Here is a 65,089-nt window from a genome sequence, read left to right as displayed (position 1 = left end):
CGGTGCGCGGGCCTCTCACTGCTGTGGCCTCTCCCGTTGTGGAGCACAGGCTCCGGACGCGCAGGCTCAGCGGCCGTGGCTCACGGGCCCAGCCGCTCTGTGGCATGTGGGATCTTCCCGGACCGGGGCACGAACCCGTGTCCCCTGCATCGGCAGGCGGACTGTCAACCACCGCGCCACCAGAGAATGCCCCAAAGTTCATTTTGAAACTCATAGAACCGAAGAAACTTTTCCCGTATTTTATGTCCAAAGGAGTTAGTAATATCATTATGTGTGCCACTTGAGTCTGTGTATTGAAGGGGTACAACATAGTGACTGTAGGTATAGTCTAGAAGCTGACAATACTGAGAAATTATTTTTCCCTGCACACTATTGTCAAACTTGAAAATGTAGACTTCTAAAAATTTTAAACAAAATAATATATTTTTTGATAAAACTTCAAATTTATCCTTATGTCCCAGTTCATTCTATGATGGTGATAATAGGAGCTGGCCTTGATTTGGACAAATACTGATTTTAATACTCACCTACTATTTGACCAAAATGTATATTTAATTCAATGTACTTCTATTTTTACATAGTTTAAAATTATAAATTTATTCTATTGTTGTTAGATATCTTAAGACATGAAAGACATTTAGGATGAAGCTCATTTTCGTTGACAGTGGATGCAATTTTATATTTCAAATAGTCTTGATAATTTTTCTAACTTCTTATGAGATCTAACTACATATATTGTTATTGTTGTTTACTTTGTAATGTTGCAAAGATCTCACATTAGTGAAACGTTAGCTCTGCTATATTCTCGTTTTTGCTTTCATTATTTGCATTTGCAATCCTTAGTTTCTTAATAGAAATCTTTTAAATTCACTTCTCCATTTTCCAAGGGTTTTTTTTTCATTAAAACTATATCAATTTAACTGTAACCCTAGAAAACTCAATTTGTCAAAATATACTGAAAGCCAACAATCACTTGCAAAACTTCCACATTGTGGAACTTATTCTTACTCCTCAGAATGTCTTTTATAATATGTCTCAGGACCCTTTCATAACTGGTGAAGTGTGACACTGTAGGATATATATGTACACAGCATATATTAGTAGTTGATTTTTTGAAAAAAATGAACATAAGTAGAAGTTGTAATATTTTATTTCTGCACCCCAGTAGAACTTCCCTTTTGCTTTTTCTACTACAGATGCTAGAATACCTTCAGATGCCAGGCCTGGCCGTGTGTTCCACTCTTGGCTAATGAGATGTGAACGTCTTGGATTGAACATGGAGGTTCCCAAAAAGGCTACGTACCAGGATGAAATCAGCTAAAATGTCTTTTAGCTTTTACCCTTCTTTGTCCTGCTTGGAACCCTGGGACACTGCCACTGGGACAGAAAGACAGAAGCTACAATTGAAGCAGAATTGAGTGACATAAGGAGCCTCCCCGCTCCCAATTATTATTATCTCTGTACTACGCACTCCCAGACTTCCGGTGTGAGAGCAATAAACCTTTCAACATTTATGTTCTCTGAAAGTCCTCTTTTTTTGCAGCCAAATATTTTCTTAACTGATATAATCATGTTGCACGGTTCTGGTTCATTGTTATATGTCCAACATCACAGTTAGATAAGATCCAAGATTTGAAGGTGCATAGGGAATAAGCATTTCATTTGATTAAATATAAACGTTTTAGGGGCTTCCCTGGTGGCGCAGTAGTTGGGAGTCCGCCTGCCGATGCAGGGGACGCGGGTTCGTGCACCGGTCCGGGAGGATCCCACATGCCGCGGAGCGGCTGGGCCCGCGCATCCAGAGCCTGTGCTCCGCAGCGGGAGAGGCCACAGCAGTGAGAGGCCCATGTACCGCAAAAAAAAAAAAAAAATAAATAAAATAAATATTTTGTTTTGATAATTCCAGTAACGTCTGAATATCTGAAATTATTAGGAGAGTTGCATGATTAGAAAGATTATTTAAAATAAAGAAAAATCTAGGTTTAGAATTAAATTATTTTTATTTTTCATATTATTTGGGTGACAGTATTACCTTCAAACTTTTGCGTTATATGGGATTTTCGTTATTACAGATGACACCTTCCATAATACTTCTTCATAGGGTCTTTCCTAGAGCGCACATTTTAAATTTTGATGAAGATTAATTTGCTATTTTTCCTTATATGGATCATACTTTTGGTATCCAGTGTAAGAATTCTGCCTAGCTGTAGGTTCTGAAGATTTTCCTCCTAGAAGTTTTGTAGTTTACTGTTTTACATTTAAGCCCATGTTCCATGTTGAGTTAATTTTTGTACAAAGTGCAGGATTAGGCCTTTGGATGTCAGTTACTCCAACACCATTTGCTGAAAGGCTGTCCTTCCTCCAAAAACTTGCTTTTGTACTGCTGTCAACGATCAAATGTGATTTAATATACTCCTGAGAATAGCATATGACATTTGACATTTTCACCTCTTTTTACCCATTCTGATTTTCTTCTCTCCTTTCCAAAGGACTCTGGATCCTATTGAACCTTCTGTCTCAGCAGGCAGTCTCCTAGTTGAGGTGTAATGCGAGGACTGGTGGGTATGTACATTCAGCTCCCCACTAGGCCCTGCTCTCACCACCCTGGTGAAAGTAGAGCACTGACCGACCCTCACTGCAGATGTGAGGGGGCAGCTCAGCTCCCCTTGCTGGCAAAAATGGACACTGATTTGCATAGATTTGTTGCCTCCAAGTGCAAATATAAGCTCAGCTCCCCACTGGGCCCCGGTGACACCAGGGAGGGGAAGGGGAAGTGGAGTGCTGACTGACCCCATGTCCCACACCTTGCTTCACTTTGTTGATGCAAGCTAGGAGCAGAGGCCCAGATTCCCACTGAGCCCTACTGACACCAGTGAGGGTATATTAGTTTCCTATAGCTATCGTAACAAATTAGCACAAATTTGGTGGCTTAAAGGAACAGAACTTTATTCTCACAGTTCGGGAGGCCAGAAGTCTAAAATTAAAGTGTCGGCAGGGCCACACTTCCTCTGAAGGCTCTAGGGGAGAATCTTTCTTTGCCTCTTTCAGCTTCTGGCAGCTCTAGGTGTTGCTTGGCTTATGGCTGCACAACCCCAATCTCTGCCTCTGTCTTCACATGGCCTCCTCCTCTCCACATGTCTCTCCTTTGTGCGTCTCTTATGAGGACACTTGTGACTGGACTTAGAGCCTGATAATCCAGGATGATCTCATTCTGAGGTCCTTAACTTAATTACACCTGCCGAGATCCTTTTTCCAAATAAGGTCACATTCAAGGTTCCAGGGATTTGACAAGGATGTACCTTTTGGGGGTCACCATTCAACACACTATAGAGGGCCAAGCACTGATGCTGGGTGGGGATGGAGGCTCACATCGTGCTGGGCCTTGGTGGCACCAAGGATCAGGGAAGCTGACTGGTGACTAGCTCTTCCTTGACCTAGCTGGTTAAATCTTGCTGCTGCCAGGTGCGGGTGGAAGCTCACTCTGCCACTGAATCCCACTAACGCTACCCCAGCAGGGATATCAAAGCGCCATACCTGCCTCTGCCGGATGGAAGGTGGAAGATGAGCTCCCTGCTCAACCCTGCCAACACCACAGGCTGCGGGTGTCCAGGCACCACCGCCTGCTTCTGCAGCGCAGAGATGAGGTGGGGTGGAAGATTCGCTCTGCTTTGCCCACACGGTGGGGTAGGTGCAGCTTTTAGCTTGATGTTTGGCTGGTGTTCTGCGGGGCCACCCTTTTGTTTGCGGGCACTCCTATGGCGAGGAGAAGGCTTTTTCCTAAAGCCTCCCCCCTCTCTTTTTTTTCTTTCCTGTCAGCAGTTCCAGGTTGGAGGCTTCGGCAGCGCCCTGTCTGGAATATACGGATGGCAATAAGGAAACCCAGAGAACTCGCTGCTAAGACATTCCTCAAGTCCCCAGGTCCTTGGCCAGTTTGCCTTCTTCTTGCCACCTATGCTGGAGTCTTCCTATGCTTCTCTGTTGTGGTAAGTGCAGGTCTTCTAGTTTCATGAGGAAGGACTTGGGAGGAACGGGCTACTACATTCTGGCCAGACCAAATATTGATTCATGATTCAGCTGCAGATTCCAGATATCAGTTGTCAAACATTCTAGTGGAATTCTTTTCAATTTTTATGTTCATGCTTCCTACAGTTATCAATGTCAGCAGTAAGTGAAAGAAAAACAATTTAAAATATATTTTAATCTTTAATTAATGCTGACCTCTGCCTGTATATGCTATCTTATTGATGTTTTCTTGCAGGGCATTTTCCAGGGAAAAAAAGGAAAAGATAAAAGTGCATTAAGAACATTGGTTGTTTAACATTATTCTTATATGAGTTTAAAAACTATATTTAATGCTTCTCTTGTACAACTATGAGCTCTTATTTTCACAAAGTACCTTCAGTAGTTTGTTCAAGAATACAGTTTAGAATAGTGTAACAGTATTTATGCATATTGACTTAGAAGTAAAAGGCAGTTAACTGCCACGCATGATTTTAAATGCCCTCATTTCTTCTTTAGGAATGACGAATGCCCATCATGATGACATCCACGTCCTGATGGAATTTTGTGTGTCTTTACTCCATCCTTTACATTGAGGAGGAAGCTTACTAAATTGGAAGGCACGGTTGCTTCAATTATTGATGGGGCCAATTTTCCTCTCATTTCTGTCTGGACAAACATCACTAGTTTGGAATATGCTGGGTTCCTGTAAACAAAGGAAGAGTTAAAAAGTGTAAAGAATTTTTAAGTTTATCTATGGAGTGTACCAGTTGACAAGGAGCAGGAAGCTTGTCTTATTCGCCAGTGATTGCCCACATAGCACTTATGACAGTGTGAACAGCTACTGAAGGAAGGAAGGACAAAATGTAGAGTGATTTGCACACTCATAAGTAACTATTTTACATAAAAATATTAAGTAGTCAGACTATATCTTAAAGTCTTCAGATTTAGTTATCATTTCCTTTCTGTCATTTTATTGACTTTTTAAAATTATAAAAGTAATATATGCTTATGAAAATTTAAACTGTAGAGCATTTTCACGATTCCCCCTCACTCTGTTCACCAGAGATAATCACTATTTATAAACTTGACTGTATCTTTTCAGGTTATTGTCTATGGATATAAAAGATAGCATGTATGTACATATATGTATATGTACCCCACATATACGCACACGTACATTCTTGGTTTTACAAAAATGAGACATATTTATTTTTCTGGAATTAGTTTCATTTTCCTCTTAGTATGATATCATGCACCTCTTTCTGTGTCAATCTATACAGATCAGCTTAATTGTTTTTCATAATTGCACATGGTATTTCATACTCTAATAACCAGTCCTCTATTGACCGTCAAGGGGTTGTTTCTCACTTTTTGCCACTGTAAATAAAACTGCAGTAGGGCTTCTCTGGTGGGGCAGTGGTTAGAATCCGGCTGCCGATGCAGGGGACACGGGCTCGGGCCCCGGTCCAGGAGGATCCCGCATGCCGCGGAGCGGCTAGGCCCGTGAGCCATGGCCGCTGAGCCTGCGCGTCTGGAGCCTGTGCTCCGCAACAGGAGAGGCCGCAACAGTGAGAGGCCCGCGTACCGCAGGAAAAAAAAATTAAATAAATAAATAAAGCTGCAATAAAGCATCTTGTAATGTATCCATTTGCACTTCTATAAATACTTACATTGAGTTTCTAGGTCAAAGTTTTTGTGCATTTAACATTTTGAAATGTTATCTTCAAAGTGCCTTCCAAGAAGACTGTAGTATTTTACATTCTAACCCAGTGATCTTCAAACTAGAGTATATGAATACTTGCCAAGGGGTATGAGAGACTGAATAACATTTAAGGGAATAAATTTTCAAATCTCTAACTTCCATGTAACTTTTCCTTAAACTGATCTGAGAATACGTCTCTGATGGAGATGCTGGCTTTTCTCTTGCCACCAGCCTGTTCACACCACCCTTCTATTGCTTTACAGAACCAACGGATGCCTGTCATTCCCCCCTGAATAATACTGAATGGTACCAACGTGTTTTACTCTGGCATATAAAAATCTTTGAGATGCTAAAGGGAAAATTCAATCTATTGGAAGTGAATTGAGAAAGTGAATGACAGATGACTGGGTAATAAAACCTTACCAAGTCATGTCAATTCTTTGCTTTCAATAATATTGTAAGGATCTAATTGAGTTGTCACCTGATAGGTCGTTAAAAACAATTTTTGATTATAGGTCACTATGTAATTCACAGCACATAACTCAGAAGAATTTCAAGGGATTGAATGACAGTGCTAGGGTTGCACTCTCTCCATTTTAACTCACTCATTTATGTGAACAAAGTTTCTTATGCTTATTTTATAAAAATGCAAAGTAGACGTAGACTTGATATTAAATGTTGTCTCATTCTATTAGATGGGACATCTAGATCAGCGCTTTTGTCCCATGTTTTTTACAGTTAAATGAGTGTAATTGATAGAAGCATGGACTCTGAAGCCAGTCTGCATAGTTTGAAGCTGCGCTTTGCTATTACCTATGTGTAACCCTGAGAAAGTTACTTAATATCTCTGGGCTTCCATTTTCTTTTCTGCAAAATGGGGACAGTAATACAACCGACTTCATGAGGTAATTGTGAGGATCAAATAATTAACTTATTTGGTATATGTAAATTGTTTGTAACAGTGTCTGGCACATAGTAAGTGCTAAGTTTTGCTAATAATATGTGTTTCCAATAACAATTTGCTTTTTTTTTTTTTTTTTTTTTGTGGTACGCGGGCCTCTCACTGTTGTGGCCTCTCCCGTTGCAGAGCACAGGCTCCAGACGCGCAGGTTCAGCGGCCATGGCTCACGGGCCCAGCCACTCCACGGCATGTGGGATCTTCCCGGACCGGGGCACGAACCTGTGTCCCCTGCATCGGCAGGCGGACTCTCAACCACTGCGCCACCAGGGAAGCCCAACAATTTGCTTTTATATTGAACAATTATGTAATATATTTTTATTTTTATCAATGTGTAGTAATAACAATTTAAACCAGTACACACATATATATTTTAACATTTAGATACTTGGGGTCATAGAAAATAAAACAAATTTTAAAAATTAGGCACTTATTTTTTGCTGAGGTATGATTGAAAATAGATAGATAGTAATTAATAAAAGAACCCAAAGCATAAGATATATTCTATTAGGATAAAATTATGCAAGGGAAAAAGAGTAAAAATATGGGATCAAGGAGAAAAGAAATGACACAAACTTTCTGACTGTTAAAGGTTATATGTATTTCGAAATTGATAATGTAATGGTGCGTTTCAAGTTGTTATGGTATTTAGATTCCATTGGATGCACTTAGAAGGGTGATGTAACCATTTTTTTTAAATGTCAGGATTTAGAGTATGCTGGAAATTGCACCCTCTTAATATAATGCCATGAAAAATTTTAATATCAACTTAAAAATGCGCAAGGTAGTATACAGTTTTACAAAATTCTCTTGGGGGGTTTGAAGACCACTGCTCCAACAAACCGTGAGTGTCTATATTCTTACACCCTCTCTATGCAGAGTTTAGACTATTTTTACATTGTCTCAAATGGCTGAACTCACTAGCAGTTTGTATAGTCTTAAATCTCTATTTGAGTTTACTATGGCTTTACACACTTAACAAAGCCTTTCCAACATTTACTGTAGAGTACCTTTACTACAGATAATGTGTTTTATAAGTTTACTACAGGACTTGGGCTGCATGGAAAGAGAAGGTACAAAATTACTTTTTTGTCAGTACCCTTCTCCAGCAGGATGCTAGGCAGAGTTTCCACCCTAGGTGGGATATCTAAATCAGAGCTTTTGTCCTATGCTTTTTGCAGTGGAAAGGGAATGGTGACAAGGTGCAAGAAGGGGACTTTGCCTGTGAAGCACACTTTAGGTTGTGTAGCTTCCCAACTAGAGTCCCCACCAGCAGCTGATGTACCTAGCTGATATGGAGTAATAATCCTTCCCTGTTTTGTTCTTTCCTGCTGTGGAGAATAAAGTCCTGGCCATAGACACAAAACTGATGGTTGGGCAGAAAGGCCATATTGTCATCAACATCATCATCTGCATCAATGATCCTGTCCATTAGTGTAAATATTTGTGAATATCTTTTAGTTCTCTAATTCAGTAGAGAAAATATTAAGGAGTATGGGTCTAAATGTAATTTTATTTTGACTTCCTTCACAAAAATATTTTTCTCATATTGAGTGGTTTATATTTGACCACTATAAAGTTTTACACCTGTTTTTATGTGTCAGTTTTATTTAATATAAAATCATTTACCAAAAATTGAAACGTAACGAATTTGTAGAATGCTATACATTGAATTAATATATAGGCATTTAAAGACTATGTGTATTGGATGTTACCATCTTATCCCTAGGCTGGCCACCTGTGGGCAGTGACTCATCTCTAATTTCTCCAGCTCTTCCCTTTCTGAATTTACCTACTGGATGGCTCATTCTGCAGGTATCTGTTCTCAGTAGGTAGTCCATTGGAAAGAATTTATTCAAGGTAAAGCATTCATTGCTGATAAACCTAACTGCATTATAATTCTAGAGAATTTATTTTTAATTTGAAAAAATTCCTTAATAATTCACAGAAGTGACTCTAATGGAGAAACATAAAACATCAGGTTAAGGTTAATAGGAGGGGGTGAGGGTGTTTGTATATATGTGACTAGTGCCAGAAACCTCAAATCATACTTTATAGGGAATTATCCATTCTGATTATACTTAAGACAAAACTACTTAAAAAATTATTTTAAAAATTGTATTTAGGGGCAATTTTTTTCCCAACAGAATATACCAGAACATCTTTCTGGTGAGTTAGTTAACAAATTACAAATTGAACTAAAAAACTGTTAAAAAAGAAATATATGGAAATAACACTTACTCTTGCAGAGGTGAACATATATAGCCACGAGCATGATTACAACCACGGATATAATTTGAAGATGGAGGATATGCTGGAAAATCCACACTAGTAGCTATAAGTGATTAAAAAAAAATTAAAATGAAACTTATTCCACAAGGATGAAAAATTCTGTTTCCAGTAGCATATTTTAAAAGATGTATGACATAGCACTTGATTTAACTCAGTTATTATCAGCAGTGACATTAGCTTTATACATATATATGTATGTTTGCACATTTGAATGTGTACACAGGCCAAAAATGAAAGAATATCAGTATGATCACTATTATCCTCTCAAACTTTTTCATGTAGTACTTTGAAAGATGCTGTTATCTTTCACATACAGGAAAAACTGTTAAAAGTATTGTTCAATTACTTTCTGAGATTTGAAGCAGAAATCACAAAGAAAGAGACTATTCTATTAGGATAGTGGGTTTATAGATGTTTTGGTTTATAAATTTTTAAAATAAAATATTTGATGTAGATATTTGGTCTGTCAACAGAAGTAGTTTAAATGCCCCTTTCTGCCAATTCCCTGTAGCTAATTTCAATATATAATTAAAAATCAGTAGATTTTGATTTAGGAATTATGCACCATAACTGCATATTGTATGTGAAGTTAGAAGGGAGGTGATCTGATTATGATTATGATAATTATATATACTCTTCCAAATATATTTGTTTACTCTGTGCAACTGTTTATTCTGTGCAACAGAATATATTTGTTTATTCTGTGCAACTGAATCATGCTCTTGTCAGAGAATTTTCCTATATGATTTTAACATAAGCAATCACTTCTGTAGAAACATAATGTTAAGCACTAGCTTAGGACTAGCTTAGGAGACAAATGTGGTGGAATCAATTTCCCATTTTTATGACCTGTTTCATCATCTTAACAGAGCCAATTATGTTGGTAAAATGGTACTGCCAGAAGTGATATTAACATTTTTTTTCACTGTTTAAAATATGGAGATTATATTTGTCTCTATTTTTTAAAATTTTGTTATATTCCACAAACAAGTATGGGTCTTTTGTGAGGCACATAGTATGGTAGTTAGTACCGATTTTGGAAAATCAGAAAGACTTGAGCTGCTTATTAGCTATGTAACTTGATTTCTGTGAACTTCGGTTTCCTCATTGGTGAGAAAATGCATGCAAAATATTTAGCTCAAAGCAAGGTACACAGTAAGCTAGACAACAACAGAAACATTAAGAAGAAAACTATCAGTAATCATCAAAAACTCATTCAAAGAAAATCACTTAAAGCAAATTCAGTAGTGATCACTGAATGACTGATTATAACTATTTATTGATTTTATCTTCCATACTTATTTTTTACCTTCCCTCTGACCACTAAAAATGAGATACAAATTGAATGCTTTCAAAATATAGATAATAACAGATCTATGATTCAAATGGACAGTATTTTGTGTTATAGGCAGTGAATAAATTTTTATGTGCCCTCATTTAAAAATGAGACGACTAAATGACAACTGTATGAAACTATATGAGACAACTATGTGAAAGTGATGAACATCAGTCCCCAGTGGTATGGGCAAGAGAGCTAACTGTGTGCATGAGTGCTATCAGCAGAGCAATGACTCAGTCCTGGACTTGGAAACTTAAGAGTCCTACAGATATATCAAAGTAACTGCAACCTTGTTGGAAAATAATAATTAACAACACTTAACTGTCCCTCCCCAAGTAGTTTACAGTAAGGGAAACTATTCACATAGGAATAGTGAGATTAAATTGAATTACAGGGAAAAAAAGGGCTCTAGGCCATTGTCCTACCAAAGTCCCTTCACCATGAATTATCTTGAGTTCTTGGAGTCCAAAGATCTTTGGGGTGTGAACTGGTATGTTTTAAGTGAATAACGCAAATTAGGAAGTGGTTATGTATTTGTATTTTACAGAGTGACACGTTTTTTTTTTGACGGGGGGTGGATAAGGGTATATCAAAAGCTCCAGTTTTTAAAAGAAATATAAGCACATTTATGAAAACACCTATCTATTGAAATTTTCTTCATGAGTTTTTTCAGTTTCTAGATATACCCATTCTTTGTAATTTAAATACAAAAGTATATATCCAAAGATCAATTTTGTTTCTTAGTAGTTTTATAATGTATGTTGTGACGTTTTAGCCTGCAAGTATCTATCCATACTGAGTGCTGCAGGGTATATGCTGCAAAGAGGCCAGGAGATGCCATAATCATTGACTATGATATAAATGGCACCTCTAGAATTAGGTAAAACTTCAGGCTTATCTATATTAACATGCATTTATTGGTTTCACTAAGTAAATACAAAAATAATTAATTGAAAATATTGTTTCTTTCAAACTGTGAGTTAAAAGTAAAATAATTTATTAATGACTCATAGTAATTCCAAAGTGTGGGCAAAATGTTTCAACTTACAACTGATAATATCCATATTCCCTTCGCAATGCTTCAAATACACTAAGTCGATAAAGTCTCTGAGGGATATTGAGCCCATGGCAAAACTTTGTGTAATGGTATGACATATGAATGTGTCCTGAAACAAACTGCACACCCCAAAGATCTTTGGACTCCAAGAACTCAAGATAATTCATGGTGAAGGGACTTTGGTAGGACAATGGCCTATCATATTTGGAAAAAGCAGGGCTTTGAGGTTTTAAGAATTTATCACCAAGTCAACTTGCATTTTCAGTGTTAAAGAAAAATTAGGTGTATAATTATAAGTGCAAGGCAACAAAAGCGAAAATAAACGAGTGGGACTACATCAAACTAAAATGCCTCTGCACAGAAAAGGAAACTATCAACAAAATGAAAAGGCGACCTACAGAATGGGAGAAGATATTTGCAAATCATATATCTAACACGGGTTAATATAATTGTAAGTGTGACAGAATCAGAAAGGAATCTTGATATTATCTAACCTTTGAATTTTTAGATGAAGAAACTGAAGCCTAACATTAAATTACATGTAGAACTAGAGATATGTATAGAACTAGAACCTGGATTTCCAGTACAATATTGTGTCTACTACCCCACACTGACTAGGTAATATATTCTGAAAAATATATTGACTTAGCAGCCTGTGGTGTAAGGCCTAAAATTAAAGGCCAATATATGCACTGCTTTGACATCTGGTAAAACTGGGAGGGTTGTGAATGGCCTAACTGCAAGTTCCTCTCCCCACTCTGTTCCCACAGATAAGAACCCTTAGTCCAACAACCCTCCTTATCAGCAGGATCAGACACAATGCCTACTTATACCTGAGTAGTGCGTTTCAGTTCCCTGCTACCCTGCAGAATTATTCCAACAACGAATCAGATCCTCCTGCAGGGATCAGGGGTCACCTCAACCTCTTGAAACTACAAAGCCTGCCTTGCACAACCCCTAGTTATTCGCTCTGTTCCTGAGTGCAACTCCCATGTCACACTGCATGACATGGTGCATCCTTGAGAGTTTAGCTAAGCTACTCCACGGTACTGCTGCCTCAGTATCCGTTCTGTTTGTCCGAGCAGCCTGCAGGGGCCTTAAACTAACACTAGTCGTCTCATGTAAGGACACCCCCAGATGACAGCCCTCAGAGTCACAAGCAAATGTAAGTTCCTGATATGACTTCCCCAACAGCACTTCTGATCAACTGTCTCTCCCACTTCCCAGGGCCTTCCCCTTGTGAGCACCTTAGGTAAGATGCCCCCTGTGGAGCTTACCAAAACCCTGCTCTTTTTGGTTCCAATTGATCAATCTGGCCTTAGCCCAGGAACCCCAAAGCACTCCACCCACAGACACTAATAAAGGCATGTGCCTCAGGTCCTGCCTCTCTCTGTCTGCAGCCTGCCTTGACCTCCCCACATGGGGCCCTTGAGCCGTGCTGTACACTTCCTCCTCAACCTGTGAGTAATAAACTTCTCTATTTCAACTTCTCTTGTGGTCTTTTTTTGAACCTGGCTCACTATTGGCACCCTGTGCTCCACTAACAAATGTTAATTTAACAAAGTCTTAACAGTCCTTCCTGGGCTGTGATTAAGGATTAACAAAGTGCTGTGGATCTCATTTGTCTAGTGCTGGTGTCATGTGTTTGACCACCACCATACCCCTAGAGCAGGAATCCCTTCCTCACCAATGGGGTGAATGAGTCAGTTAAAATGCACCCCTGGAAGTGAATGCTACAAACATTCACTGCAAGGCAGACTAATGCTTCTCACAGTATAATGTGATTCAGAGATACTGTGGTATACTGGAAAAGGCATCAAATTTGGAATGAGGAGATCAGGTATAAGTCCTGGTTATACCATACATTGGCTGTGGTGACCTTGGGCAAATCACAAAATTCCTCTGAATACGTTTTCAAGTTTTTTGATGCCAAATCTAGTATACTTTCCATTATTACAGCTGACTTGCAGCAACAGCAGAAATATCTGAAATGCTAATGAAACTGTATAATTAGTATCATACAATCATGAATGAAACAGTCCAATGTTTGGATTTTCATTTGTGATGGGCCATGTTCAAATCCCAAGAAGGTCACGGACAGGCATTCTTTGTGGATAAGAACTTCAAGGCCTCTCTACAAGATGAATCTGCTTTACCTTTCTGGGCTTTTCTACAATCTCACTCCCATCCCAGATTTCAAAATCAGTTTAATAAAAGGAGTTAAAGTTAACCTACAGAGTTCTAAATAAATGATAAGGTGATGGCAGATATGTGGGCCATTTGTTTTGATGAGTGGAATGCAGCTTGGAGACTCTAAGAACCAAAGACTCAGTGATGTGGAATTTTACAAATGCAAGTGTTTAAGTTTGCATTACTCCAACATTCACATTTACCAGCTCCTTCTAATATAGTTATTATTAGCCAAACAGTAGGACTCAATTTTTAAAAGCCGCTTATGAGGTATAATTTACATACTGTGAAGTCTAGCAGTCTTAATAAGTGTCAGACCTATACTGTGTTGTACCAGACTTCAGAATCCCTCACCCCACTCCTGTCTTCTTCCTGTTCCTCCTTCTTTCTACCAGCTAACAGCCTTTCTCATTTCATTCATGTTTTTCTCCTCCTGAGCTTTCACTCTACCCTCACCTCACCCTGATCTTCTCTCGCCTTTTAAGCCCTATTTGCCTCTTGCATTCTGTCTTTCTTTCTCTCACATCTATGACTTTAGATTTCTAGTCCATTACTTATATTTTTCTTTTCTCTGTTTTTATTCTCCCTCTTCACTTCTGAGATAATGTATTTGAAAGTGTTTCTAAAACCACAATATAATGTTATTTCACACTTACTCTTTAAAAAAGTCACATGCTGTTTGTTCTTAAGTCCTTACAGTAAGTGTCTACAATGTTCCTGTTATCTAGTGTATTATGACTAAGATAAATCTACTGACTTCCCATCAACAAGGCATGCTTAATCTTTTTATTCCACCTAATGGAGGAGGTGAATCCATGAGTTCAGTCCCCTCAGTAACTGAAGGCACACATCTGCAGGAGAGCTGACCAAGTTCAGAATGTGGTATTCATTTAAAACAGAATAAAGGTAATTGGAATTGAACTCTTGACTAATAAAGAAGGAAGTTTTAAGCTTTTTATAAAAATTTCCACTTGATTTGAACCTATAAAATACAAAGTGTCCACATAATACAGATTTAATAAACTCAAATCACTAAGATAGAAAACTAAAAGTGTACTCATACAGTGAAAGTCCAATATTAAACAGTAAATTACCGAATCAATTTTTTGTACCATGCTGTACATTTTCAGTGATTTGTCCCATGTGACCCTGTTTTCAGGTTTGTAGAGGAAATCAGATAGTTTAGATGCTGATTCTGGAATTATTCCTTCAACACGATATCTAGAGTTAACAAAATAAAGAAAATTCAAAATTTAATAAGTTTATTCTAAGTTGAAAATATAATGCTATCACAGTATAAAGCACACTGATTTAGCAAATAATGTAAAGAAAACTTGAAGGTAATATCAGCAATTTAAAATACTAATATTTGGGCTTCCCTGGTGGCGCAGTGGTTGAGAGTCCGCCTGCCGATGCAGGGGTCACGGGTTCGTGCCCCTGTCCAGGAAGATCCCACATCCCGCGGAGCGGCTAGGCTCGTGAGCCATGGCCGCTGAGCCTGCGCGTCCGGAGCCTGTGCTCCGCAACGGGAGAGGCCACAACAGTGAGAGGCCCGCGTACCACAAAAAAATAATAATAATAAAAAAATAAAATACTAATATTCAATTGGAAGTAGCCAGGTTTATATAAATATGCATTGTAATAATATAAATTATTTTAAAATTCATTTTTCTACAAATTTTGTTTATAATGTTTCTATAGTTGTCTTTTTCAAGGGTCTACTTTCATTTAGAATTTTTCTAAACTCTTTCTTATAAACATTTACCTACTGTATTTATCATAAGCCAACAGTAATTCATGAGAAGTTTGTGTGGTTGTGCAATATCTTGTGGCCTTAATTCTTAATTGAAGGATGTAATACGGTCTAAAGCAGTGGTCAGCAAACTTTTCAGTAAAGGGCCAGATGGTAAATAATTTAGGCTTTGCAAGCTTCATGTTCTATGTTGCAACTATTCAACTTTGCCAGTGTATCAGTGAAGCAGCCATAGACAATATATAATGGGCACGCTTGTGTTACAATTAAACTCCATTTATAGACATTGACTTCTGAATTTCATTTATTTTTCACATGTCAAGGTTTGGAGAAGTAACTAACCTTTATGTTAATCCATCAATAGAATTGGGTTGGGCTATCACAACCAATGAAGTTAGGACAATGTGAGAAAACTGGATTAAAACCCACTATTTAACAGTGAGTTGTTAAATGAAAATGAAATCTGAATAATATTGGCCATACATTCTCTCTCTGTTAATCATTCTTTCTAAACTAAGGAGATAGGTTTAAGTAAAATCAAAATTTTAAACCTCTAAAAAGTTAAAATTTTTGGAGGAAGTGAGGTAAAAACTAAATGCTATTATTACAGAAAATAGTTGTTATATTTATGAAGAGTTCTTCCTCTGAACCTTGTTTTTATGATTTGGTAAACAGGTAAGTCATTAGACTATTTTTTTGTATGTTAGTCTCTCTTTAAAAGCTCAACTGGTCCCTAGTTTTCTCTGTGAGATATCCTAAAATTTTCTTAGTATGTAAGGTTTCCTTCCTTCAGATCTACAAAGTTTTTAAGAGCTTATTATTAAACTCTATAGAAGACAGTGACAAAACAACCTGAATAATTATCAGGTCCTTTGAAAAAGAAGGCAGATGTAAAACAGTTAAAATTTAAGCACAAAACTATTGTTAAGGGGTTTGTATATACCTCCCTAGAATGCTTTTTTAAATTAATCTGTTCTCTAATTATATTGTAAATTTTGAGGATAAAGAGTTTTTGACTTTTTTGTATTTCTAACTAACATCGAATTAAGTATCTTTTATTAAGCACTTACTATATACCTACTGATAATGACTACCCTTAATCTTTTAATAGCATTCTTTTATTGACTGAGTGATCAAACATTTACTATTTATTATGTTGACGCTTGAACAACATGAAAGTTATCAGTACTGAGCCTCATGCAGTCAAAAATCCGTGTATAACTTTAGAGTCGGATTTATGTATCTGTGGTTCCTCCATATCCACAGTTCCACATTCAAAGATTCAATCAACTGCAGACCCTGTGGTACTGTAATATGTATTTATCAAGAAAAAATCCATGAAGTTAAAACCCGTGTTGTTTAAGGGTTAACTATATATATACTTCAGCCTAGCAGAGAGTCAGACATATAATCAAAAAATTATTATATGGTTTGGTAAGTGTTGAAGAGACAGAAAGCAAAAAAGAAAAAAATCAAGGTGAGAAGGGGAATAATGTGCTGAAGCTCTTTTTGGAAGGTTTGCCCAAACCCTTTTATAGTTATTCATGATAAAATTAGGGATGGACAATATTGAAATGGAGGACATTTAGGCATCAGCTGCTTTGTTTCTTCTATTTTGGAGAGGAAGTTTCGATTTTTAACTTTAAGTAACGGTACATACATTACATATAATTTACAAAAGCATTTTGCTTTTTTCTTTCAAAACTTTGTTTTAAAATTGTATGCATATGGATAGCTATCCTTCTTGTATTATATTTTAAATGCTTAGTATAGAAGTTCTCTATATTTTTAATTAAAATCCTTTATTAATTATGTATATTGCAAATATTATATCTCTGGCTACAGCCTACCTTTTCACTTATTTCTTTTGGTACAGAAGTGTTTCACTTTACCATAGTCAATTTGACCAATATTTTCCATTATGGTTTGTGCTTTTTATGTCTTCTACAAGATATCCTTCCCTACTTCAAGATCATTAAGCTACTTTCACACATTTTCTCCTACAATTTTATAGTTTGTATTCACATTTAGGACTTTAATCTACCTGGAATGGATATTTGTGTATAGTGTGAGGTCAGCATCTAATTTTACTTTTTACATATGAATAATCACTTATGTTAGCACAACTGATTATAAATAGTTCATCCTTTTCCATTTTTTTGTAATGCCTTATCTGTTACATATCAATTTTCCACACATGTGTAGGGCCTGATCATACCCATATATTATTGCAGAGCCTCCCTGACATCTGAAAGAAGCTCCCTAGAAGAGGCAGGAACTTAATAAAAACTCTCTTGATTGAAGTTGGCTTGTAATAATTCTAAATTAATACTTTACACCTGCATCTGCATAGTTCTTTACACTGAGATACTTAATATTTGATTTTGCTGATGTTTCATAGTTGCTAGTACACACAGGCAATAAAATTAAAATGTTAAGAGAGTACCATATAGAGTCAGCCCACCTGTTTTCAAATTCTAGATCTAGCTCTTACCAGTTTTCTGACCTTAGGCAGGTTACTTATTTGAAGTCTTGGGTTTCTCATATGTAGAGAGAGTAATATTTACCTCATAGGGTTGTCATGAGGACTGAATAAATTAATATATTTACAGGATAGTACATGGCATGTATTAACTGTTCAATACATGTTAGCCATTATTATTTCACATATATTGAGTCTTTTATGATAGTCACCCCACTCTGCCTTGTATTATAGGTATTTATGTACTTTTCTCTCTTACAAAGACTAAAAACTCCTTGAGGAGCAAATCTGCTGGATAAAATAATGAAAAATTAACCTTAAGAGGTTTTTTTCTTGAGAATGTCAAGATTATAAGCTTTACAAGTATATGCATTTTGTTTTGATCACCACTATACTACCAGCACCTAGAAAGTGATTAATGAATAACTGAATATAATGAATGAACAACATCATTTTAAATAAGTCTAGATACCTAGCTGAACCTTGCCAACTCCTGGTTTAGACTGTCTACTCAATGGCTAATTGTTCATTTTCCAGTCATTTGTAAAGGTGAGAGAAGTCTGAGTTATTGGTATTATATGACTGCAAGGCAGAAATTATTTATTTTGCTTCCTATAAGATTATGAAATATAATTAAAGTTGTGTCTTGGGTAGAGGGTAGGTTACTAGTTAAAAAGTACCTTACCTTGGCCTTCCCTGGTGGCACAGTGGTTAAGAATCCACCTGCCAATGCAGGGGACACAGGTTCAAGCCCGGGTCCGGGAAGATCCCACATGCCGTGGAGCAACTAAGCCCGTGTGCCACAACTACTGAGCCTGCATGCCACAACTACTGAAGCCCGTGCGCCTAGAGCCCGTGCTCCGCAACAAGAGAAGCCACTGCAATGAGAAGCCCACGCACCTCAACAAAGAGTAGCCCCCGCTCGCCGCAACTAGAGAAAGCCCGTGGGCAGCAACGAAGACCCAACGCAGCCAAAAATAAACAAACCAAATTTAAAAAAATGAATAAAATCTATCTTTAAAAAAAAGGTACCTTATCTTAATTCACTAGTTGGAGGTGTATTGGAGTTACTGGCTTTTAAAAAATATGTAAATATCATGCCTCTTTGAAAACATAAAACTTCTCTGTCTTGAATACTTGAATCTATCACTGAATGAGCAATTCAGTATCTACTGTGTTCAAGACTCTTCAGAGATATCAATTTTGTCATATTTGAATCTAAGAACTATATTTTTATATCTGTTGATCATTAAAATGATTGGTTCTTTGGATATTTTACTAAGATCTATAATAAAGCTTCATGCTCATTATGAATAAAGTGACCAAGTCAAATTAAAAATATTTTAATTATTCTCTCTTGTCTCTCACAGTTTCTGACAAGCTTTAGCTGGTAGGTGGGATAATGGATACATGAAATTATGTTTCTTACAGATCATCATTTCATGAAGCAATGAACACCTTTTAGTAAATGTGCATTTGTTTCAACATGCTAATTTGAACATGCATCTCTAAATCATTTTATAGCCTTTTATGGCTCTGTGAATGAGTACTGCTGAGCAGTAAACTAGGAGGACAAGGGAGGAGAAAAACAGTGGAAAGTGCCTGTTTTTGCATAACTGGGGAAGCACCTGTAAGATGATAGGCTTTTTAGTGATCTTATTTTTGGCATTTCCTATGTGACAATTAGAGCTGGGAGTGGGACTTCCAGAGTGGCTATGTGAGGGGCTAAGGAAACCCTCTTCTACAGTCATTGAACTGGTGAACGTTACTTTTAAAAACTACTTAAATTCCCTAGAAATTGACCCAACAGCACACAGGAAATGAAGAAACATTTATTCAAGAAAATCTACTAAATCTAGGTAGGAAAAGTCAGAGTCTGTAGCATTTGAGCCACGACCTCCTTCCAGCCACCCCCCGCACTCTACGGTAGCTCTGCTCCAGCTGGGTACAGACTAGAAGACAGGGGCTCCCTCTCCCCACGAGATCCAGGCTAGGGCTATGGTTTCATCCTGGGATCAGCAGGACACTGACATCTCTCATCACCGAAACTCTCAGCTCATGTTGTAGAAGCCCTATTCCCCGCATGCACTGCTCAGAAGACTAGCGTTTCCTGACACCTGATCTCACTGGTAGGGTGAGGGCTTTGCCCAAGGCACAGTAGGCTGTGAATCCTGGGGCCTAAATTGCCCCTCACCCCTAGAATAACAGGAGCAAACTGAGAAAGCCATGGTACCATCCTTCCCCTGTGCTACCCACTTGCTCATGGAGTAGAGGTGTTACTTGGCTTCAGTGTATTAGTGCATAGGTCCCTACTCAGAGCAATCAGAGTGAATGTTAGGCTGCCCTTAATCAGAGTAATGAGAGTAGATATACGAGGTTGCCCACTCAGGAGAAATCAGAGTGGGTGTACTAGGCTGCCCCTACTAAGGAACATTCAGAGTGATGTACCAGGCTGTCCCTGACCGAGAAGCAATGGGAGCTTTGTACTAGGCTGCCCTTACTCAGACAAATCACGCTGGATATGCTAGGCTGCCCCTACTTAGGAGCAATTGGTCCAATATGTGGCTTGACTGACTTGCAAACATTCCCCAAGCCATACACAGATTAAGTAGCGAAGGGCTGAAGTCTTACTGGCTCAAGAGACTTAAGCATAATCTCTGAGTCATCACTGACTGAGCAATAAGCTATTCTGACAACTTTAAAATAAAACCATACTCGTCGCTGGTGGTTTGGAAGAATGTGTGTACCCCAAGGCTATGTCCTCTGGGGAATGACTGGTGACACAACTTCTAAGCTACCGGCCCACTGGCTACATGCAGGGCAAAACCATAAAACTCCCTGAACTGTGAAAACAGTTTCCAAGCCACACACAGAATTGACAGTAAAGGGTAAAAATCTTACTGGCTTTGAGTGCTAAGCACAACTTGTGACCAATAATGGCTTGTGTTAACCTAGGGATGACCTATAGGATGCCAGGCTAAAAGATAAAAACAAGGACACAAATCAGGGCACATATATCTGAGGCTGCAGACTGGGGGTGGGGGGGAACAGACTTCACGGAATTAGTCCAGACAAATCACTAAACAAATAAATGCCCAAGCAATAAGAAGCCCTGGGTGAGTGGGTGGAATCTGTATCCAAAGTTGCTATATTACCTAAAATGTTCAGTTTTCTTTTTTTTTTAAGGATTAAAAAAAAAAAAAAATTGATTGATTGATTTTGGCCGAGCCATGCAGCATGCAGGATCTCAGTTCCCTGACCAGGGATCGAACCTGCGCCCTCGGCAGGGCAAGTGTAGAGTCCTAACCACTGGACCTCCAGGGAATTCCCTAAAATGTCCAGTTTTCAAGAAAAGTGTGAGGCATGCATGCAGAGAAACATGGAAAGTGTGATCTATACACAGGAAAAACAACAGGCAATAGAAAGTATTTGTGGGATATATGGGTTAAATTTAAAAATGAAATTATTTAGCTTAGTGTGTGACATACAGTAGATTAATAGGGGAATTAATAGGGAACATAGGGGAATGTGTCAGCTGAACTGTGTGCTGGTAGGTCTGTATTTCATCTCTTGAGGGTAGAAAGGAAAAAAATTCCAACCAAAGAACTGGCCCCCTTCTCATGCATATAGGCAAGTGCTCAAAGCTAACCACAAAAGGAGCTTTTTGGGTGGGAAATTAATAAGAAAAGGTGAAAGTGCTGAGAAAATATCTTCAGGCTTTGTTGTTGTTGTTCTGTAGTTATAAGGGAAACAAATATGTTTAAATGCTTTCTATTTGGCAGCCAATATAACGTAACTAAAGTCCATAAATTCATTCAGGAAATACTTATTAAGTGTTTATGTGACAGATACTGTTCTGGTGTTAGGGATACTACGATGAACAAGAGTTTATTTCTAGTCTGCTTCTTGTTCAAGTTCCTATTCTCAAGTTTATATTCTGATAAGAGACATAATAAATAACACAACAGATGAAGAAGGTAAATTTCATCTAGTGATAGATGCTATGAAGAGGTAACAGCAGAATAGGGTAGTAAACAGTGGCTTGGTGTATTTGAGAACTTTGACCAATTGGTCAGGAAGGTCACTCTGAAGAGAAGCAATGAAGATGAGATCTTGAAAACAAAAATGACATCAGCCTTCATTTGGGTGAAGAGTGCGCTAGGCAAGAAAAGTGCAACTACGAAGGCTCTGAGATGTGCATTCGTGCCAACAGTAGTCCTACGTGGCTGTAGCATAAGGAGAGCAAGGATGCAGCGGCAGGAGAGGTCAGAGAGGTAGGTGGGGGCCAGATAGTGCCTTGCAGAGCATAATAAAGCCTTTAGAAGATTTTAGGCAGGGGAGCAACACTGAATTACATTTCAAAAATCTACTTTAACCATTGTGTGAAGAATAGGATGTAGTTGAGTAAAGGTATATATGAGGAATCCACTAGGAAGTTACTGAAAGAATCCATGAGATGCGGGAGAATGATAGTAGAGAGATAATGAAAAATAAATCACTTCTCTCTGTACATACCTAGTCAATTAGAGCTTCTATTAGAATCCAAATCTGAGATGAGGGACCCATTATCTATCTAGGTCAATGTTTTGCAAGCATGTTCTTTGTCGAAAACATTTGGAAGAGTCTGAATTACAGTTTGACAGATGTCTTTACTTTAGGACTTCTCTGAACCTTAGAGAAGAGAAAATAGTCTAGAGTGTTTTGAAAAACTTGACAATGCAACCCATTTTCCCCACAGGGCATTTTGAAGGATAATTTCTCCCAGACACTAGCTTGGCAAACCATATTAGACCATGCTACATATCCCCAAAGTGTGCACTGTTTACACTTGGTTGTCCAGTCTAAAGTCACATGCATATGTTTCTTGCTTTGATTATTTATAACCCTATAAATAAAACTGTGAAGCTTGAAGCACTGGAAAATTTGAAGCTTCCCTGGCTTTTCCCCTTGATTTATTTGACGGCAATCTCACCTTCTTCTCACTCCAAGCTGGGGGAGGTAAATGTTTCGACTGAGGCAGACCAACCTGACCAACATGTTCAGATTGATTTCCTTTGGAAGAACCTAAATATCTGCCCCAGCTGATTTAGAATAATATAGATATTTTGAAAAATATTAACTGCTCCAGTCACACTCTCCTTCTGTACATAAACATGCTAAACTTAGAAGAATCAGTGCTTGACAAAACAAGCATGCAAAATTGAGATTTGTGTATCTTCTAGCAGTCTTAATTTTGAAGCTGTGCTTGATATTTATTGGATGATAGTTTAACTGTAAAAAAGAATTAAAAGAGAGTTTGCCAAAATCATCGTGTGATAGGCAGCCTCTAAAATGGCCCCCAGTGATCTCCACTTCTTGGTATTGACACACTTATGTAATCCCCTTCCCCTGAGTCAGGGTTGGATCTAGTGATTCACTTCTAATAAACTGAATACTGCCAAAATGATGGGGGGGTGGGGTCCCTTCCAAGATTAGGTTACAGAAAGACCCTGGCTTCTATCTTGTTTGCTCTTTCTTTGGCTCTCTCCTAAATCCCTCCCTCTGAGGGAGGCAAACTGGCATGCTGTGAATAGCCCTATGGAGAGGCCCATACATCAAGAACTGAGGAAGGCTTCCAGCCTAGCGCTGGCAAGTAGCTGAGGCCCCCAGTCTAACAAGCCCACGAAGAACTGACTGCCGGTGACTGTGTAAGTGAGCTTGGAAGCAGAGCTGCCTTCAGATGCGACCTAAGCCCCAGACCACACCGTGACTGCAGCCTTCTGAGAATCCTTGAGGCACAGGCACCAAGCTAAGCTACACCTGGATTCCTGATGACATAAACCATGAGACAGTGTCTGTTAAATCACTAAGATTTGGGATAAGATATTACTGTGTATTAGTAAATAAATTAGTATGCAGTGCATATAAATTTCTCTTAAAGCAAGTGCAAAAAGTTTCAATTTGTTTTGTCTGTGTAGTATGGCATGTAAGAGTACAATATCGTTGATGAAAAATTTGAATAAATAAAAATTTGAATAAAATTTGAATAAAACAGCCTTATTGAGGCTATTTTTTGAATGGCTCTAGGCATTGCGTAGAGCACCTTGTATAAAATACCCAGCAAGTATTTGTAGAATAAATACCTTCCAAGGTTTCTTTGATGTATAGGTTGCTGTCCACACTGGTCTGACCTGGAAGGCACCAAAAAACTAAAACATCCAAAAGTTTATTCCCATAGTGTGCCTGGGCTTGACGTTACCCACTCCCTGCTCAATCTATTTTTTCAAGTGCCACTATTAGAATCATTAATTATTTAGATAACAAAGGTAGGGATTACCTTCCTGATAATTATTTAAATGAATAAGAGAAAGTATACCAGCTTTGTCCTACAGTAAAAAAACTGAAATGAAACACAAGATAGATAATTATAGTCAGATGAAAAAAAGAGCAATAAGCACAAAACAGAGTAGTGAAAAGGAGTGGACCCCTACCCCTCAAAAATAAACTAAATAATGCTTGGTTTTCTCAATAGCATATGATGATCTGACGGCACTCATGTGATATCACGAGCAACAAAGGAACAACTCTTAAAAAGAAGATTAAAAATGTCAGCACAATTTCCCTTAGAGTACTTGTATCTGAAATAACAGGATCCTCAAAAATATCCTTAAAAGCAGCTTACAGAATAAATTATATATGTTAGCAAGAGGAATATATTGGGAAAATAAACTTTATCTTTAAGTGGCTCATTTAATGGAAAGGTGAAGTTTTAAAAAACCACGCAATACTGTTAGAAAGAAAATATCAATCTATTTTTATAGTAATTATTTCTTGAAGTGGAAATTTCCTATCTTAGTGAATTATTCACTAGAAGTGATTTTCTTTTCTGATTGTCTTCCGATTTGGAAATTAGATGGTACATATTTGCTCATTTTATTAATTTTACATTTCAAACAAGTGACTTTATAATTAACTTCTACTTCCTGTTCACTATCAAACAACGTTTTATAGCTAATGAAGCAGCATTGAACTCTAGATACATCAATGTCATTGAATTCAAAACAATGATTGTACTTACAGATTTCCACGGAATTTCTTAGAAGCCTTGCCGGAAACAGTTATCTTTTTCTCAAAGGGGAATAAAAATCCCCAAATAAATTAGCTGTCAGATACAGAGAAAACAAAAAACAAAAAATAAAGCAAAAGTAAAAATTTTTTTTTGGCTTGTAGAAGAAAATATTTTTAAAAATGTCTTTGCAATGAATTGTTTCTCATTAAAAAACAAACTCTTGAAACATATTTAACTTCTTTTCTTACTGAAGTCTTAACCACTTTGCAGCCTGATGTATCTTGATAGTAACCTAAAATTTCCTGAGCAGTTTGTTGGGCAAGTGCCTTATAGTCCATCTACCTGCAAAGTTTTAAAAACAAATGACTGATGAGAATGTAATCATACAAAAAGTTTTTAAAATGCTGTGTTACATTTTAATACTATTTCTATGTCTGTCACATAGCAATGAACAATAACTACTTTTGGAATGCATGCATGCATGAATCTCTTCCTTTTTATTCATAGTCTTTCAAGTGAGAAAATGTGATATAGTAAAAAGAGCAGGCTTTGGCTTTGGAGTCAAAGAGACCTGGGTCAAATCCTGTCTCTGCCACAGACTAATTGTGAACCATGTTATTTCATATTTCTCTTTCCTCATTTTCTCAAGTTGTAAAGCTGGGACAATACCTAACCTGGTAGAACTGATATGAGGATTAAATGAAATAATGCACTTAAATGTCTTACCCCTTTGTCTGGCACATAATAGTTATTCAATAAATTGTTATTTCTAACAGCTAAATCATGCTTCCTTTCTCTTGTAAAGCAGCATAATCTGTTGATCACGTGTTACTGGGAATTAATCTTTTTAAAGTGAGTGGCAGTGGCACTAAATGATCTGACCCCTGCCTTCCTCTCCAAAGACAATTCCTACCCGTCTCCTTCTCTCCCACTTAGCTCCACTCATACTGACCTCCTGGCTGTTCCTCAAATACAACCAAGCAACTTCCTACCTCAGGGTCTTTGTACTTGCTGCTCCCTCTGTTTGTAATGTTCTTCCCCAATATGTTCAGAGGACTGACTCCTCTTCTTTGCTGTCTTTGCTTAAATGTTACCTCTTCAGACAGGATCAAATTCACATCAATTCAACTCAAACACATTTACTGAATCCTTGCTAAGGGTTAGATATTGTGGTAGATGTGGCAAAAAAGGTTGAGTAAGATGCTGTTTCTGCTTTGAATGAGCTCAGGAAGGTGGAGTCTCATTGGTCCTTTGGCCCATCACCCAGTTTTCAATTAAGGGAAGCTGGCTGGTGTGGTGGAAAGAATATGACAACACAGAGCTGGATTCAAATCTTGGTTTTGCCACTCACCACCAGCTTTATCATTCTGAGTAAACTGCTTAAACTTTGAACTTCAATTTTCACTTCTATAGATTGGGGATAGTAATACCTATCTCATGGGGTCATTGTAAGGATTAAGTGAGTTAATATACGTAGAAGTGATTGAAACAGTGTCGGTCCCCTTCTTGGTGATCAAAAAGTTAGTTTTTTTTCTTCAAATGGACACATTTACATCTACCTTAAAAAAAACTCTCCTAAGACCTGCCTGAATAAACCTTCTTAAAGTTTAATTATCAGCACACATCTTCCTTAGCTCTCACCCAAAGGCCTTTAGGTGGGATCATAAATCTATTTTCTCGTGTTTAGTTCTCCGGCAAGGCACAGCACGTAGTTGACATGTATATTTGAAAAGCATTAGTAAACCATTATAATTTCTCCTTCCTAGTAGACTCATGGTTACTTTACCTTTCCTAGTAGATCTAGTCCAGAATTTTAATAATTATTAGGACTCTTCTCCAAATCCTTGTGGAGATCTCCATAGCTTTCAACCTGTGAAGGAATGAAGTGGAAGTAGAATTGATCCATGAATTAGGTAAATATATTTGATAATTTCCTTAATATTTTCTCAGTGTCCTTTATTTATACTTTATGTACTCATTTGGAAACATTTGATATATCTTTCCTCAATGAAGGAAAAAGGTAGTAAGAGAAACATTAAAGATAATGTTTATGAAAAAGAACCTTTAAGAAATTATCTTTTAAAAGAATAGGTTAAAAAGATACTTAGGTGGAATGTGGATAAAAATGTCGAAGTTTTTAAGGTCACGCCATTAATAATCCTGGCTGGTCCCTGACGTGGGCTTGTCCCAGCACATATAACACGGTTCTTTATTTCCTACCAGCAAAATACTTGATACTGAAGGATCAAGAAATTGCAGATTTTTGGAACAAACCACTAGCATGTAAACTTCCTGCAGGGACTTTGTCTTACTCATTTTCAAATCACTAGCACTACTTACTGCCACAGTAAACATGTGTTTAATTGAACCACTCAACTAAATTTTGTAGCTTCTGGACTTTTTCATTTGCTAAGAAAAAAAGGGAAGGTTAAGCTTAGTGGGCTAGAGAGGGTGAAGAGAAGAAAAGAGCAAACAGCAAGACTACAGTTGTATTACCTGGTGATGTAACATCGGAGGAGCTGGAACATATTCAGATGGAGTAATGGTCAAGGATATCTTCACCCATAGGGTCAGTGGAAAATAAACACAAACCAACACTGAGATGGCATCTTTTTCCGATACACCACTCGGTTGAAACTGGATTCTTCGCACCTATCCCGTCCCAGCCTCGTAGACAGGTTCACACATGTTGTTAAGTGCGTCTTTACATCTGTTTGTATAATCTCCCTGTTTCTGGGCTGCCTGACTGGGTCCCCAATCCGTGCTGGGTCACTGCCATTGTTCCCTGGGAATCAAAGTCCCCAAGGAGTTTGTTAAGTCCCATCCCTGGCCAAACTCCCTCCTGCAATCCCGCGTCTGCTTTGAGGGTGAGGGGCCGGCTGGAAACCCAGGAAGGCCGGGCTCAGGGATGGGAAGGGGAAGGCCCTGAAGAGGACGGAAAAAAGTGATCGGGGGATCTGCCCCCCCGGCCGAGTCGGTGTCATATCCGGGGAGGGGGTGCTCTGAAAGCGGGGAGGCCGAGCGTGTTGGAAGGACTGTGGCTGTAGGGCTGGCTCTCAGCGACCGAAACGGCAGCCGCCAGGGCCCTAGGTCCCCATCCCCGCCCCGTCCCATCTCGAAGCCCCGGGAAACTGGCCGAAGGAAGCTCAGTCTGTCATATGCGCAGACCGGCCGCGCAGAGCCGTGACCGAGGTGGGGAGGGCACGCGCGGTAGCGACGCGGAGGTAGTCGAGAACCTCCCCGCCCAAGAAAGACCAGGAGGGAGAAACTACACTTCCCAGCAGGGAGAGCGACCTAACGCCCCGCCCCGCCCCCTGCCCCTCGCCCTGCTAGCCCCAGCGCCCGAGCGCCACGCATGCGCACCGCAAGCCAGCGCCATGTTGGGTCAGTTTGAAAGGGAGCGCGGGCTCCGCGCTCGGCTGTGACGGCGGAGGAACCTGCGAGCTAGCGGAACCTGAGGTCGGGCGGCGTCCGGGTCTGGGTGCTTTGTCACGTCTCCCGTCGGGTGGCAGGACAGGGCTTTGGGTGGAGAATTGAGAACGTGTGCGCTTTTCTCTCTTTCCAGGCCTTCGTCGGTGAGTTTGGCCGGAAAAGGGCGTGTATTTTCGAAAGGCGTCCCATCCTTTGACAGCCCGAGGGGAGGGTTGGGCTGTCTCCCGAGGGAGGGGGCGGGATGGGAGTCCCGGTGGAAAGCGGGAAACTTTAGGGGGAGGGTCGCGGAATGGGAAGGAGAGGACCTGACCTGGACCTCGAGGCGCTGTCGGCGATTGAAGCGGGCGGGGAGGCAGGGTCTTGGGCTTTAGGGGCCGTCACCTCGGCAAAACTGGCTGCTCGCTCTTGTTGTCTGATGAATGGTTTGTGAGAAGCCTGTGTCTGGGTCTGCGGTAGGGGGTGGGTGCTGGAATTCCCGAGGGAGGTGTTTCCTAGTTAAGGGCGGAAGCTTTGAAGCCGAAGATGCTCCGCTGCAGGGGCGCTAGCGATCTTCGCTTTCCAGGGTCATAAATTCTTGTCTTTTTGCTGCAGAACAAGCACATGTTCATTTTCATAACATAAATCAGAGCTGTTATTTCTAAGAGTTGTTCTTCATTTCCTGTGAGCTATTCTCATTGGTAATTTAACGCTCTACGTTCTGTTTTTGAATGAAAGGTAGTAGAGATCTCTGGCCACTCGTGCTAACGTTCTATTTGTCGGAATGATGGATTTCCTTTTGGAGATACACCCGGAAGTGTTAACGGAAGAAATGGTAAGATGCAGGGAATTTGCTTCCAGATAATTCTGTGGCGGAAGTGAGGAGAAGTGGGTGGATAGAGTTTCGTTGTGTTGGTAGTTGAAGCAGGATGATGGGTGCATAGGAGTTGATTAAACTTTTCTTTCTTCTTTGGTGTACTTTTGGAAACTTTGCACAATAAAAATTCAGTTGTGGATTTTCTTTTTGCCTCCTGTGAATTAAGATAAATGTTATTACCCACTTACTGAGAACTGTAATCCAACAGCTTTCCCTTTTAGGGTTTTGTTTTCGTTTTCAAGGTTTTGTAAAATAAATTATAAAATCGGTAACCTGTCCTGTGTTGGAATAAGGGAGGAAACGTTTGGTCAAGTTTGTTATCCAAGCAATATTTACTTGAGAAAAGTTAAAATCATTAGTGAGAGGGGTGAAGAAAGGGCAGAGCTGACTTGGCCTAGCCATTCTTTAGAGGTATACCAATAGTATCACAGCATTCAGGGAAATCAGAGGCTAAATGACCATTATCTTATGTTCTGCTGCTGCTTGCACTGACTAGTGTCAGCTCTGACCTTTTACTCTTTTCTTCGTAAACAGAAAACTTTCTCAGTATTTTAAAGTCAAATTTGACAGTTATTAAGATTACATTAAAAGTTGTTAAAACTTAAACATTCCAAAAATCATAGCCAAAAGTTAAACATATTAATTTTATAACATCATAGCATGTGTTAAGTCCTAGACATTAAGCTTTCATTTTTACTTCAGAGAATCCATTGATTTAATTCTAAAAGAATGTCGTATTATTTACTGAAGTAGTGCCTGTTCACTCTGTTATTTCTTAGGTTTTCAAATATAGATCCTATTGTTGCTATATTAAGGTAGACTGGAATTCTCTCAATTTTAATAATGGAAAAACAGATGAATACATTAAAGCAATTTCCAAACTATTAAGTCTCCTTTGAAAGAGAGGTGGGCTGAATCCATTTTACATAAGAATTGAAAATAGTGAGGATAGTATCAAAACTGAATGTCAGAAAATGATTATTGACAGTGTTATTTTAGGAAAAGAACATTTTGCTAGCTCATTATATGGTAAGACTTGCAGTTTATTTCTTTATAAATGAATATTGTAAATTATTTTGTTTTCTCCAGTCTTGGGGGAAGGGGTTGGCTAAAGTTACAAATTGGCATTTAAAATGTTGAAGGTGGGTATTCTCCGTTGTTCCTTCTTGTTTCAGCTATGTCATTTGATGCCTTTTAAAATTTTATCAGGCACCTACTATGTGCAGCGCGTGGTGGTAGGCTTAAGAATTGAAAAATATTTTGTATAGGGGAATGTTAGATATTGTGATGTCATAGACTATATCAGCATAAGAAAAGACTGTACATCAGTAGTTTTTAGGACTTTAAAAAAAAAAGTGAGTATTCTTCCCTTGGTACTTTCTTCTATACATAGTCTTAGATGATTTTTGCATACATAATTCCAGGCACATAATAGGTGATCAATAAATGTTTTCTAAATTGATGATGAAGGAATTCACAATAATTAAAAGAGATAATCTATAATGTGCATTACCTAAAAATAATTTATAGATAATGGATTTTATTTTTTAAAGAAAGTTGTAAAACGTTTACAGATTTAGTAATTTCTCTGTGTATAGCTATTATTCCTTTTAATTGGAACTTTAACCTTTTGTTTTTGTATTACAGTTGTTTCTAAGAGAAATGAGTAGAAATAACCCATTTTGAGGAAGCCATGGCAAAATTAAATATAAAGCGCAGAGTTTGTTCTCGGGAATCTTCAGTATCTTCTCTGTTAGCAAGCTGCAACCTGAGTGGTAGTAATTCCTCTAACTCTGATGGCTCTTTTCAGTATAAGGATAGACTGTACAGTTCTGCATCTCAGGCTCTGCAGGCCTATATTGATGATTTTGATCTAAGCCATATGTATCTTGGTGCGAGCACTGGAAAGATTAACATCGCTAAATGTTCTGCTAATATGCCAGAATTCTCCAGCTATGTTTATAAACCAAAGAATGGTATGCTTTATTCTTTGTTTTCTTTTTGCCTACCGATTTAAAGCATTTTGAGAGATGTATTGTAGCCTTGGAAAACTAAATGCTTCTTTTGGGGTAAAAATGACTTGTAATATTGAGATCTGGATATGTTTCTTAAATGATTCTGTAATTTTCTGGTTCTCAGGGGTTTTCAGGTAAGATCCCCTTTTGACCTTAGAGGAGAAGCTCATGAAATGTAACTAATAATAGTAGATGGCTGATCCTAAACCCTTAAGCCGTTCTTTTATAGCATAACGGAAGTAGCATTGACTTGGTGGTTCTAGCTTTCATTAACTAGCTTAATGACTTTAAACAAATCTCGGCTTTTCAGAATTTATACTTGATCAATTCCAATTGATGGGATAGGGCTATATTAGTCTTCCTGATCTGTATTCTGTAGGACAGTAATATTCACAAGATGTTAAGGGTTTTTCCTTGGTAAGGTTTCCATGAATACAAGTTTGGAAAATGCATCTGTTGATAATCCAGTTAACACTTTACTGAGCACTTACAGAATGGCCCCTAGTGTGGAAAAAGTTTACATTCTACTCTTGGAAGTAGAGAATATATTCCAGAAGGGAAAATGGCAAACATGATTCTTAATTCTTAATTTTCATTTACTGTTGAATATTATAAAGTATTTTTATATGTGATACAGGAAGATAAACAGAACTATGCTTTGTTTTTCAGCTTTTGAAAATCTTGATGACAAAAAAGATTTGTCCTTATCCTGTAGAGGACAGACTATTAATGACATGGACTCCATTAGCCTAACAACTGATGATCTATTAAAACTTCCAGCAGATGGATCATTTTCTTTCACTTATGTTGGAGCAGGTCATGGAATTAGCAAGAAAAGCAAGAAACATACTGGAAGACTGAGTTCATCCAACAGTGAAAAGAATCAAAATTTTCAAGAACCAGCCACTCTCCTGGGCAAGGATAACTTAGTTACCCCGGTTGTTTACACAAATGTAAAAGGAAAGCAGTGTGGTAGGCTGAAAAACCCAAAACTTGTGAATAAGGTTAATAAATGTGTTTCTGTACCATCTTTATCTTTTAACAAGAAATCATCTTTTAGGGACAGTTCAGAATACAAACTTGAAAAGAATTACCCAAGATGGCTCACTAGCCAGAAGTCTGACCTTAATGTTTCAGGGATAACGAGTATACCAGATTTCAAATACCCAGTCTGGCTCTACAATCAAGACTTGCTGCCCGATACAGATAGTCAAAGGATTTATCAAATATTTAAAGAAGATCACTGTTCCCCTAGGCATAGTTACCAGGCACAAAGAACTTCTCGGCTAATGAATAAATTAGACTGTTTTGAATATTCTTTTGAACCTTCAAACAATTCACATTCCTTGAGTGATGATAAAGGATTAGTTAATGAATATAAATGTGATTCTGAACATAGCCAATGTCAGTGTGACAATCCACTTCTCCCAGGATCCAAAAAGCCATTCAGCGGTAATTGTTTTGTTTTGTTGTTGTTTTTAAGAACCAAAGAAAGTGCTGTCAATTTGACCTTACATCTATGAGTTTTTATGTCATATTCTTGATGTAACCGTCAAGTAATATATTCGTTTTGAACTCTTACGGTCTTCATTTATGTAGCATTTTGTGACTGGAAAATGTCTTTTCTTTGTGTCACAACATGTCACTTTTTTTTTTTTTTTTGGCGGTACGCGGGTCTCTCACTGTTGTGGCTTTTCCCGTTGTGGAGCATGGGCTCTGGACGCGCAGGCTCAGCGGCCATGGCTCACGGGCCCAGCCGCTCCGCGGCATGTGGGATCTTCCGGGACCGGGGCACAAACCTGTGTCCCCTGCATCGGCAGGCGGGACTCTCAACCACTGCGCCACCAGGGAAGCCCCAGATGTCACATTTTAACATAGCTTGCTATTACAGATATGTGTATATTCCAAATTATCTGAATTCTTGTTGCCTTTGTGAGGTTTCACTGTGCTTTGCATTTATTTCTTTTCTTAATTAATGTGATCTTTTAAATTAGGTGACAGAATTGAATTGCTTATCCTGAAGGCCAAGAGAAATCTAGAGCATTGTACTGAAGAATTACCGAAGTCTATGAAAAAGGATGACAGTCCTTGTTCATTAGATAAACTTGAAGCAGAAAGATCATGGGAAAATATTCCTGTTACTTTGTAAGTAAATTACAATAGAAAAACTATTCAGTTTTCCAAATGAAGAATGTCATGTGAACATCTGATTTATCTTTTAAATAACAATAATAATTAACAGTGGTAATAACATGGTAATTCTGTAGAGCATAGCTTTCAGTGTTGCTTGCTTTAAATTGCATTTTTCATTTGTTACCACAAGATGGTGTAATATTTCATAATCTTAGATACATTATATAATTTTTGTCTTTTTTACATGGTCCTTTTGTTGCACTGTAAAATATTGATATATATTAAATATTAGGAATTAGAACCAAAAGCAACTATTTTGCAAATGGAGAAGGCTTGAAATTCTTGTTACTTTTTTTACTTTAAGTTTTTTCTTCCTCTATATTCTCTCCATGTATTAGAGTTATTCATTTCTTTTCATTTACAGTTTACTTTCTTAGTCATTATTTTCTGTAAATAATGGTGCATTTTCTTGTATGGTAAATGTTTGCAGTTTCTAAGATTGTTTTCATTTGTGTACTTAACCTTTCTATGCCATAGTTTCTCAGAATAATTTAAAATGTGTTTGCCTAGATACCCGTGAATGTGAGTGTAGAGGAAGAATCGAGAGCTTAGGTAGGAAAGTTTCTTTTAGTGATATTATTACATGTATTTTTGTCATAAATGCATTTTTGGTAATCCTATATCCTGCCTTAGGCTCTGATAATTTATTATCTTCAGTTGTCTAAGCCTTCATTCTGTTACAGACAGAGTCTGTTAATTCCTGAATCCTTTTTTTGATTCCTTCTCAGTTGAACATCTTACTGTTTTGTAAGTGGACACTGACTAATTCTAGTTTGGAATCTTGGCTCTGACACTTCCTTGCTGAGACTGTACAAATCACTTCTACTTTGGGGTTGTGAGGATTCAGTTGATTAGAAAATAAATATACAGCACTATTTACAATAGCCAGGACATGGAAGCAACCTAAGTGTCCTTCAACAGATGAATGGATAAAGAAGATGTGGCACATATGAACAATGGAATATTACTCAGCCATAATAAGAAGTAAAATTGAATTATTTGTAGTGAGGTGGGTGGACCTAGAGTCTGTCATACAGAGTGAAGTAAGTCAGAAAGAGAAAAACAAATACCGTATGCTAACACATATATGGAATCTAAAAAAAAAAAGGTTCTGATGAACCTAGGGGCAGGACAGGAATAAAGATGTGGAGAATGGACTTGATGATAAGGGGAGGGGGAAGGGTAAGCTGGGACGAAGTGAGAGAGTAGCACTGACATATATACACTACCAAATGTAAAATAGATAGCTAGTGAGAAGCAGCCGCATAGCACAGGGAGATCAGTTCGGTGCTTTGTGACCACCTAGAGGAGTGGGATAGGGAGGGTAGGAGGGAGATGCAAGAGGGAGGAGATATGGGGATATATGTATACATATAGCTGACTCACTTTGTTATACAGCAGAAACTAACATACCATTGTAAAGCAATTATACTCCAATAAAGATGTTAAAAAAAATAAGTAAATATAAGGTACTTAGGACAGTTTCTGATTTATGATGCTCTCTTAAAAAGTTTAATAGTGGCGATGATCATCCAGAGTATTTTTTGTTTGTTTAGCTTCATTTCGCACTTGTTGGTTCATTAATATCTTTAAAAAAAAAAAAAAAAACTTGGGTTAATAATTAGCTCACTTGGGCTTCCCTGGTGGCGCAGTGGTTGAGAGTCCGCCTGCCGATGCAGGGGACTCGGGTTCGTGCCCCGTTTCGGGAAGATCCCACATGCCGCGGAGCGGCTGGGCCCGTGAGCCATGGCCACTGAGCCTGTGTGTCCGGAGCCTGTGCTCTGGAGAGGGAGAGGCCACAACAGTGAGAGGCCCACGTACCGCAAAAAAGAAAAAAAAAAAATAATAATAATTAGCTCACTTAATTCTTAAACTTATCTTTCATCTTTACTAATTTCTTATTTTCTTATCAGTTCGTTGTATTTGTATTTGTAAAATCCTATAGCTGCAATACTTTGCTTTCAAATGGAACCAAAATGGGTGAGCAAATCATATCAGAGATGCTTAAATTAAGAGTAAAATTTTTGAATGCATCAAATGTATTTTGTAATTAGATACTATGACTTCTGACTTGTATAATTATTATTAATGGTTTCCCCTAGTACCTTATGGTACAGTAGTTGATTTTTGGAAGATTAAATTCATATTATGATGGATATGTTTTACATTAAATTAATGGTGGTGTGAGAAGAAGGAATAGACCTGACTTCAGTGTGATAATGACAAATTATTATCAGTCTGTCATCAGAAACAAAATTGACTGGGAAATACTCAAAGTAGTGTACTGAGAGATAGAATAACTACAACCAGACAATTATTTTTTTTTGGTTTAACTTTTTATAATGGAAACTTTCAAACAAATACAAAAGTATAAGAATAGTATAATGATTCCCTATGTATCCAGCACCCATCTTCTATAATCAGGTAAATGCTTTTTTGTTGATAGTTGGTGGATGTACAAACTCTTTGGTAAAGAATGGGAGAAAAGACTACTTGGAAGCGAGAAAAAGTTCCTAGTAAATTACAAATCAAATGAGTCAATAATGAAGTGCTGCTAATTATTGAGAAAAAATTAGCATTATGACATTTAAATGTTTTAAGAAGATTCTTAGATATCTGAGTACTTGAGTTAGAGATACATCTTATATTGATATATAAATGAAAAAGATAAAATGGGTTTCTTTACTCTCTGTAACTAATAGAATTTGGTTTGGGGAAATTTTTTACTTTTGCTGGGGATGGCCTTTCCTTCTGCTTGAACATCAAGATAGAAACTATTATTTATTGAGCTCTATTCAGTGTACCAGGTATAGAGTTAATTTATGCAATACTTCTGTGACATAAGTGGGACTACAGATGTAGAAACTGAAGTTAAGATAAAGTTTTGTGAAGTCACATAAGTGAGTGGACTGGTATTTGAACTCAGTAATTTTAATTTCAAAATTGATCCTTCTCCCACTCTAATCTGTCCTCTATATTAATATGTGCCAGTTCTGGGGGAGAAGTCTGTCCTGTTGCTTTGACGTAGAAGAGCATGTAACTGCCATCCCAGTAGAAACTGTTAATAAATTTCTGGCAGTTTTGTATATTAATATTGAGTAACTAACAATGTTTAATTGGAAAAATGCACTGCTTATTTCAAACAAATGGGCTTTTGGAGGATACTTATACTTGGAGGCTTATTTGTTTAGTTGAAGACTAATGTCTTCAGTTTCTATATAGTTTTTCCTTAAAGCTTTAAAGGAGAAGCAAGGAGATAGGGCAGGATGAAGGAAGAAGTTTAGGGGGAAGGTGAAGGAATCACTAAGCAGCATCAATATGAATCCTAATGGTTGTTTAGTTGTGACCACTTTAAATGATAACCATCAGTTATATACTGTCTAATTTTTGTAAATTGGGAACTTATTTGCTCTCTCGTATCCTTAAATCCTAGCAAATCTCCTGTTCCGGTTAACTCTGATGATAGTGTTCAACAAACTTCAAGGGCAAAGTATGCTGACGGGTTCCTTGCAGACTTTTTAAATAATGATAATCAGGTGGGTGATGTTAGATCTTTTTAACTTATTAAAAGAATATTTATGACTAATATATATAGATATTAATTTCTAAGTTATTTATATAGCATAAAACAAAAAATGACTCAAATCCCTTCTTCCCCAACACACATCCATAAAACCATCACTCCTAGAATTATTGATAATTTTATTTTAGTATTCTAAAGTAGAGTGACCTGGGATTGAACTCTACAGGGAGCCCAAATTGTCATTACAATGTTTTTTTTTTCTTCTTCTGGAAAACATACAAAACAGAACCTTATAGAGTAAATTATGTTTTCCCATAGAGTGCTTGCTTATTGAGAGTTACGTTTCTAAGATGCAGTTATACATCCCTATGATTTAAAATGGGAAATTTATTATCCAGTTTTATAAAATCAGCATATATCTTGCAAGTAACCCTAAAATAAAGTGTAAATGTGTATATATACACATAAGGAATGAAATATAATATGATTTAGAAGTACAAGCCATGGCTGTTAAATATTGAAATACACTTTTGATATTTTAATATCTGGAAGATTTGAGAGATTGAACACTCAAAACAAAAATTAGGGCTTCCCTGGTGGCACAGTGGTTGAGACTCTGCCTGCCAATGCAGGGGACACGGGTTCGAGCCCTGGTCCAGGAAGATCCCACATGCTGCGGAGCAACTGGGCCCGTGAGCCACAACTGCTGAGCCTGGGCGTATGGAGCCTGTGCTCTGCAACAAGAGAGGCCGCGATAGTGAGCGGCCTGCACACAGCGATGAAGAGTTGCCCCCGCTCGCCGCAACTAGAGAAAGCCCTCGCACAGAAACAAAAACCCAACACAACCAAAAATAAAAATAAATAAATAAGTAAAAATTTAAAAAAAAAAAAAAACAAAAAAAACAAAAATTAGCTAAAAATTTTAATACAGTATATATATCTTTTCAGTGAAATTTACTAGAGAAAGTAGAGGCTGTCAGAATATGTCTGACCTTAGAGCTCTTTTTTTTTTTTTTTTTTTTTTTTTTTTTTTGAGGTGATATTTGCGCCCAAACCTAAAATGAGTGAATGAGCCGTGTGTGTACCCATAGGGAAGTAACTTTACATGTAGAGGGAATAGTAAGTGCAGAAACCCCAAGGCAGAAAAGTGTTTGGCATGTGCAAGGAATATCAGAGTCCAGTCAGTGTAGCTCAATCAGAATGAACAAGGAAGAATGGTTAAGAGATAAGATGGAGAGGTAACCAGGAGTCAGATCATGTAGCTATGTAAACAATGGAATGAAGATTTTATGTTTTATTTCAACGAGATGAGAAGTCACTGGAGTACTTTGGAGGAATGAAATTATCAGATCTACATTTTAAAATATAAACAGGCAGCTGTATGGAACACAGACCTTGAAAGGAGCAAGAGAAGGACAGGGAACCCAGTTAGGAGGCTTTTGCAGTCTTCCAGGATAGGGATTGTAAAGGTTTGGGTTAGGTGGGTACATTGGAGATGGTCAGAAATAGTTAGACTTGGGATGTGTTTTGAAGGTGACCTTGTAGGATGGAGATAGAGAGGATTCAAAGGATGAGTCCAAGATGTTTGAGCCAAGCAACTAAAGGATTGGGTGGTGCAATTTACTTGGGTAAGGAGAGCTGGTTAGAGGCACAAATTTGCATAAGTTTTTCAAAGTTTGAGATGGATGACTGTTAAATACTAACCAACTAATCCCTTTTCTTATGTCTTTACACACACAACCTCACTACCACGGTGTTTTTTTATTTTTAAATAACTTTAGATGTACAGAAAGTTGCAAAAATAATACAGGTCGTTCCTGTCACCCTTCTCCCAGCTTCCCTAATGTTAACATATAATGATATAGGCCCAATACTGTTACCTGAACTACAGACCTTATTCTGATTTCACCAGTTTTTCTACCAATGGCTTGTTGCAGGATCCAGCATTGCATTTAAGACATTGTATATCTTCTTAATTTACTTCAGTCTGACAGTTCCTCAGTCTTTCCTTGTCTGTCATGACCTTGACACTTTTGAAGAGTTACTGGTCAGTTGGTTTTTTTGTAGATAGTTCCTGAATTGGGTTTATCTGAAGTTTTCTCATGATTAGAATGAGGTTATGAATTTTTGGCAAGAATGCAACAGAAATCATGCTGTGCCCTTCTCAGTGCATCATATCAGAGGGTTCATGATATATTGATATCATTGGTAATATTGATATGTTCCTTAGTTCAGGCTGCTGTAATAAATATGCCATAGACCAGTTGGCTTAAACAGCAAACATTTATTTTTCGCAGTTCTGGAGGCTGAGGAGTCCAGATGAAGGTGTCTGGTGAGATCCTGCTTCCTAGTTTGCAGATGGTCATCTTCTCCTTGTATCTTCACATGGCAGAGAGCAGAGAGGGTGAAAGCTCTCTGTTTCTCTTCTTATAAGGGCACTAATCCCATTCATGAGAGTTCCACCTTTATGACCTAGTTACCTCACAGAAGCCCCTCCTCCAAATACTGTCACATTGAGATTAGGCTTCAACATTTGAATTGTAGGGGGACACAAACATTCAGTCCAGAGCAATATGTTAATACAATAATATGTAATATATAAAATTATAATATATTAATACTTGTGTTGTTAGTCTTGAACACGTGGTGCCTACTGGTTTTCTCTTTAGTAAAATCATGGTTTCCCCTTGTAATTAATAAATGTAGGGGAGATACTGTGAGACTGTGCAAGTAGTCTCAAACTTTCACCTACTAATTTAGTATCCATTGGTGGTTATTGACTTTTTGTCTGCATTATTAATTGAAATTCTTGTGTAATGAAGAGCTATTCCTTCTCCCCTATTTATTTATTAAACTATTTATATTAGGACTCATAGATATTTATTTTATTCTAGGTTTAATACAATACAATATTATTACTTATTTTGTTGCTTAAATTGTTTTAGTTTAGGCCATAAAGAGTTGCTTCAGGTTGGCTCCTGTGTCCTTTTGACATGTCCCCATGCTTTTTTGAGCACTTCTCTGAGGAGCCATGGTTCTTTTTATTGGAAAATGGTATTTAGAAACTAAGATCTACGCACTAGGTGTGCTTATTGCTGCTGGGTTTTTATTTATTCTAGACTTTCTCAGCAGGCAGACTTAGGAAACATAAGTTTACTAAGCCACACATACATATTTGTATATCTATTTACATATGTATATTTTATATGTAGGTATAAAATCATGAGTTCATACTGATACTACTTATTCCAGTCCAATACCACAGGGTTTGTTTTAGCCCCTCTGTTCCTTATTTGTAACTTCTTTCTCATCTGGTGAGAATCTTTACTCTTATTATCTATAATAGGTTTACTTATTTTTTCAGTCTTAGCATATGCATAGTTTCAGAATTGCTAACCCATACTGCTGTAAGAAACACATTTACTAATTAGATTATATTATTTGTGTATGGTTCTTTTTGTCTTTTGCCTTACAATATCCAGTCAAAATATTCTTTTCCAAAGTTACCGTGGTTAATTATTTTCTGCCCAACTCCTTTCAGTGTGGTCGTGTTGTTCATTTGTAATGCTGTTAGGGGGCTCATTTTTTTTATTGTGTAAATTGGGTTATTCCCACATTTTATGTGGTTTAAATAATTGTTTTTTGAATACATGAAACATTACTATAGTTCTGAGAGTCAGAACTATACTATACAAAAAGACGTACTCAGAGACATTCACTACAAGGATTTAATGAGAAGTCTCAGAACAAATTCTTTCAAACATGCCAATGTTTATTAAGCATTCATTCGTGAAGGGCACAAAACAGTTCATATAATCTGTTTTGTAGTTTTCTTTTTTGGTATTCTGACCAGAATTTTGGCTGAAAAGTTCACTCAAGGCAGACATAGCAAATTGCAGAGGCAAGCTTTTGTAACTTTTATGGTTGGCATTAGGCAACCTGAATTTCTTCTAAACCAGTGGCTGGTTGCAGATCATTTAGAGATAATGCCTCAGGTGCTGTCTCCAAGGTTGTAGGAGTATAAGCGGAACTGGATCCTTATGCCCTGTTTCTTTTTCTTTCTTGCTTTCTTTTTTAAATTGTGGTAAAGTATATATAATATTTACTACTTTGACCTTTTTTTTTTTTCTTTTTTGCGGTACGCGGGCCTCTCACTGTTGTGGCTTCTCCCGTTGCGGAGTACAGGCTCCAGACATGCAGGCTCAGCGGCCTATGCCTCACGGGCCTTGCCGCTCTGCGGCGTGTGGGATCTTCCCAGACCGGGGCACGAACCCGTGTCCCCTGCATCGGCAGGCGGACTCTCAACCACTGCGCAACCAGGGAAGCCCTGACCATTTTTAAGTGTATAGTTCTGTGCAGTAAGTACCGTACCTTCACATTGTTGTGCAACCATCACCACTATCTATCTCTAGAGCTTTTTCAGCTTTACCAACTGAAACTCTACCCACTAAACACTAACTCCCCATCCTCCTTTACCCCCAGCCTCTGCTAGCACCATTCTATTTTCTGTCTCTATGAATTTGATTATTCTAGGAACCGTATATGTTTTAGTCTGCCGAGGCTGCCATAACAAAATGCCGTAGGCTGGGTGGCTTAAACAACAGCTATTTGGTTCTCACAGTTTTGGAGGTGGGGGAATCTAAGATCAAGGTGCTGACTGATTCTGTTACTGATGAAGGCTCTCTCCCTGGCTTGCATACAAGCCACCTTCCCACTTTGTCCTCACATGGCCTTTCCTTGTGCTCTTAAGTGTCTCTTTATGAGGATATTAATCCTATGGTTTCAGGGTCCCACCCTTATAACCTCACTTAACCCTGATTACCTCCTTATAACCTTATCTCTAAATACAGCCACATTCAAGGTTAGGGCTTCACCATGAATTCTGGGCTGGGGGGTGGGGACGCAATTCAATCCATAGCATCGTATAAGAAGACTCATACTATATCGTTCCTTTTGTTACTGGCTTATTTCACTTGGCATAATGTCTTCAAGGTTCATCCATGTTGTATCTGTCAAAATTTCCTTCCTTTCTTAGATTGAATAATACACCATTGTGTGTATGTATCATGTTTTGTTGATCCATTTATCTGTTGATGGACACTTAGGTTGCTTCTGCCTTTTGACTATTGTGAATAATGCTGCTATGAACATAGGTGTACAAATATCTGCTTGAATCTGCTTTCACTTCTTTTGGGTATATACTCAGAAGGGGAGTTGCAGGATCATTGTGGTAATTCTGTACTTAGTTTTTTGAGGAATAACCGTACTGTTTTCCACAGGAGCTGCACCATTTTATTACGTTCCCACACATTGTTTCTTATACCCTGTTCATATAACTGTGGAGAGGGCCTTTAAAATCTTTTTGGCCACTGTGCTTAACTTCGTATATATGTTATACTGTCCATGTTGAAATATTTTAAATTATAGGCATCTTAAGAGGCCTATTTTCCACTTTGTGGATGATTATCAGGACACAGCAACTCATTTGAAAGATGTAAAAATAAAGGTAAGACTTCTAAAAAGTAGTTTAAAAATATCCTGTACAGGTTCTCTTAACTGACCACCTTATGTGGCTAAGTGCTGTTGCCTTCTTTGGATGCAGATAAGATCAGTGGTAATCGAGGTGTGAGTGTTTTTAAGGTAGCAAGGAATGTGTGGTCCATAGAGAGGTGAAAAACCAGCATTCCCTGTGTGAAAACCTATTTGGAAGTGTGCAGAGAATATGATATTTGAAATTCTAGTCCTTGTTCAGCTGATAACCAGCATCATTTACACACTTGAAAAGAGCATATTGACGTACCTGCTCTCTGAGGACCTTCCAGTTAGAACAACCTATAATTTTAAATGTACTAAGTGAATGCATTGCAAATGTAAACATGTACCATTCATTTTAAAAGAACAAGGACTGGGAAGGATGTGCCAAGCTGTTAGTAGTGATTGTCTTTAAGTGACTGGGTAAGGGGAGGTTTATGAGTTACAGTTTTGATTTGTTGGAACACTTTATTGACATGTATTGTTTGGATTTTGCATTAATTTTATATTGTGGGGAAATAATACAAAATAGAACTTTTCCCCTTCTGAATTTGGATGCTTCATCATTCATCTGTTTTAACTTCTAGAGCTGTACCCTTTCTGGAGGGAAACACCATGGTCCTGTTGAAGCCCTGAAACAAATGTTATTTAATCTTCAAGCAGTGCAAGAAAGTTTTAATCAGAATAAAACCACAGAGCCAAAAGGCAAAATTAAACAAGTAAGCACAAACTTAATTTATGAATTGAAATCTATGAATGTGAATTGAGATCTGTGAAGGATAAGATTTCCTCCTGGATCTTTCTTAGCTTGACCTCTAATTTTATGTTAATAAGCATGGTATATAACACATGTCGTAGAGTTGTACTGTTGTTATTCTTTTTTTTAGAAAGTAACTTACTCAAATTTAATACTGTAAGATCTTTGCAGTTGTGTACCCCTGAGGGATTGTTATGTTAAGTTTATGGTTATAAATACAACATCGTATTTAGATATGATGTTATTAAAACTGTAGATGAAAGGATTATAAGAGTTGTTTTTTAATGCCCTGCAAAATTATTGTCTAGTCCAACTTCTTGTGTTTATATTTGAGGTGGCCTAGAGAACCTTTCAACATTAGACTTCTCCCCATAACCTTTGTCATCTGAAGTTTAATTTTGTTACCATGTGTTTATTGACTCTTAATACGGTTATGTAAAGTTTTATTTTAAAGTAATTGTGTTTTTGTGTATTTCCTAGGAATTTGGAAATCTGTTTCTGCTTTGGGCTGATATTTCATAGGGGTCGAATTTTCCTCACAGTAGTATAGTGTTTACAAACCTAGCTTATGTTCTTCCAAGCCTGATTGTGAATTCTAATTCTTCCACTTACTAGCAAGCGCAGTATTTGTACAGATCACTTAACCTCCTTAATTTCAGTTTCCTCTTCTGTAAAATGAGATTTTTGAGAAGACAAATTGAAACAAACTATAGAAAGTACTTATTATAGTGCTTGGCACCTGGTAAAAACTTAATACCTGGAAAATACTTAATACATTTTAATTGATATTGTTTATTTTGTTATTCTGTACAGCTTTACAAAATTCAGTTTTCATTACAAGTGAGTGTACTAGATTTTAGGAACTATCACATGCTACTCACTTAAGTTCTTAATTTTTCTTACATTCTAATGATCATAACACTAACATACAGTGCAATCCATCCTTCTTTTCCTTCCTCTTTTAAACATTCTTGAGAAAAAGCCTTGTTCAGTAAAGTCATAATTTCAAGCCAAGATTTGATATTTAATGAACAAACATTTAGAAGCATATTTTAGGACAGTTGCAAGATGAAAAAGTTGTATTTTTAGAATAAAATATATAAATATATATATATATATATATATTTAATGCTTTACTGAAAATTATTTGCTTAGAATTACTTCCTTGGGAATGCAGACAATATTTTTAATGTTCTTATTAATCACACATATTAAATAGCATTTAAGTTTATAATTATATAATATTTTCACTGTTTTATTGGTGTTTTTAATTATAGGTTTCAGAAGATGATTTCTCTAAATTACAGTTGAAGGAAAGTATGGCTCCTATTAATAGGTCACTTCAAAAGTAAGTGTTCTCTGTTAATTTCTGAGTATGTTATGGATACAAACATCTCTGATTGAAATCAGAAGGTTACAGGATGGAATTAAAGTAGCTGGAAGAGGAGGTGTGCTAGGTATATTTAAGATTCTTGAAGCATAATTTTTAATCCTGAGATTTTCTCTTAAACTTGTGCTATTTTCTATTTAAAATGTTCTTAGGACCTAATGAGATAACTGTAGACACTTAAAATATAATAGATGTGAATGGCCTAGGGAAATTCTCTTTTCATTTCTGAGTAATACCAACAATTTGAGATAGTATTGGTGTGGATATTCTGGAAGAACAACTTGTACGTGAAATGTGTTGTCATATATTCCCTCTAGAAGAGATAAATAATCCTAAGTAAGTATATCATTATTTGACATATCGCCACAGAAATTTAAGTGGATATAATGTCCTGGATATAAAGATAGGTCTAAATGCCCTAAGGTGTTAATCTACTTATTTTCTTAGTTACATTTCTTAAAAAGTTGGGAAGAATTTCCTACAGTCATGATATTGGTAGAAGAGATGGGTATTTATTTTATAGATTTGATTGTGTGAATATGAAGTGCCCTTACACATATGAATGTGTAAGATTTTGTAATTCTCAATACTAAAGGCCATGCTGTGAAAACCAAACTTAATGATAGTTGGAAAATTGTCTCATTTCTCAGATCTCTTTTCTTTTTTTTTTTTTTTTTTTCTTGCGTTATGTGGGCCTCTCACTGTCGTGGCCTCTCCCATTTGCGGAGCACAGGCTCCGGACGCGCAGGCCCAGCGGCCATGGCTCACGGGCCCAGCCGCTCCGCGGCATGTGGGATCCTCCCGAAACGGGGCACGAACCCGCGTCTCCTGCATCGGCAGGCGGACTCTCAAGCACTGCGCCACCAGGGAAGCCCAGATCTCTTTTCTTGCTCAATTTTCTGGTCTTCATTCTACACTAGAGGTATACAAAATTAGCTCTCAGACTTGGAAAACTTGACCCTAAAGCAAATATTTTTCTTTATTCTAATGTGCTCATATTTTACTTAGATCTAGGAAATAGTAGGCAGTTTGTTCTGAAAAGCCTTTCATTCACTTCTTGCTGGATACTAGGCTGAATATAGGCCAGTAAACATAGTATTTAAGAGAACAGCCAGTATAGTAGTACTAGTAGAAAAACAAATGTAAGATGTCAATGAGTAAAGTATAGCTAAATTGCCATCACATAATCAGTGTTACTGAGTTTCTGTGGGTTGATTAGTGTTTACTTGAATGATCATCAATAGATACATTGTCACAATAACAAATGAGTTTTTTAATTTCAGTTTTTAAGGTGAATGACTATTCAATGTTGTAATGTGACCCTTAGGTTGATGTTTTCCCCATTAGCCTGCTTTTTCACTTTTTGAGAGAAGAAAATCAAGAATAATTTCCTTCTACAATTTTATCCTTCCTTTCTCCCTACACTTAACTTTGAAATACCAATCACTTTTGATAGACTCTTCTCTAAACAGATCGCTTTATTCTCAAAACGGGAGATAGAGGTTAGATGAAAGGAACTGCCAAATGATTGCGTAGCTGAGATAGGGAGACTGAAGATTTCACACTTCTACTTAGCTTTTTTATTCCTTTCCATTATTACCCACTCCCCTTTCTACCTGACATTTTGTTTTAAAGACATAAAATATACTACATGGGATTAGAAAGGAAACCAGTTATAGTGAATTAACTATGAAAATATTAAAATACATTTCTAATTAGTAATATATGCTTCTCTTTATTGCATTTAAAATAAGACAATACATTTAAAATACAGGTAAGTTAAAATTCATTTTGTAAAAGCGTGTTAGTGTGAAGGCCTTTTGCATAACTTGAATAAAAGCATTAAACCATGGTGTGCTCTTTTACTTACATTTCACATATTGATCAGCAAACAATTAAAGAAAGGGAATATTGGAAGGCATTGATGTCTGGGTTACCAGTGAGACTTCACTATTTGGAGGATGAAAACTAGACTTAAAGTTGTCTAATAGTTGGCCAGTTCTGTCATACGAACTTTTGGACTGTAGACAGAAAGACTTAGAGGGCATATGTTTTAGCAGTGGGTTTAATAACTGTTGTGATTTTGTAACTATTATATAACTATTGTAATTTTGAAGTAGTGATGAATATAAAACATACTTGCAGTGACTATAATGTGATATGAAAATACCTCTGATTTCTATGGCATATGAGGTCACAGAGTTTGGCTGTTGCTTACATTCATAATGGAAGGAAATGCTAATTTAGAGAGAGCATTTTGTGAAAATAAAGATTTTTTTCCCCATCCAATTTCATAGACCCTCTAAATCTAAAGGATCTGTTGACCCTCCGATTTGTAAACAGTAACATCAGATTTTACCCACTTGTCATCTTCTTTCTCTTGAATCACAGCCTGAAAAGAAAAAGGAAGATAAGCCCCAAGTATATTTACAGATGATCTTCTTCCTCATAAATATGTCTGTAGGAGGAAAATAATTCTTTAAGTAGAGAGATATTAGGATGTAGAAGTAATAAAGTCTAATTTTACCTCTGATTGCTTAGTAACTCTGGGTGAGTTATTGTCATTTAGTTAATGAAGATGACAATCTCAGAAATTAACAGAAGCTGCCAAAAGGATGGCAGAATTCAGATTCTTAATGCATTTGAGTAAAAGTGTCTAAGAAATAGAGTACAGGGAAATAGATGTAATGCAGTAATTAACACTACTAATTTCCTCCATCTCCTTATCCTTGGTAAAGTGGAAGATGTATTTATTTAATATACATCAATTGAACCCATGTTGGAGACTGTAGAATAAGGTGTTGTACACCACCTTTCAGTAACTTCTCACTAATTCCTCACCTTAGAGATTACTGGTATATTATTTCTGTTTTTCTTGGTCTCTTATTTATCAGAGATCTGAAATATGGTTCATTAACTGATATTTTTGAGTGATCCTCAAGGATCTGAAGGGTAAGGGAGAAGGAAGGCTGGAAGAATACTTTTAGAGGAAGACTGGAAAGTTAAGGGCTCCTATCTTCTTGGTTTGTCTGAGGGATGATTGAGAAAAACCAGGTTGTTGGTATAATACTGCATTATTCAATGTAATTGTCATTTGTTTTATCCCATGCTCAATAAAAATGAGTTTTCCTCAATTGTAACCAATTCTTTAGTGCTATTTAAATTTAGCTGCCTTGATTGTACATGCTAAAAATGAATTATGTCCTTTATTTCTTAAATGATATACATAGTATCTCAGAAGGTGTCATTTCATTCTGCAAAGTACATGAAAAAGATGCTTTAAGTGTGACTCAAATGATACCTATTATTGTTTCTTATTAGGCTACTTGGCACACTTTCAAAAAAAACCCTTAAATGTCAAACATATAATTTTTTTAAGTAAGTGTTTATAGAATTTTAGATGAATTATTTTAACCCTCAGTTACTCAGATTGCAAGGTTTTGTAAAGAAAATTTTTCAGTTTTGATACTAAAACTATTCCATAAACTTATCTCTCATACTAATTTTGAAGTTAAGAAACAATATAATCACCATTTCTTTTTGCATTACCTATTCAGTCCTTAATATTGGTTTATAATGTGTTTTATACTTTTTAATGAAGGGCTTTGCACCATTTATCTCGCCTGAGAGACCTGGTTGATGATTCCAGTGGGAAACAGTCACCGAAAATATGAAGAGGAAAATAAAAGTCTAACCAATAAATAGTCACCACAGAACAAAATGTATTTTTTTTCCTATTGCTTAAACTGACAGAGTAATTAGAAGCCATATATTATTCTGTGATTGGTTCAAGTATTATATATTTTTTAAAAACCAGACTTGAAAATGTCCATAGATTTTTGTGGTCTATCCTCATTTTGTGCCAAAATACCAGGAGTTGAACTAGAAGGACCCACACTATATGTCGTAGTCTGACTTTGGTCTTCAGGCTGTCAAATGTCTAATATTCAAAGATGGATGATTTCCGTTCTTGAAGCTTACATGGACTTAACCTTCTTCAGCATCCTCATCGTTTTATCATCTGATTCTGGATCATTAAGAAGCTTTTCCTGGTTTCTATCCAAAATCTCTTAAATAGACTCTTTTATAAAGTTAGTATCCACTTAAGGAGCTTGAGGAATGTCAAAATTTTTATGGTGTATCTTATCCATATAGAAGTATGTTACTTTCAAGTTTCATAAAGCAAACATTTAAGAATGTGTTATATTTGCAAATAACATTAATTGGTGCAGTGCTAAAAGGATGTTTTATATTGTGAATTCCAGGAAAACCTCATTTAATTAATGCTTTGATTCTATGTAAGATAATCTTGACAGTACTTGACAGTTTATAAAATATTTGGGGGGGATATTGGAGATTTTAATATTTTGATATTATTTCCCAGATTTAAGTTTTGAGGTTAGCTCAAACTAGTAAAAACTATATCAGTGGACAGTTGCTTTATGAAATTTGATAACTAAACTTAAATGAATATGGAAAATTAGAAAGTAACTGTATTTTAAAGCTATTTTGTAAGTGCTGAACTTTCTTTAAAGCAAACTTTCTTTAAGGTTTGTCACTAGCTAGGACTGAACAGAGCTCTATAATTTTGTAACTTCTACCAAGTGAGTGTCTAATAAGCAGGAAGCATCTTTACCAACAAAATGAAGAAATAATTCATAAGACATGGTGAAGCATATTAAAAAAGCCTGATGAAATTAAAGAATAGGTATGTATACAAATAGTACAAATTAACACTACCCAAATTGGAGCGTTTTTGCTAATAAGTAGCTTCACTGTCAAGTAGGAATTTCTAAGTACATTGGGTCAAAGAATTTTCCCCCCAATTTAAAGCACTATCTAAGACCTTTGTTGTAGAACTTACATGTCAAAGACTGTGGAGTGAATCCTGTCTTTTTCCTTGCCTAGTGAGTCAGTCACTGTACTATTCTTTTTGCCCAGTTTGAGAGTCACTTGCTAATAAGTTTGTTTTGTTTACTCTGTGGAGGTGTTTTTGCCGTAGACATTCTATTTCTGATTATGGTCTTCTGCTTCACAGCAGATAGTTTGCATTCAATCAAACAAGACATTACTTTGATGATTGAAATGTGGTTGGCCGTTAAAAGTGCAGATAGATTTTAAGTGGATGAACATAGATCTGAGTGGAGCATGTTCCAGTGAAATCCAGTATTCAATGAATTCTAAAGGCAGAGCAGACAAAGATACCAGTTAATTACATATTATATGTTGATCAGATATAATATGTTTAGTATACCTAGAAAGCATCTCCAAAGGGATTATGATGCTGTGTTGACTCTGAGTAGCACTGATTTGGTTAGTGCTCCCATTTGCAAGAACATACATCCAGTACTAAATAAGAGAAGCCTGTTCTAAAATTTTGTTATAACTAGTATTTTAAGAAACTTGACTATACTTACCCCAGAGTATTTTTCCTTTTGTATTAAATATGGAAGTTTAAGTTTTTTAGCAAAAAAGAGAACTTTATCTAAATGATTAATTCTAATCTTTCAAAAAAATATATAGGAGATTCAAACAAGAAAAAAATGTAAATGATAAATGTTCAATAAATTCTTTAAGGAATTGATTTAGTTAAATGTTAAATATTTCAGTATTTTTTATTTTGAGATTTCCAGAGGAAAAAAAGGAGACAACAGTATTGAGACTGCTGAGTTGGGAATTTAAAGCAGATGAGAACAATTAGTTTTAAAAATAGAATTGTGAATATAAAGTTTTATCAACCTTTTTCTCTCTTTTAGGTATATTGAAAAATATTAAATAGAAAAAGTGATAAATTTTTTTTTTCTTTTTTGCGGTACGCGGGCCTCTCACTGTTGTGGCCTCTCCTGTTGTGGAGCACAGGCTCCAGACACGCAGGCTCAGCGGCCATGGCTCACGGGCCCAGGCGCTGCACGGCATGTGGTATCTTCCCAGACTGGGACACGAACCTGTGTCCCCTGCATCGGCAGGCGGACTCTCAACCACTGCGCCACCAGGGAAGCCCGAAAAAGTGATAAAATTTTGAATAAGACATTTCAGATTTTTAATTGAGCATGAAAAAATTTAACCTAATTCCAAAAATTATTTGAGATCAAGCGATAAAAGTGTGATGCATATGTGAAGACTTGAAACTCAAGTGTATTTTCTTTGTTATCAGTAAGAACTCTCAGTTTTTTCTGGGGCAATTCATTTCATCTTCATAGAGATTTCTGACCAAACTGAGGAACTCTGTCTTCTTGGGTTTGTTTGGGTTATATGTCTCTCTAGTTATGTTATTTCTTGTTGAAATTTATAAATGTGGATTTGGGGGGTTATTATTTTGTATTTAATGTTTGGGATAATGTCTTGTTAAATCATATGCAGTTATACCATAATGTTGCCTGAAGATAAATCATGACAAGATTTTTTTCCCCCTATGTTTTGAATATGTGGAATTACTCATTTTGTATTTGTTTCCTTTTTTCCTGTCCCACCTTTCACTATGTCTCAAAACCTCTGTTAGAAGTGCTCTCAAGAAGTAAACTTGACAGTAGGCAAGTAGCATGAAAGGGGGCAAAATTCATCTGTGGCTAAGATCATTTTCCTTTTTTGAACAAAAATATTAGTTTTTTACCCTCCCAGTTTATCCTACATTGTCCTTACGGTAGACCAGACATGTCTGCGTAACAATTTTTTTTTTACAATGTAGCAACTTCGTTACATTAACTGAGATGAGTCCATTTGCCTCCTAATATTTATTTCACCCTTAACCATTCCTCCCCTCATTTTCAGTTCATACATCCAAAGACATCCTGACTAGTGTTTACAAGATACTGTTGTACACACTGCCACTGTAATCTTACTGATTATTTCAGCAAGTTTGCTGCAGCTAAATTGCTTTACTCAGATTCTCCCAAACTTTCTATGTATATTCTCACCTTTATGCATATTATTTCCCATACTTGAAATACTCAGTTTTCTTTCATTCTGGTTATTTAAAGCTTACTCTGCCATTTCTTTAAAGCTCTGACAGTTTATACTTACTTTTCCAAACATTCTCACCTTCCAAACTCTGGTAGGTTGGCTCTCTATTTTCCTTCCCCATCGCTCATTTAGCTGTTATATTTCTTGTTTATGTTTTTGATATTCCTCTTGTAGCAAATTTGTATCCCTAGGGGAGAAAATGTCTCAAAAAGTATTAGATGATTGATTTTGTTTTGTCTCCTTGATAGTATCTCTTACATAATGATGTATAACCAGAAACATGTAAATTTAAAGTGTTAATTGATAATTCTAAGCCTGATTTCCTATATAAGGTTGTAAGCTCAAGATAGGAGAAACCACGTCTTTTATTAATGTGATGTCCTGCAAATCCTTTTTAAAATGAGGTAAATTAAACCTATTATGGAAGAGATTTCTTTTTTGATGTTGCAGTTTATCAAATAAGATTAACATTTTTGTACTTTGGATGACTTGGTTATAAGCTTTCTAACCTCTTGAGCCCTGAAAACTTTTAAGATTTTTGATTTTTTTATATATTCTGCATTTCATCAGGTACATGAACTATTTTACAGATCTAGGACTAAGTCAAGGGAAACTTTCAGTGGCTGGTTTTCATTGTGTTGCTTCTTTGAGCCTGGCTTGATGGGAAACTATCAGTCTGGGTCCAATCTAGAAACAGAAACCACACAGTGATTGTAAACAAGAGAAGCTTAATATAAAAAAAAGTTTTAAACTGGTCAGACTCCCAGGGGTTCAGCATTTGCAGCAGCTGAAGAAGTGGTATTTCCCTGGACCTGGCTGCCTCCCTCTCTCCCGGGTTCCACAGGGGGGAAAAAATTTTAATTGTGACAAAAGAGATAAGATATAAGAGAGCTCTATATGGTACCCCAGAGATAAGGGAGAGTACTGAAGGAAGGACAACCTTGTAAGAAGGAGCTAAGATTTGGGGTCAGAGCTTGTTGAAGGGGTAGCTGCAGTCCACTTGATGGCACAGTTTACTGGTTTGTCCAGACCAGAGTCGGTTTTCAGTTACTAGGCAAGCAGGAAGCCATTCTCCAAGGTTCAGGGAAGCTGCAGGTGTCTGGGTGTGGGCCTGGAGAGGGAGTGAGGATCTTTCTGCATGCTGGACAGTGCTGGCTGGACACCTGGAGCGTAAGGGGTTTGTATTGGGAAAGTTGAAGGAAGGTGATCACCAGCCTGGGCCAGGTCTGCGAGATCGCCAAGGAGAACCATACATTCTGGTACTGTGACTGGGGCAGAGAACTCCCTGGTGTCTTTATACCCACCTCGTTTACTGATGGTGGAGCTGCCAGAAAGCAGCAGGTGAGCCCCATCAGGGTGAATTTAGAGCTGAGAGACTATAAATTGATGACTGGCATGGAAACTTGTCAGGTTCTAGAAAGGTTTTGGTGGGAGAAAACATCATAAGGGAAATTTAAAAAATGCTTCACCTGTCCAACTCTGACCTCCCTGTTTTGCAATATACTATGTAGCCTGTCCAAACCAAGAACCTGGAATAAAGGTAAAATAGCAAAAAGGTCACGTCATTCGGAAAACAGGTAAGAAACCTTGGGGCAATATTTTCAAAATCTAATGAATTTGATAATTTTGTAAAAGAAAACGGATCTGAACTAGAAATCTGGGACTATTATAAATATTCTGGAATTATATGAATGAATATCAGGGGAGTAGATTGCGTTCCTTCAATTGTTTTTCATCAAGGTGCCACATAACTTATGAGTGTTTTTGGAAATAGAGCATTTCCTGCAATTGGAATGCTTTGTTTTGTAGTATATTGCTTCAATTTAGCCATGATTTTTTCTGTGTCTTCCACATATTACTCTTAATTTTACCTTTCAAGACAGTCTCACATTTTGGTCTTCCTAATATTGGAACCAACAAAAATAATGCTATTTCCATCTTTCAGGCTCTTTCTAGTTTCTAAATTATTTTTTTGGACAAAGTTTTATGTTCATTATTGTCTCACTTTTTTTTGAATGCTGTCTAGCTTTCCCTGTGTTGTTTAAATATCTATATTGTACAAATGATCCAGAGCCCTACTTAACAGCAAAACTCTAGAGTATGCACTTTATTTTTTGTAGTGATATATGATTGACATATATTAGTTTCAGGTTTACAACATAATGATTCAATATTTGTATATTTGATATTTGTATATAAGTCCAGTTAACATCCATCCACTGTATTTTTTCTTATTGCCACCCATAGCTAATTTTTTTCCAGCTTTGTTGAGGTATAATTGACAAAATTGTAAGATATTTAAAGTGTACGTCATGATGATTTGATATATACACATTGTGAAAAGATTCCTCCATCTTGTTAATACATTCATCACCTCATATTTATCTCTCTCTTTCTGGTGAGTTGTTTTCATTTTTTAAGAAATGTGGCATCAGATGTCCAAGATGCATAGAGTAGATCATAAAGGATCTACATATTGTTCTTTGATAATTTATTATTCCATTCAGCATTCATTTATTTGGCTCTGAGTGGCAGTGGAAGGAGGAGAGAGGAGTGTAAGGGTGGGAGAGATGATGACAAAGTATGGCTATCGTGAGGAACTCGATGGAAATATATAAGTGGATACAGTTACACTACCCCAGGTAAGTATTGTTTCAGAGAAATGAAGATGGAGCAACTGCTTAATTAAGGCACAGGCGATGGAGCAGCTAAGTGGCCGGAAGAATCAGGAATGAGTTCGCTCAGGAGGGAATGCTTGAGCTGATCTCCAAAATGAACAAATTTGCCATCAAAGAAATTGGATGGAAGGGTGTTTGTTCTAGGCAGAGAGTAAGAGGTGCGAAGACTTGAGTCATTAAAAAGGTCATACAAAATTACTGACTTGGAAGGGTATGTTGTGTGTTGTAGTGGAAGAAACCAGTGCTTTAATATCGGGCAGATTTGTTTTATGATTCCACCATTTATTAGCTCTTTGTTGTAAACCAGCTCCTTGATCTTGCCTGAGGCTTTATTTAAATTTTCCCTTCCGTTTGTAATAGGTACTTGGCAGTTTTGTTTCAGGAATTAAATGGTAGTGCCTCACACGTGATTTCAGTAAACACTAGCTGCTAATAATGTTAATACACCTAGGTGGGGGGAGGCTTTGAGCTCAGCCCCTGGCATTCATTCACCAGTTACAACTCTTGAAAACTGCTGGAATATATTAAGAAATGCTCTTATCTCCCACTCTCTTCCCACACCAAGGTATAACTATTTTGTTTTAAGGAGAAAGAAACATCTCTCTCCATTCTGTAGACCAGATACATTCTTTAGACTGTAAGCATTATGGTTAGGATCCCAATTCTCTTCTTCCTCTTCAGGATGCTTCAGCCCAGGGTTTCTGTTAGACCACTGATGTCCTTTGTGCTCCGTCTCTCCTAGTTACCATCCCCACACTCACATAATGGAAGGGTGTTTGAGCCTAGGCAATGCTTTTGCCATTGTAAAGTGGTGGCCCTTGAAAGAATACTTTGCTTTGGGTCTTCAGCAAGGTATAGGCTTGACATCATGAGTTGGGAGTGGAGGTTCAAGGGAAGTACACTTGTTACTTATCCTTTAGACCTCTTCACCGTACATATGATTAAAGCAAATTTAGCTGGTAGACTAAGCCAGTGGCCATAGCCTCCCCAACACTCTTCACTTCTAGTCAGAGTAAAGAGAAGGTGTGAGGTGGGGAACGAGTAAAAACAGAAAGGGACAACGAGGTGAAATACCAACTTTGATAGCATCACTATTTTGAACTAACAGACCTTGCTTCGGTTAGTTTTTTCATGGATTAGTAGAAGTTTCAGATTCCTAGCTGGTGACCATGCCTACAAAGTAACTTTACAGGGGATGTTACATCTGTATCCTGGTTTGCATGTAACTTGTTTTCTGTATACAGTAGAATGTCAAATTTGAGGGGCTCAGTTTCAGTGTCAGGTCTCTACTTAGCCATGGTCACAAAGAGGAGCCCCCAAGTATGAAAGGATGAGTAAGGTATAGAGGTAAGAGGTGAGTAGAGGGGGCGTCTGCCAGGATGATTGGAAGGGTAGGAATCCTCTGTTGTCTAGTAGGGATAGAAGGGGGACTCCCCTTTGAGTCATCTTTGTAGAGTTCTGAATTGTAAAACTGGGAGCTGATGTCTCTGTATCCCAGTTCTAGGATCTAGAAATGTCTAGATTTTATAGCACGGAGTTTTTATAGCATTCTCTTATGACCCATAGTCTCAGGTTCAAGTGGAAAAGTCCAAACTGTTAGCATTACCTGTGTAGCAGGGAACTTTCTGGCTGTTGGAAGGCCTCACTTGGCAAGAATGACACAAATGAGGGCTTTGGTTCAGTACTTTAAACAGTATCTTGTCCAAGAATCACATATTCTGGGCTTCCCTGGTGGCACAGTGGTTAAGACTCCCCTACCAATGCAGGGGACACAGGTTCGAGCCCTGGTCTGGGAAGATCCCACATTGCCATGGAGCAATGAAGCCTGTGCGCCACAACTACTGAGCCTATGCTCTAGAGCCTGCAAGCCACAACTACTGAAGCCCATTCGCCTAGAGCCCATGTGCCTAGAGCCCGTGCTCTGCACTGCAACAAAGAATAAGCCCCTCTCACCGCAACTAGAGAAAGCCTGCGTGCAGAAACGACCCAACGCAGCCAAAAATAAATAAATAAAAAATTTTTTTAAAACCCACATTTTCTGACCTCGAATAAAAAGAGGGCAAGTTAGGAATGCTTTTAATGTTGGCAGAGTTGAGATAAGGGGTGAAATTAGAGATGACTAATTTCACTACTGACTTTAAAAGTGAGCAACCAGGGCAGGACAGGAATAAAGACGCAGACATAGAGAATGGACCTGAGGACACGGGGAGGGGGAAGGGTAAGCTAGGACGAAGTGAGAGAGTGGCATTGACATATGTATACTACCAAATGTAAAATAGATAGCTAGTGGGAAGCAGCTGCATAGCACAGGGAGATCAGCTTGGTTCTTTGTGACCACCAGAGGGGTGGGATAGGGAGGGTTGGGGAGAGATGCAAGAGGGAGGAGATATGGGGATATATGTATATGTATGGCTGATTCACTTTGTTATGCAGCAGAAACTAACACCATTGGAAAACAATTATACTCCAATAAAGATGTTTAAAAAAAAAGTGAGCAAACCACTGGTTGTACAGGAACTAGTTTATAAACAGTCTAGTAGAAGTAGTCATCCTTTTAATAAAGTTATACTTTTTTAAATAACATTTTTAAAAACTTTATTTATTTTTGGCTGCATTGGGTCTTTGTTGCTGGACGCGGACTTTCTCTAGTTGCGGTGCTCAGGGGCTACTCTTCGTTGGGGTGCGCGGGCTCCTCATTGCGGTGGCTTCTCTTGTTGCAGAGCATGGGCTCTGGGCGTCCGGGCTTCAAGAGTTGTGGCTTGCAGGCTCTAGAGCACAGGCTCAGCAATTGTGGCACACGGGCTTAGCTGCTCCGCGGCATGTGGGATCTTCCCAGACCAGGACTCGAACCCATGTCCCCTGCATTGGCCGGCAGATTCTTAACCACTGCGCCACCAGGGAAGCCCTGCTATACTTCTGCTAGCTTGATTAATTGTTGAACCTTCTTCCAGTTATATGTGACTATGTCTCAGTCCTTCCTGATTTGGGTTCAGTATCTGCTTTCCCTGGATTACTCATCTTACTCATTGTTCTCTTCCCTAGTTTACTGCAGTATCTATGTAGAAATATACCTGTAATTTATAAACAGATATATCATTTAAATTTTTTTAATTAATTCAGTTTTCTTTATTATAAGCTGCTATTGAAGTATGATGAAATTTTTTTAACATGGGTCTTGCATGAGAGAAATGTGGCAAAAATCTTTGAATATACATTTTATTTAAAAATCTTTTGGAGCCACAAGCAAGATTTAGTTGGAGCCCCGTGTAGTGTTGCTTTTGAACACAGATATGAGTATGTATACTGTGGAATTCTCAAGGTGGGTATATCAGGATTAGCTTGGTGGTATTTCTTCCTCAACTCCATCACTGGGTTGTGATGAGGGATGATGTGTTGCAAGTGTCAGTGTCTGGAGACAAAAAAGTTGACAGCCTCTGTTACATTGTATGTTTTCATCCTTAAATGCTGACCAAGATATCTTCATAGTTACATATATTTCAGAAAACAAAGGTTGTGTGTGACAAGAAATGTTGGGTTTCTTTGTTTGTTTCCAAGGGCTAAGTGGGGACTCTCGAGTCAGACCTGTCTGTGTTCGAGGCTCTACCACCTGCTAGCTATATGACGCTGGTTTAGTTAACTTCTCTACACTTTGCCTTTCTCATTTGTAAAGTGGGGCTAGTGATAGTACCTACATCAGAGGATTGTCATGAGCATTTAATGGGACAGTAAAATAGATCATAAAGGAAGCCTCGATAAATGTTAACTATTACATTATTACAATTGTTATTAGTCACTAGGTATAATGTTTCTCTGTTTCTTTTGCATTGGAGCAATAGAGTGTTGCTCATACTAACTAACTTAAGATCATTGTTATCTCTCGTGATTTATCTGTTGTCTGCTTCTTGGAGAAGTTAACTATGCCCTTTTAAACAGATATATCACTGATATAAACCATTACAGTCAATATTTGTTGAATGAATGCACATGAGCTGTAACAGAAGTTTTCTGGAGTTGGACTCAGCTGATTTTGTTGTTCATATCACCACTCAATAGCCTGTTCTAAAATGCTGTTGGATTGGCACTAAAAATTACATATGAAGCAATTATATTGGGGAACAAACAAAAGCTGGAATGTTGAATATCTTGAACTATTATGTCAATGAAATCTTGAAAAATGGGAGTGTTGGGAATCCAGCAGTGTTATTTCCCCAAATAATTATATCTCTAATTCAAATGGGTAGAGCTAGACTGTCCTAAGGGTTATTTAATCTAGCCTTAATTTTATACACATGAGGAAAACTGACTTAGCAAGGTTAAGGAACTTGTCCAAGATCAGATTGTCATGTAGAGCTGCATGAATAGAATATTTTCATTTTCTTCACAAGTTCAGAGCTCCTTCCCAGCTCTTTCCCTTCTCTGACACTTATTTTAGGAGCCCATACCCACATAACACCTGTTAGTTTTAGATTTCTTCCTGAGAACATTCTGCAGTGGGTAATGGTGGACTATGGCAGCAGTGGGAACATGTATTGAGTCTCTTCCCACAAATGTCTGAAAATTAAATGAATGACATTGATTTTGTGGTGACAAAATATTTAAAATAAATTAAGTTTTATCTGTGGGACCAGTAAGGGGATTTCCTCATCTTGTTACCAGGGTACTATAAAACATGTTTTTTTCTTGTTTAATTTTCCTTGTGTATTTGTTACCGGTGCAAAGCATTACATTGTTGTCTTTGAGACAAGGGTCTGTATCTTCTATGATACTGTAACAGTCTTCAGTGTCTGGTCATCTGAAAGTTGGCAATAGATAAGAAACATTTGCATAATAAGAGCATTGATCAATCTTGTTACTGGTAGACATTTCAAAGGAAGTAATCAAATAATTGCCAACTTTATCTTATTAGCTTTTTCCACCTGAATCATAGAAGGCAGATAACTTGGAGATGGAGGCTGCTGGGGAAATGTTCTTATTGAAACAAAGAAGCACTGCCTTTTCTTCTATGCCAGCATGTCATAAAGGAAGAATCCGGTTGGCTCAGGTTTTCTAACAGAAACAATATGCATATATTCTGTCTTCTGCTTAACCTTTCAACCAGTAATTTTAGCACCCACCAAGGGATCTTGCTTGAAGCAATTATTATTATGATAATCTAATGGTGATTTTCTGTTTCTTTCATTAAAAAATATTGTTTTGGTGGATATCTGATGAATATTTTACATAGATATTAAGGACTCCTGCCTTCCCACCAGCACTGCCCATTTTGGAGACTAAAGTGACCATGGTTTAAATGATGTTAAATGGTGAAAGGGTGGGTTAGAAGAAGATGAAAGGGTTAAAAGATAAGAAATATATTGCCAGTAGTACTTAGGTATGGTCTAGATAGGAAGTTCACTGTAATGGCAATAAGAAAACCTGGGTTTTAGTTACAATTCTGTTAATATAAGCAGGTCTTTTATTCCGATTTTCTAATTTGCAAAATAAGGACAATTCTATAAATGATTCAAGGTAATGGGTGAGGATATAGTAATTTGACTTACTAGGAGGGATAATAGGTGGTTTATGAATTCAGATGTCCTTCTACCATATTAAGATAAGGGTGTTATTAAAGTAGTGAGTCTACCTGTGCTTATTTAAAAGGAAAAGCCTGACATTCATTGGGCATTTACTATGTATGAGCACTGTGCTAAGTGCTTTACTAGTTCAGTCCTCTCGCACCTTTATGAGGGCAACATTGTTAGCCCCATTGTAAAGATAAAGAACTTGAGGCACAGGGAGGTTAAATACCTTGCCCCAGGTCACACAGCTAATAAGTGGCAGAATTAGGATTCAAACCTTGGTGGTCTGGCTCTAGAATTTTCACTCTTAATCACACACTATAAACTTCTGCCCTGGTTATAGCCACTGGCAGGACTGATATTCATGTAGTATATACTGGTGTGACCACACCACCTATATTTCCATTGAGTCTTAGAGACCACTCATTGTAAAGCACATCCCATTTTTAGAGATGTTAAAATGTAGAATTCATTCTAACAAATGCACATAGGAAAAATAGGAAAAATAGGAAAATAGGAAAAATATGTTCTATGGTACTCTCATAGCATGATGAGAAAATCACCTTGCTGGCTCCACAGATAAATTATTTTGAATATTTTATTACCTCAAAAATCAATGCCGTACATTTAAATTCCAGGTCTTTGTGAGAAAAGGCTAAATTGATATGAGTCACTGATGCCTCTTAGATTTGATGAGATATGGTAGGAAAGCCACAAAGTCACTCCCCATCACTTGAGCATAGATTAACCTTCAGCCTTGTCAGAGCTTGAGCTGCCTGACCCAGATAGAATCTATATTTTTACCACATGGTCTGTTACTAAACTACTTAACAGACAAGTCAGAAATATGAAATAGAATGTAACTGACTAAGTGTGTCTACCAAGTGAAACAGTGTTGGGACTCGAAGACTTAGCTCAAAATTATGGTTTCAGAGAGGCCCTGCCTTTTCTTCCTATCTCAAACACAATTCTTTCCATCCTCGCAAGATCTTGTACATACGTCTATCAGAACACAGCACATTTTTGGGGGAAATTACTTGCTTTCTTTTCCATTTCTCCTACTGGATTATAAGGTAATAAAAGGCTTCGTAATGTGCAGAGTGGTATACAGCCTGGAATAGAGTAGGCATTCAACCATATTTATGGGAGGAATAAAGGTAGGAAGATAGAAAGGAAAGGAGGATGGGTGACTGTTCTGTGGATTACAGTAGTAGTTTTTAGCTTACTCAGGCCACAGCTCATCACCAGGAAAGCTGATGCAAAATGAATTTTAAATGAAGATTTAACTTTCAGGTAACAAAATTATCTAATAAGTAAACCACATAGAAAAATCAGTCACATTATCTGGAGGCAGGACTGATTTGGGTGATAAAATGTTGTGCTAGACTGAGCACCCACCATCAAACTCTGCAGAGAACCAATGCCGTGGAAGAATCTTTTGATAAAGGATGCTTTGCTTCTACACTAAAACTAGTTGTGTGATTTCGGGCAGGTATCTCACCTCTTCGTGCCTCAGGTTCCTAATTTACAAAATGGGAATAATCATCATAGTACCTGACAGGATTGCTGTAAGAATTAAATCCCATGATGTATGGAAAGCACTTAGTACTGTGCCTGGTACTTTGTTGAAGGGAGGAAATAAATGTTAATTAGCTATTGTTATTATCTGTGTATGTGCCATCAGTGAGCAAAGAGTTGGGGACCAAAAGAAGTGTTTTGTTGGTCTCTAATTTGGCAATGCTTTCTACGGTTTTTTTTTTTTTTTTCAACTGAGATTATTGTTTAAGAAACAACTTCCTTGTTTCATTTCCTTAACTTTCAGCTCTATATAAGCACTTCCTTCCTTAAGAATTATCATTCTTCTCCTCTCAGGGATCTCTCCATTTGCTAAAGCTACATCCCTCCCCCGTTTTTCTTTTTCAATGAATTGCTTGCCCATCTATGCCAATGGACAACTTAGCATTTGAAATGCATGAAGATGCAAAGCAGAATGTTGTGTCTGTGGGGAAGATGAATACCATATCCAGAATGGTAAGAATGTAAATGGGAACTTATGTCTTGAGATTAGTTCCCACCATAACCTTTATGCAGAGCTCAGGAAACAGTCCCTCTTTAGACTAGCTCTCTTCAAGTGACCTTCTTCAGAAAGGTAGCATCTCCTGCTCCGAATAGCTCCTGACTTGCCATCTCTCATAAACTCTTAACTCCTTTAGCTATTTAATGGCCCAGCTTTCTATGAATTGTTGTTCATGGCATTAATGAGTTGTTTATTGTTCAGTATATTACCCCTATACAATGTTAAATTGAATATGTTGGTAAATGATTATGTTATACAAAATATACCATTTAAGAATTGATAATTTTTAAAATTTTTATACAGTTTTTAAAGATTACTCTCCATTTAGTTATTACAAAATATTGGCTATATTCCCTGTATTGTACAGTACATCCTTGTAGTCTATCTTACACCCAGTGGTTTGTACCTCCCACTGCCCCACCCTACCTTGCCCCTCCCCCCCACACACTGGTAACCACTAGTTGGTTCTCTATATCTGTGAGTCTGCTTCTTTTTTGTTATGTTGACTAGTTTGTTGTATTTTTTAGATTCTACATATAAGTGATATCATACAGTATTTGTCTTTGTCAGACTTATTTCACTTAGCAGTAATGCCCTCCAAGTCCAACCATGTTGCTACAAATGGCAAAATTTTATTCCTTTTTATGGTTGAATAGTATTCCATTGTATATATACCACCTCTTCTTTTTCCATTCATCTGTTGATGGACACTTCCATATCTTGGAAATTGTAACTAATGCTGCTGTGAACACTGGGGTGCATGTACCTCTTTGAATAAGTGTGGGTTTTTTTTATTATTATGTACCTAGGAGTAGAATTGCCAGGTCATATGGTAGTTATATCTCTAGTTTTTTTGAGAAACCTCCATACTTCCACAGTGGCTGCACCAGTTTACATTCCCACCAACATTCCCTTTTCTCCACATCCTCACCAACATTTGTTATTTGTGTTCTTTTGAATAGTTAAGAATGTTAAAGTAAGAATGTCTGTTAGAATTATTAGTGATCAAAGATATGCTTGCTCAGGGAGAAAGACCAGTGGAAAAGGAGTCCTGGACATCATTGCTTATAAAGGTCATTTTAGCGGTCAGAGGAGTGAGGGCAAATTGGTCCAAAGGTTAGGGTGTGTATTTTCTTGGCAGCTTTCAGTGATGTGGATTGTAACTCAGAAATAGTACTGCTGTTTATAGCATATATTTGTGATATGAAACCAGGAAATAGTAACATAGAAATACATGGAAATATTGTGACTTGGAGATGGGTGGTGACTTGGAAGCTCATATAGGTAATACACAGGAGGAAGGGAATTTAATGAAGCTATTTAATGAAGGAGGAAGTGGGAGAGAGAGACAGAGACCTGTCAGGCCCATTGACTACTGATATGTTGCTTATTCCCATGCATGTAGCTGTACATGTAAATGTATCTGTACATTCTGGAACCAAAAAGTTCTTAGAAAATACTACTTATAACCTCTGATTTTCAGGTGAAGAAACTGGTAAATAGGGGCTAACTGACTGACTTGGAATGCATTTCATATACAAACTTAACTGGGTACTTAATTTTCTAGTATTATTCTGTGCCCCAGCTCCTTGTATTTTTATTTTTATCCTTCTTTATTTGAATGGCATCTGGGTATACGGGGTGTGTGTGAGTGTGGGGCTGTGCCCCGCAGCCTGCAGTCCTTGCACTTGCCCAGATGCTAGACTGAAGAGAGAGCCTGAGTCAGCGGCAGAGACATCAGTGATTCACCGGACATGGAATCTTACAAGTCAGAGGCCGAGGTCCTGGAGTGACACCCACCGTGTATGGGCAGGCAGGCAGGACAAGACAGCAATCTTCCCTGCATAGGGGAGGAAGAGGCTATCAATTATAGGGGGCATGACATCAAAAGGGCTCCTTGGTTGCCAGGGGGACTGTGGAACACATCTCCGCACAGCTCTCTGGGTTAGCAACCAACGCAAGTGCTGTGGTTTCCTGTTGATGACTGAACATACTGGAGCTGGTCTGGTCCCAGGGCTAGAACAATGGTTAGCGGAGGTGGCTGTGGGGGCAGCGATCAGGCAGGTGGTTACTGATTAAACTTTCCACTTAGGAGGGAAGGCAGTCATGCGCATAAGTAAGCATGAGACAGGGCTGGGGAGGGGGGCAGGGGGTGTACAGGGAGCAAGAGAGCAGCCGTCTTATGGGGCCTGACCATACTGTGAGTGTACGTATGTGTGTATTTATTTACACATGTAATTTTTTTTTTTTTAAAGCACATTCTCTGCATTCAAAGACCTTATTCTTTTTTTTTTAATTAATTATTTTTGCTGTGTTGGGTCTTTGTTTCTGTGCGAGGGCTTTCTCTAGTTGTGGCAAGTGGGGGCTACTCTTCATCGCAGTGCGCGGACCTCTCACTATCGCAGCCTCTCTTGTTGGGGAGCACAGGCTCCAGACGTGCAGGCTCAGTACTTGTGGCTCATGGGCCTAGTCGCTCCGCGGCATGCGGGATCCTCCCAGCCCAGGGCTCGAACCCGTGTCCCCTGCATTAGCAGGCAGACTCTCAACCACTGTGCCACCAGGGAAGCCCCACATGCAGTATTTTACTCAGTATGTTTATCCCACAAATGCATTTTTTTAAATAAAGAGAAAATAAACCAAATTGAGAAAGGAAGCAATATTTCTCATGCATCAAGAGTAGAGAATAATGGCTTCATAATTTCTCCTAGGAAAAGAAGAGGCAGTGGTCACTGACAAGCATTTTCCTGGTGTGTCTCTTGGCCTGCACCATTACCACTGCATCTGGAGTCCTGATTCTCTCCTTGGTTTATGTTAACAACTCTCAGCCCCATTCAGAACCTGGAGCCCAGCCTCTGCAAACAGCAATTCCCATGGTGCAAAAGGGTGTTGATCCAAAATTCAAGTTTCTTAATCATTTACCTAAATCCAACGTATGGATCACACATATTAGGAAAAAGAATCATCTATTATAAATGGTGATTCCAAAACAAAGTTTCCATTGCTTGTTTTCTAAGCTTTGTTCTCTTCATTGGAAGGAAGCAGCTGCGGGCTGTTTGGAGGAAGGGAAGTGAGGGATAGAGAAGGGAGAAAGCTGGGTGTATATTGGCTGCAGGCAGAATTTTTCCTTAGTAGTTAATTCTATGTTTGGCTGGAGGGGAGAAGTGCAGGACAGTCCTGTTCTCTTGCCAAGATAGGTGTTCTTTTTTATGTCAAACAGAGACTGATAGCACTGCATGTACCACGTTGTCTCCTGGAGCCTTGCAGACCTATTCTTTCTCTTCCTTTTGGGGGCTCCAGT

General features: G+C 37.7%; 2 protein-coding genes across 4 annotated transcripts; one reads left to right on the top strand and one right to left on the bottom strand.

Annotated features, from left to right (window-relative positions):
* Positions 1-4,503: 4,503 nt before the first annotated feature.
* STARD6 (StAR related lipid transfer domain containing 6) lies at positions 4,504-25,161 on the bottom strand. The gene is made up of 6 exons (XM_007471663.1): positions 25,072-25,161; positions 24,833-24,882; positions 14,635-14,761; positions 11,342-11,459; positions 8,904-8,997; positions 4,504-4,705 (listed from the first exon to the last, which is right to left on the bottom strand). The coding sequence occupies exons 1-6, from the start codon at positions 25,159-25,161 to the stop codon at positions 4,504-4,506; spliced, it is 681 nt and encodes a 226-aa protein (XP_007471725.1).
* A 5,595-nt stretch (positions 25,162-30,756) lies between these two features.
* Positions 30,757-48,293, top strand: CUNH18orf54 (chromosome unknown C18orf54 homolog). Of its 3 annotated transcripts, none has more exons than XM_007471657.1 (7): positions 30,757-31,084; positions 31,793-32,095; positions 33,118-33,268; positions 36,750-36,852; positions 42,959-43,090; positions 44,406-44,476; positions 48,120-48,293. In XM_007471657.1, the coding sequence occupies exons 1-7, from the start codon at positions 30,802-30,804 to the stop codon at positions 48,190-48,192; spliced, it is 1,116 nt and encodes a 371-aa protein (XP_007471719.1). In that variant the 5' UTR covers positions 30,757-30,801; the 3' UTR covers positions 48,193-48,293. The 3 variants fall into 3 exon arrangements, with proteins under 3 accessions (XP_007471719.1, XP_007471720.1, XP_007471718.1); XM_007471658.1 differs by having other exon boundaries at positions 30,802-31,084; positions 31,793-32,038; positions 48,120-48,192; XM_007471656.1 differs by having other exon boundaries at positions 30,802-31,084; positions 31,793-32,575; positions 48,120-48,192.
* Positions 48,294-65,089: the final 16,796 nt, after the last annotated feature.

The sequence above is a fragment of the Lipotes vexillifer genome, unplaced genomic scaffold (genome assembly GCF_000442215.2).
Source record: "Lipotes vexillifer unplaced genomic scaffold, Lipotes_vexillifer_v1.1 scaffold195, whole genome shotgun sequence".
Lineage (NCBI taxonomy): Eukaryota > Metazoa > Chordata > Mammalia > Artiodactyla > Lipotidae > Lipotes > Lipotes vexillifer.
The sequence above is the reverse complement of the archived record's forward strand: the minus strand, read 5'-3'. Positions and strand labels throughout refer to the sequence as shown.

Excerpts from the sequence above, each read along its gene's own strand:
- STARD6 (XM_007471663.1), bottom strand. The coding sequence starts at position 25,161 with ATGGACTATAAGGCACTTGCCCAACAAACTGCTCAGGAAATTTTAGGT. Across the intron at positions 24,883-25,071 it reads GCAAAGTGGTTAAGACTTCA|AAAAAGATAACTGTTTCCGG; the intron begins GTAAGAAAAGAA and ends TTCCCCTTTGAG. Across the intron at positions 14,762-24,832 it reads AAGAAATTCCGTGGAAATCT|ATATCGTGTTGAAGGAATAA; the intron begins GTAAGTACAATC and ends TGTTAACTCTAG.
- CUNH18orf54 (XM_007471656.1), top strand. The coding sequence starts at position 30,802 with ATGGCAAAATTAAATATAAAGCGCAGAGTTTGTTCTCGGGAATCTTCA. Across the intron at positions 36,853-42,958 it reads TTTTAAATAATGATAATCAG|AGCTGTACCCTTTCTGGAGG; the intron begins GTGGGTGATGTT and ends TTTAACTTCTAG. Across the intron at positions 43,091-44,405 it reads CAAAAGGCAAAATTAAACAA|GTTTCAGAAGATGATTTCTC; the intron begins GTAAGCACAAAC and ends TTTTAATTATAG.